Source organism: Mirounga angustirostris, unplaced genomic scaffold, assembly GCF_029215605.1.
Source record: "Mirounga angustirostris isolate CCGP_5_RB_7025 unplaced genomic scaffold, mMirAng1.0.hap1 SCAF_10, whole genome shotgun sequence".
Taxonomy (NCBI): domain Eukaryota; kingdom Metazoa; phylum Chordata; class Mammalia; order Carnivora; family Phocidae; genus Mirounga; species Mirounga angustirostris.
In genome coordinates this window covers 134,129,545-134,199,403 of record NW_026991718.1, presented here as the reverse complement: position 1 = coordinate 134,199,403, position 69,859 = coordinate 134,129,545, and the positions used below count along the sequence as shown (strand labels likewise).

General features: G+C 51.0%; 2 protein-coding genes across 8 annotated transcripts; both read right to left on the bottom strand.

Moving 5' to 3' along the window:
* Positions 1–461: 461 nt before the first annotated feature.
* Positions 462–22,643, bottom strand: NPEPL1 (aminopeptidase like 1). 3 transcript variants are annotated; one of them, XM_064573403.1, is made up of 12 exons: positions 22,554–22,643; positions 21,218–21,403; positions 20,607–20,777; positions 16,704–16,793; positions 16,165–16,246; positions 14,335–14,477; positions 8,332–8,409; positions 3,319–3,419; positions 2,305–2,428; positions 1,853–2,029; positions 1,230–1,340; positions 462–717 (listed from the first exon to the last, which is right to left on the bottom strand). In XM_064573403.1, exons 1-12 carry the CDS (start codon positions 22,626–22,628, stop codon positions 559–561), a joined length of 1,497 nt encoding a protein of 498 aa, XP_064429473.1. In that variant the 5' UTR covers positions 22,629–22,643; the 3' UTR covers positions 462–558. The 3 variants fall into 3 exon arrangements, with proteins under 3 accessions (XP_064429473.1, XP_045741979.1, XP_045741980.1); XM_045886023.3 differs by lacking the exon at positions 22,554–22,643 and adding an exon at positions 21,878–22,125; XM_045886024.3 differs by lacking the exons at positions 21,218–21,403; positions 22,554–22,643 and adding an exon at positions 21,878–22,126.
* Positions 22,644–32,495: 9,852 nt separating this feature from the next.
* On the bottom strand, positions 32,496–58,655 carry STX16 (syntaxin 16). Of its 5 annotated transcripts, none has more exons than XM_064573400.1 (9): positions 57,798–58,653; positions 49,999–50,010; positions 42,823–42,930; positions 42,293–42,433; positions 41,203–41,368; positions 40,042–40,133; positions 39,340–39,483; positions 38,033–38,113; positions 32,496–35,545 (listed from the first exon to the last, which is right to left on the bottom strand). In XM_064573400.1, exons 1-9 carry the CDS (start codon positions 57,876–57,878, stop codon positions 35,441–35,443), a joined length of 930 nt encoding a protein of 309 aa, XP_064429470.1. In that variant the 5' UTR covers positions 57,879–58,653; the 3' UTR covers positions 32,496–35,440. The 5 variants fall into 5 exon arrangements, with proteins under 5 accessions (XP_064429470.1, XP_064429472.1, XP_045741968.1 ...); XM_064573402.1 differs by lacking the exon at positions 49,999–50,010 and adding an exon at positions 43,059–43,174 and having other exon boundaries at positions 57,798–58,646; XM_045886012.3 differs by lacking the exon at positions 49,999–50,010 and having other exon boundaries at positions 57,747–58,655.
* Positions 58,656–69,859: the final 11,204 nt, after the last annotated feature.

Here is a 69,859-nt window from a genome sequence, read left to right as displayed (position 1 = left end):
TAAGGGCCCAGTGACTCCCCTTGGGCCGTAAGATTGGGTTCCTGAAACAAGTCACGTCCACCCTTTCACGGGGGGCGGGGGGGGGGGGGGGCTGCCACTGCCCTGGCGGGAGCAGGGGCCTGAGCTCTCTATCATGTGGGTGCCATGTGTGGGGCCTGGGGCCAAAGATAAGGCCATGGGCACCCACTGCGGGCACTGAGCAGGGGCAGGAGGCCCAAAGGCCACCTGGCCAAGGCGTCAGGGCCACCCATGCATCCTGGAGCCTCAAGGTCGTGCGGAGGCCCCAGGAGGGAGCAGAGTCTTCGGAAACCAGCAGGGAGGCTGGAAGGTCACTGGAACAGCAGCGAGCCCCAGGGCTTCCCCCCTGCCCCGGGCCATCCTCCAGACCCTAAGCTGTCTTCTAAGACAGAAGAAGGAGCTGTTTCTATCACCATGACAACTAAAAATAAAAACAAACCAAAGCCTATCTTAAGGTATAATCTTCTGATTGCTTAAAATTAATCAGTGCAAAGTGAGGTAAAGAGCCTTGTGTCACAGGGGGCCGGGGAGTGGCAGGCCTCACACGAGCCTGCGCCTCTTGGAGTCCCTCTCCATATCCCCCTCCTGGGCATCCACGTCGCAGCCAAGTGGGGACACCAGGTTCAGCAGAGGGTCCTCGGAGGCCCGGCCGAAGAGTGCCAGAAGGAGGGCCACACCAAAGCCTGTGGCGCGCTCACCCTGTGGGCGAAGAGCAGGCTGGAAACCCTCTGCCAGGCGGAGCCAGACCCCTCAGCAAGCCCATCTCTGCAGGAAGGGGCTCCCGGTCCACCCCCACTTGCCCTGTGGCCCCCCTTCCTGCTATCCTGTCACACTCAGGACTGACTGGGGGGCAGGGTGGTGGAACGGTTCTGTGCGCTCTGGTCCCAAGCCCCAGGTCTTCGTGGGTGGGAAATGGGGAGCTGAGGGCCCTGGGCCTCCAGCTGAGGACAGGCTGGCTGGAGAAGGGCCACACACAGCAGGCACTCTGTTCCCGGGGCCGGGGAGACCAGAGGTTGGGGGCACAACTGGCCGGAGGTCAGGCCACAGGCAGTGCGACCCCCATCGCATGAGGCTTCGGATGAGCTCAGCCTGGAGCCAGAGAGGGGCTGTGGATGCATGCAAGGCGGGAGCAGCCCGGCCGGTGTGCGGGGTGCGCAGGGGGGTCGGGGGCAGGGAGGAGAGGAGGGCGCCACGGGGGAGCCTGGACTCACGGCGTGCACCGGGGCGGCGATGTCCAGGTGGACCCAGACGCCAGGCCAGTCAAAGCCGATGTGTGAGGCGATGAAAAGGCCAGCACAGGAACTGGGGCTGTTGTCCCGGTCCTGGGGGGACAGCAGGGCACACGGTGACCTTTCCGTTCCCGGCAGTGGTGGCGTGGGGAAGGGCCTCCACCTAAGGGCATTTGGGGCTGCTTCCCCTGGACCCGAGTGGGCGCCCCCGTGCCCTCTCGAGCACACCAGCCTCAGCCACCGCCTCCCCTGGTGGCTACAAGAAGGGTCCGACCGTGTCGGGAGACTGCGGAGAGGGGCCCCGAGGACCTTGCATGTGGGTTAAGGGGTCTGCCTTCTCCCCGGGGCGATGGTGGGGCTGGAGAAGGAGCGGACGCCGGAGCAGGGAGGGGACCCTCGGCGCCCGACCTGGTGGATGCGCTGGCGGGGAGACCAGTGAGAGACACGTCCCCACTCTGGACGCTTCCAGCCTGAGCGTGGATCTGGGGCCCCGCTGCAGGGGGACCCTCGTCCACACCGCTGCCACGTCTTGGGGTCCCCCGGGCTCCCCGAGGGCAGTGCTCCACCTGCCCCCTCCGCCCCGCACGGGCACCACTGACACCTACCGCCACGGAGTTCTTCATGTCGGCCACGGCCGAGGTGAACTCGCTGAAGTGCAGCTCGGGGCAGTAGACCAGGGGGTGCACCAGGTCCCCGCACCTCCTCCCGGCCTTCACGCAGGCCGCCTCCCACTCCGCGCTGTTGGTGAGCACGGCGGCGTGGTACTTGCCCGTGGCAATGCCCTGGGAGGGTGGCCGGCCAGAGGGAGGGCCGGAGCCGCAGGCGGAAGATGGAGCAGCGGGGAGGGGCAGCGAGAAGCGAGGGAGGGAAGGAACGAGAGCGTGAGTGCGCCACCAGAGGGACGCTTCCTAAGCTGTCCTGGCGCTGGGACCCAGCCCACGGGTTCTGCCACCTGCACCGCGCTGGATGCCAGGGACAAGCTCCCTGCTCCTCGGCCAGGCCGTGACGATTAGGGGACCGCACCAGCAACCCCCACCCCAGAGTCAAGGTGGCCCACCTGAGCTCCGGTCAGTGTGGCCACGTCCAGGATGATGTCGGCACCCAGGTCCTTGCAGGCGTAGGACACACCATCCGCCAGCACCAGCCTGCCCTCCGCGTCAGTGTTGTTGATTTCCACAGTCCTGGGGTGCAGCAGAGACCCCAGCTCAGGGATCGTGCTCCCTGGGGCACCGCGAGCGAGTCCCTTTGGAACTGGGAGACTCCATTTAGAGCCCCCTTCCCTCTAGCTCCCGTCTCGGGGGGCCCCTCCCGTCCCCTGCAGCAGTGCAGTGCCAGGGGCCAGAGCAAAGGGCAGCAGGTCAATCCGACCCCACTGCCCTCCTGCTGGGAGCCAGGGAAAGCCGCCCAGCCCCTGTGCCTCAGTTTCTTCATCTGTAAGATGGGAGAACAGGGTTGTGTGGGCAGCGTAAACTGCGCTGGGCCAGCCCTTGGCCCCCAATGCCAGGCACTGGGTAAATGCAAAAAGGGAAGCACCTCTGGGGGTCTCCCTGGGGACAGGCACCCTTGTATGGGGAGCTGAGTGGACTCTCCTATTGTGAATCTGGGCCACCTGCTCCTCCAGCGGCTGCCCACTGACTTCTAGGCATGTCCTTATGCTGAGAAGAAACAGTCCAAGGGCTGACCTCAAGGGGGAAATGCAGGGAGGGCCCCCAAGTAGGGAATCGGTGGGGGCGGGGGGCGGGCAGGGCTTCAGATGCACAAAGAACTTTAAGCCTAAAGGTTGGGAAGGGCTCATCCCATTAAGGCAGGGTGAATCCTATGCCAGGCACCTTGAGGGAGCCCAACAGCTTGTCCAGTGATGCGGCCAACACCCCCTGGGCCCCTGGGAGCAAGCAGCCCACTGCCCAGGGGCCCCTGTGACAGGGCATCCTCCCCACCGGATGTGCCTCTGGCTGGAGTGAGCCGGGTGAAATCAGCCCCCCGGCTGACCAGCCTAGCCCTGGGAAGGAGAGGGGCCCCCTAAGAGTTCTAGCCCAGAAGGCAGCCAATGAGTGAGGAGAGCCAGCCTTACTTTCCTGAGTACAGCAGGTGGATATCGTCTGGCCTCGTAGCGTTGGGACCCACAGAGTTTTCGGCCAAGCAGAACACAGCGTGGAGGTTGTCTTTGAAACCCTGGAGGGAACATGGGCAGAGGCTCCTGCTACAGGTGGCCGTGCATGGAGGAGGGAGGATAGGCCAGAGCCTCCCACCCCCATGGACAGACAGAGCCCTAGGGAGCAGAGAACAGACTCCCCAGCAGTTCTGGCAGCACCCCATCTGGGGAGTCTTGCCTCCTCCATCAGAGCCCAACAATGTAGAAATGAGCCCAGGAGTGGGGCTGGGCTCCCGCTTTAATCCTGGCTCAACCACTTACCCGGGGCACGAGCCAGGCTGCCAGCTCAGCCCCTGCCTCCTGTCCACAAAACGTGGTCAGCGATCAATGTCTCCCACTGCACAAACCCTCTGAGCTCGGCACAGCTGCACAAAGCAAGTCACACGCACACAGGTACATGGGGGTTGGGAGAACTTGCCTCACAGAAATTTAGGTGTGAAGTTAGTTTTCTGATGCCCAAACATGACGTTGGCACATTGAGAAATGTGCACGAAACAGGCGGAGGCAGTTTCTGCCCCACACGGGTCCTCAGCCTGCCCAAGAAAACCCCAAGGCGGCCTTGCCCGGGTGGCAGTGGTGGGGGGAGTGGCGGTCCCACACCCTGTCCCTGCGCGTCCTCTCCTCCCCGACCTGAGCCCTTAACCAGGACGCGTCTCCTCTGGGCACGGGGCACGCCAGGCCCCTTCCCGCTGCCTCCAGGCTCTCACACGCAGCTGTCAGGTGCGGCCTTATCTCTGCAACAGGTGAGTCTTCCACCACAGGTGCAGAGCCCCCAGGGAAGGTAAACACAGGCCTGCTGCACGGGCTGGGCCGTGGCCCCGGGCTGGGACGGCTTTGAGCCTGAGCCCGACACCCCGCGCCCGGGAAAGCCCCCCCTCGCTTCCCGGGGAACATGACACCAGGCAGCCCGTCAGCTCGAAGACCCCTCCAAGAGTGGCTGGGACTAAATGAATTGTGACAACATGTGGCCTTGAAACAACAGGGTGGCCCCAGGGGCTCTGAAGCTAGAGAGGCAGGTGGACCTCGCCAGGGAAGGCGGGGAGCCCCGACGTCTTCCCAGAGAGAGCCATGTCGGGTCTGGGCCTGGAGGCGAGAGGAGTTTGCGGAGCACGCGCAAGCATTATGTTGTGGCAGGATAGCGGGGTGGTGAGGAGAGACCACGGTCCCCAACCTGACCCTGTCAGATGCCCACCCCCTGATTTTGGATTCAGGTCTGGGGTGCTGCTGATTCTGGTGTGGGGTCCCCCTTGGGAAGGCCAGCTTAGAGGGTGGCTGCGAGCCTTGGGCAGGTGGTTCTGAGCTCATGTGGCAGGTATTGGGGTGCAGGGGTGAGACACACAGGTCTTGGGATCCCCAGGGGGACTGAAAAGCAGCTGCGGGCGGCTGAGGTTTTAGGTATGTGAGGCTTGGAGGGTCACGGCCGCCCCAGCACCAGGTGCTCCCTGCTCCCAGCAAGCCCAACATCGCATCGCACATCCTCTCCTTTTAAAAACTGTTAGAACGTCTAATTTTGAAAAAATTTCAAACTTAAAGTTTGGCAAAAATGGTACAAACAATCCTTGGATACCCCTGACTGTGACCCCCACGCCCTCCAGTGGCAACACCTGGCATGCCCCATGCGCTGGTCTGCACTGGGGAGTCATCACTGACTTGAGGATCAGATCTAGTCCGGGCACACGGACTTGGCCGTCACCTCAGTCTCCTCAATCTGGGACTCCTGAGATCCACCCTCCGTCTTTGGTGACCTCACGCCTCGCTGTCTCCTGGGGCCTGCACTCCCCACCTGCGCTCGGCCGGATGCCCAGAGACCCCCATGTTCTTCCTGGGACTTTGTCTCAGAGGTGTGATGCCGCGAGGACACAGTGACCCCGCCGGGCAGAGTCCCTCTAAGTCACTCCCAGCCACGCCAGCTGTCCTACTCCCACGACATTTCTGCACTTGGGTTCCAGCAGCTCTTGCTCGCTTCTAGAGTGCTGTCTGCCCCGCAGTGACGTGCTGTGTCCATCCCTGCTCTGCAGTGGGCATGGGGAGGTTCTCGGGAGAAACAGTGCTCCTCTCCTCTACTTACTTATTCATTCAACGCTTGGTTCCTACTTATGGGTGTGCAGATTCTTAGTTTACTCTGTGGGTTCTAAGCATCCCCACCATTATTTATTGTGTGGCTCACATCAAGGCCTACAAAAATTGCAGTTACACTCTATAGAAAGGTCCCAAATAAATAAAATTATGAATGAAAGAGGAGAGATCACAACCAACACCGAAGACATACAATTATAACAACATATTATGGGCAACTATGTGCCAACAAATTAGGCAATCTGGAAGAAATGGATGCATTTCTAGAGACATATAAACTACCAAAACTGAACCAGGAAGAAATAGAAAACCTGAACAGACCCATAACCAGCAAGGAAATTGAAGCAGTCATCAAAAATCTCCCAACAAACAAGAGCCAGGGCCAGATGGCTTCCCAGGGGAATCCTACCAAACATTTAAAGAAGAATTAATATCTATTCTTCTGAAGCAGTTTCAAAGAATAGAAATGGAAGGAAAACTTCCAAACTCTTTCTATGAGGCCAGTATTAACTTGATCCCAAAACCAGATAAAAACCCCACCAAAAAGGAGAATTACAGACCAATATCCCTGATGAATATGGATGCCAAAATTCTCACCAAATACTAGCCAATAGGATCCAACAGCACATTAAAAGGATTATTCACCACCACCAAGTGGGATTTATCCCTGGGCTGCAAGGTTGGTTCAACATCCGCAAATCAGTCAATGTGATACACCACAATAATAAAAGAAAGAACAAGAACCATATGATCCTCTCAATAGATGCAGAAAAAGCATTTGACAAAGTACAGCATCCTTTCTTGATTAAAACTCTTCACAGTGTACAGATAGAGGGAATATGCCTCAAAAGCCATATATGAAAAGCCCATAGCAAATATCATTCTCAACGGGAGAAAAACTGAGAGCTTTTCCCCTAAGGTCAGGAACGCAGCAGGGATGCCCACTCTCACCACTGCTATTCAACATAGTACTAGAAGTCCTAGCCACAACAATCAGACAACAAAAAGAAATAAAAGGCATCCAAACTGCCAAAGAAGAAGTCAAACTCTCACTCTTGGCAGATGACATAATACTCCATGTGGAAAACCCAAAAGATTCCACCATAAAATTGCTAGAAGTCATTCAGGAATTCAGCAAAGTGGCAGGAGATAAAATCAATGCACAGAAATCAGTTGCATTTCTATACACTAACAATGAGACAGATGAAAGAGAGATTAAGGAGTCGATCCCATTTACAACTGCACCCAAAACCATAAGATACCTAGGAATAAACCTAGCCAAAGAGGTAAAGGATCTATACTCTGAAAACTATTGAACACTCGTGAAAGAAATTGAGGAAGACACAAAGAAATGGAAAAACATTCCATGCTCATGGATTGGAAGAACAAATATTGTTAAAGTACCTATGCTACCCACAGCAGTCTACACATTCAATACAATCCCTATCAAAATACCATCCACTTTTTTCAAAGAAATGGAACAAATAATCCTAAAATTTGTATGGAACCAGAAAAGACCCCGCATAGCCAGAGGAATGTTGAAAAAGAAAAGCAAAGCTGTCATCATCAAGACAGTATGGTACTGGCCCCAAAACAGACACATAGATCAATGGAACAGATTAGAGAGCCCAGAAATGGACCCTCAACTCTATGGCCAACTAATCTTCAACAAAGCAGGAAAGAATATCCAATGGAAAAAAGGCAGTCTCTTCAACAAATGGTGTTGGGAAAATTGGACAGCCACGTGCAGAAGAATGAAACTGGACCATTTCCTTACACCACACACAAAAATAGACTCTAAATGGTTGAAAGACCTAAATGTGAGACAGGAGTCCATCAAAATCCTAGAGGAGAACACAGGCAGCAACTTCTTCGACCTCAGCTGCAGCAACTTCTTGCTAGACATGTCTCCAAAGGCAAGGGAAGCAAGGGCAAAAATGAACTATTGGGACTTCATCAAGATAAAAAGCTTTTGCAAAGCAAAGGAAACAGTCAACAAAACCAAAAGACAACCGACAGAGTGGGAGAAGATATTTGCAAATGTCTTATCAGATAAAGGGCTAGTATCCAAAATCTATAAAGAACTTACCAAGCTCAACACCCAAAGAACAAAGAATCCAATCAAGAAATGGGCAGAAGATATGAACAGACATTTCTGTAGGGAAGATATATAAATGGCCAACAGACCCATGAAAAAGTGCTCAACATCGCTCAGCATCAGGGAAATACAAATCAAAACCACAATGAGATACCACCTCATACCAGTCAGATTGGCTAAAATTAACAAGTCAGGAAATAACAGATGTTGGCGGGGATGCGGAGAAAGGGGAACCCTCCTACACTGTTGGTGGGAAGGCAAGCTGGTGCAGCCTGTATGGAGGTTCCTCAAAAAGTTGAAAATAGAGCTGCCCTACAACCCAGCAACTGCACCTCCAGGAGAGGTGACACCCCCAGGAGAGGTGACACCCTCTGGAGAGGTGACACTCAGGAGAGGTGACACCCCCAGGCAGAGGTGACACCCCAGGAGAGGTGACACCCCCAGGAGAGGTGACACCCCAGGAGAGGTGACACCCCCAGGAGAGGTGACAATCAGGAGAAGTGACACCCCCAGGCAGAGGTGACACCCCAGGAGAGGTGACACCCCCAGGAGAGGTGACACTCAGGTGGAGCAGCCCTGGCGGAAGGCAGGGAGCTCTGGGAGCCCAGGGGTGTCCAGCATGGCAGTGCAGAGGAGGGAGAGAGACACGGAGCTGTGGGGACTCAGGAGCACCGTGGGGGACCTGGGGGAGAGGGAGGGTCAGCTCACACCGGGGAGCCCTCCATCCCGAGGACTGCAGAGGGCGGGGCCACACTCACCTGCTTGATGGCAGCTCTGAAGGCCCCCAGCACAGCCGCGGCACCCCCACAGTCCCTCTTCATCCCAGGCATGGTGGTCTGGAGGGGGCACAGAGGGGGCACTAAGTGAGCGTGAGTGGATGTCGGCCCCGCCGGCAACAGTGCCCCATCCCTGCCCGGCACACAAGGGCCCCAGAACAGCTCCCCCAGACCTGCGCGACCCGCTGCCGGGTCCCCAGAGCACACACAGAACCCACGAAACTCCCACTTGTCGAGTGGCTGGTCTCCAGAAGCAATGGGGCAGAACGGCGAAGGTGATGGGCGCTTTCCGCTGGGGCAGAGCTTTGGGGGCTCCTGGTACACCAGAGGTGGGAGGGGAAGGGGACCCGGGAGCTGCCCAAAGTTGCCACGTGGGCTGTGGCCTTGCTCCTCCCCTCCGTGGTGTCAGCCTTCCCATTTTCCTGGTTCCCATTCCTCAGCCCTCAGCCGACAAGTACAATCAGACCCTCACCCTGAGATGGCCCCCAAAGAAACCCCCGGTCCCTGAGCTCTCGGGACACCTCAGCTGCTCACCCGCCCCCACCTCTCCCAGGAGCCCGCTCCCCGAGGCCACCTGCTCTGCTGGGTCAGCAGTACCCCTGCCAAGCAGCCCGGCTCCCGGGGGCCCTGTGATTCCCGCTCAACACGGGGGGCACACGGGAGTGGCCTCTCCTGGCTTCCGGAGCTCTCTGATCCCCACTTGCTGGCAGAGGGCTGTGCCTGCGTATGATGCACGTGGTGCCCGGCCGGCGTGCACCCTGCAGAGGGCCCCGAGGTGGCTGTACCCTGCAGAGGGACAGGGCCTTGTTCTGGTTCCCACGACGGCCCCCTCCCACACCCCCTGCTCCCTTTGCTAGCCCTCCCACTTCTACTCGTCTCCTGCAGGCCCGGTCCCAGGAAGAGCCCCAGAGCTTTACGTCAGGCCTGCCCCCCTTCACACTGCCCTCCTTCACACTGCCCTGAGGTCTGACCTCCCAGCCAGCACCCCTGCACCCCAGTCCCAGGGGGGCTTGCAGTAGCCACGCAGCAGGTTAAAACCAGGCACCATGTGCCTTCCCCCTCATACCGCGTCCTCCCCCAGGACCGTCCATCTTCCTCTGTGCACCAGCCTCCCTTGCTCCCGCCACCACCCAGACCACCTTTCTGCAGCAGACCACCCTGCCCAGGTCACCGCCTGGCCTCGGCGACACTTTCGGCCTCAGCTCTGCTCCTTGACGTCACTGTCTCAAACAATCCGCTCAGGTTCATGTGAACTCTTCCCCAATGTCACCGTCACGTCCCTGATCCCACCCCACTGCCCGCTCTGTCGGCGTCTAATGAGGGCCGTGAGCGGCGGAGGCTCCCTCCTGCCGCAGAAGGAGCTGTGATTTTCTACAAACGGGTTGAGAGCGGTTACACATTTTTACATTTTATAGGTTCCCAGCTCTAATTGACAAGTTCATACTTTAAATTAACAACAGGTCATCAGATGCAGGATTTGGGTTTGAAATGGACGGAGTGATTTTTTCGAACCCTTATCGGATTACACAAGCCTCGAGTTTTAATGGAAAGTATTTTTAGACATAAACCGAGCTGCTTTTACAATTAAATTGAGTGAAAAGGACCCAGCTAGCACTATTGAAAATAAGCTGTCTCTTTGACCTAATCGGTGAGAAAGCACAGGATTGTTTAAATGGAAAAACGGGGCCTCAGATCTGGAATCAAACCACCGGCAAAACGGCCCATGCAGAATAGCTCAAGATGGTCACTGAAATTGTGTCTCCCTGTCACCGGGGCGGCTTCCCAACCGCAGACCGAACAAACGCCAAACTGCAAGTGTAACTCAATGGACTGTGTGAACTTTGCAGATTCTCCACACGTTGCTCCTATTTTTCTGAAAGAGGCGATTTCCGAAACCCCCGTTTCACGGGGTTGACACCCGTGCAATTCAGCAGAGCGGTGGCGCGTCCAGCCACGGCAGGGACGGTCCCCAGACTCGCCTCCGCCCTCCGGGAAAATAAAGCGCAGCCAACTCCACTTGAGTCTCCTTGCTGAAGGAGTAGAATGGTGGATTTTTCAAAAGCTCAACTGCTGAGCACAGCTGTTTGCAAGATTCCCTGTGATGGAACAGAAGGTGCGTGCACCGAGCACCCCTACTGTCCCCAGGCCGGGTGGTCAGAGCAGAAGCCACGGACGGTCTCCCGGGGCTCAGCTCAGCTGGGCTCTGTGCTCCAGAACACCGTTTTAATTCAAAGAACAACTGACACATGACGGGTTATTCAGACTCGGGTGTCCAGCAGAAGCGAACCTCTCACGTCCAGGGGAACAGCTGACCATAGTTGGTGCCAGTGGGAAAATTTGAGCTTTCAAGCAAAAAAAAAAAAAAAAAAAAAAAATCGCAATTTTGGAAAACCTGTATCTTCTGTCTCCGTGACGGCTTTCTAATACTCAGCGATTTTTTTTTTTTTGAAGATTTTATTTATTTATTTGACAGAGAGAGACACAGCAAGAGAGGGAACACAAGCAGGGGGAGTGGGAGAGGGAGAAGCAGGCTTCCCACAGAGCAGGGAACCCGATGCAGGGCTCGGTCCCAGGACCCTGAGATCATGACTTGAGCCGAAGGCAGACGCTTAATGACTGAGCCACCCAGGTGTCCCATACTCAGCGATTTTTAAAACGAGACAGATGGTGGTACCAAGTGTGACTTTTAAAAACATCCTGTGTTGGGCCACAATTTGGAGGGTCTGTGTAACTCCGTGAATGATGTCGTCTGGATGACCCATGCATGATATTACAAAATCACGCTTTCACAGTTCAAGGTAGACCATAGATATTAAGTAACAGGGTGCAAAGACTCACTGACATGGTTTCTGATCCCGCACCAATTCCTCACCTTTCCGAGACTCCCACTTGTCGAGTTTTGGTGTAATAGCAAAGAAGAATGTCCTTAGTTATTTGTAAAGGGCACTAAACTATTTCTCCCTTTTCCAACTACAAAGTAAGTGAGGCCCGATTTTCTTTTTATATTTCAACTCAGACAACGTATCACAAGAGACTCAGTGCAGAACCAGATACACAATCACAGCCATCTTCTATCAAGGCAGATAGGAGAGAGATCAGCAAAATGTAAACCATGCCACTCTTCTCACTCATGTCTTTTCATTTTGGAAAATATAGTTATTTTCATAAGATTATATTATTTACATTAACATGCAATGGATTTATATTGTTATATTAAAAGAAATTACTAAGTATCTTTCCCAGTCTTTATTTCTAGTAGGGTAAATATCTACGTCTGTTAAATATCACTCTGATTAAAAAAAAAAAAATCCCCTTGGGATCAATACTTGTTAAGAAAGGAAGGGGTCCTGAGACTAACACATTTGAGACCTGCATTCACACTGATCCTGATTTGCCTTTGAAGTCTTTGGAGATGGGAGTGGTGACTCCTGCAGGATTGGGTATGGTGCCCCCAGCAAAAGGACTAATTATCGGGAGCCCCCGCTTCTCACTCTGGCCCTCCAACAAGCCAACATCTGCTCCCAGGAGGAAGGAGCTGGGAATTCTACCCGCTCCTAGCCTACCCTACCTTGTCCTCCAGGACAAGAGCCAGCCAGCATGGCGGGTGAGAGAGAGGGCTGGCCAGTACCAGATGCAACCAGAGGGGCGCACTGGCTGTGGAGAGTCTGCCAACAGTAAGTAATCAAAGTCCGTCGTCCTGCCATCATCAGTGGGAAAATGGTTCTCCCGAAAAATCTGTCGAAGTGAGTTCTAATCATACAGATAAAAGGTTCAAACCCACCTATTCTAGCTACTTATCCTTTGCCAGGTACAGGGCTGGCCGGATAGGCAGGAGCGTGCCTTCCAGCAGACAGCGAGGCGGGGCCGGCGTCTGTGACTCCCCACGGTCCTGCCTCCACAGTGGACTCGGAGCAAACCCACGGGTACAGGGAGCCTGGGCCTCCCGGCCTCCCTCAGTCTATGTGAGCCACTGGGCTTGTGTTTCACACGATTTTACTCCACGGACCTGTGAAGGCTGCTAGAATCAGTTTCAAAGAACTGCAGACACGGACAGTATCGCCATTTCTGGAGTTTCTTGGGAAATGGGGTTTGGGGCAGTCTCTGCCAAGTGATCCTTATGTGAAAGGCTCTTCCTGGGTATCGGTGTACAGATTGTTTCATGCGACAGAAACTCTTCCTAATTCAAATTAACAGTGTTTTGGGATCAACCATGAGTGCCGATGGACTGACCAATCTCGGACCCTGGTAAGTGTAGAGATGTGCAAACTTTTGATAAAGTCATTGGCAAATCTACAGAAGTGAAGGCCTCCAAACAGACACTGTAGTGCTAATACTCCTTTTACCACAACAGACCAATAGGGAGGCATTAAGTTCTTTCTATTCAAAAGATCACATTGATGTAATTTAAAAGTATTGATCTATTGCTGTTTTATGTGTGCTGTAACATTTATATATTTATTTACTTACTTATTTACAGATTCTATTTTTAAGTCATCCCTGCACCCCACATGGGGCTCGAACTCACGACCCCGAGATCAAGAGTCGCATGCTCCACCGACTGAGCCGGTCGGGCGGCCCTGTCATACTTATTTTCATTTTTTTACTGGTGTGATAATACATATGGAATTCAATAAAGGTGAATTCACTATTGGTGTTTGTTTTTTTTTTTAAACCTTTATTCTCCGATCATTTCCTGATTAGGCCTGAAAATAATGTTTACGGGAGGAGGGATGTTTAAAAAAAAAAAAAAAGGAACAGACCATCCACTCTAGGTAGCAAATGCACTAGACTGGCTAGCGGTGCAAATGGTAACGCACAGTCTCCCCCCGAAACATTGACCAACACCAGGGCTCAGGTTGGAAAGCGTCGGAGCTGCGGCGAACCAGACCGTGCGGGCTCCATCCACGGGGCAGTGCTTCTTGGCTCCTGTGGGATGCCTCCAGGTGGAGATGGAGGGTCCGTACTGCCGGATCGCCTCAGTTTACAAAAGGTCAGATAGCCAGTGTTCTGCAAGAATTTCTCCTGTTTTTTAAATGTTGGTAACTAATTCAAATTATAGACCAGCCCTTGGGCCAACAGGACGTATCTGTGAGCCACACTGGCTGCCAGCTCTCGAGCTCTGCTCTCTCTTCTAGAGCCTTCTCTCTGGGAAGGTTGGCTCTCTTCTTCCTGGTCTCCTGGGGCACAGATTTCACACGCCTGCTCCTTCCCAGGCCTTCCGAGTCCTGGCACCGTAGAGCCCAGCCCAGGCCCGGTGCCCAGTGGTTGCTCAACCCAAGTGTGGGACATGAGCAGATGAAGATGTGTCCCTCCTCCTCCTCCTGGGGCCATCTCGGCTCCCAGCGTGCAGCAGGCCCAAACGTGCTGGGCGTGGAGGAGGGCAGGCAGCTCAGTGGCCGAGAGATGCGGCCACGACTGGCGCCCTTAGGTGCCCGGCCTCCTGAGACGACCCTACTTAAAGGCCACCCATAGGAGAGACTTCTGCCGCCGGGCCTCACAGGAACACTGGCGGGTGGCTTGCTCGTGGGGCCAAACCCCTCTGGCCTTCACCGGGGCGCCTGTTCTCCGAGTGGGCTCATGCAGATCGCACTAAGCATTCTATCCGTGGAAAACTTGCTGGTCATGGGGACCATGGGCACCACCCCACGCCCTTCTCTTCAGACAGAACCACCGAGTCCTTGAACCTTGCCTTCTTGGGCTCGTTTTCCAGCCTTTTAATCATTTCTGTGGCTTTTCTCTGGATCTTGTCCAGACTTTTTGTTTCCAGACCCCTGTCTGGAGTGTGGACATGAAACTGTCTCCCCCTCAGAAAAGGAATCAACCCTTCCGACTCCTCCCGAACCTGGCTCCCCAGAGGCACGCCCCAATGTGAAGGTCCCAGAAGCCTTGCTCACTGTCTTCCTCCAGTGCCTCTGAGAGCTGATGAGGCCCCCGAGAGCCCTCCCCACCCTGGGACCCGCCCAAGCACTGGCCCCAGCACCTCACCTTCCCTTTGATGCTGAGACCCCCGGTGTCATAGACGATCCCTTTGCCCACCCATGCAATGGTTTGCGTGGCTCCTTCTGGGGTGTGGCTGAGGACGGCCAGCGCCGGGGGGTGGAGGGCAGCCTTGCCAACACCATAGATTCCTACAGAAAGCACAGGGAGAGGGTCAGTTGGGCTCAGGTTGAACTGCGCAGAGAACTCCCAGCAGCCCCCCAGAAACAACAGCTCTCCCCCGGAAATACCCACTGGCATGTGAATATTTCTCCTGGAGAGTGTGCAGTCCAAGCCCGAGCTCCCTGCCCCCTGTCCTGCCCCCTGGCCAGCATGGGATGGGGGAAGGCAAATTAGTTCCAATGCTCTGGGACTGCAAACGAATTCCGTGCGAAGTATCGTTAGGCAAGAAAACCCGCTGAGAAAAAAACAAAACAAAACTGTATCATTCCCAGAAAGAAATGAACAGCGTTGCAGAATGAAATGATTTTTGGATAATGTTTCAAGGCCACTCCAGCCCACGCTCGTTCGCCCCTCCCTGAGCCCTCTGTGCACTCGGCGCGGCACCACCCTTTCCAAGCCCACTCCCACCACTGCCTTGCCCTGGGGTGTACGTGCCCTGTCTCCTCAAGAAAGCCTCTTGTGGGCAGAGACCAGGCCTCAAGGCCCCCGGCAACTGAACTGAATGAGAGCCAATAATGGCTGCCTGACAAACTCCCATATATCCTGCAAAACCCGCCGTAAATACCATCTCCTCTGTGAAGATTTCCCTGACCTTCGCAGCCTCTGCCTCCCCTTGTCGCTGGTTTATGTGTTCTGTGGTAGGCACCTCTAGGATAGCCCCCTCCGATCCCTGCCTCTGGGATCCCCTCTCTCTCAGTGTGGCTGGAACCTTGCGTCTTGCTTCTGGATACAGCAGAAGTGATGAGATGCCACTTCCAAGACTATGTTGCAAAAAAAGACCTTGCCTCCTTCTTGCTTGCTCGCTCTTCCTCGCCCAGAAACCTTGCTCTGAGGGAAGCAGCTGCTACTCGTAAGCTGCTCAAGGAGAGGCCCAGATGACAAGGAACAGCCAGCAAGGCCCCAAGGCCTGGTGACAACACTGTGAGTGAGCCTGGCTGGGACCACATCACCAGCCCCGGTTGAGACTTCAGATGACTGCTGATCTAATCAACATGCTGGTCTCCATGTGGCAGGGACCCTGGGCCCGGGATCCAGCCCAGCCATGCCTGATTCCCTGCCCATAGAACTGTATGTTGCCTTCAGTTGCTTCCTTCTGGGGTAATTTGTTTAGCAGTCATTGATAAGGAGTGCGGTGACCCTCCCCCAGCCAGACTGAAAGTGCCTACACTTGTCACCATATTTCCAGTGCCTGGGGGCCAGGGAGGATGGGTCTGGTCATCAGGAAAGGCCCTCTGAGGAGGTAGATTTGACCCAGGATGTTCAGGGTCTGATGGCCCCTCTGTGAGAGTATCTTGGAGAAGGACTCCAGAGAAAGAGAGCCATAATGATGAGGCCCTGATGTGAACGTGGGCTTGTGTGCTCAAGGAGCAGAAAGGTCCTGCTGAGTTGGCCCAGGCAGCCAGGACAGCAGCCCTTGTGGACAGGGAGTGGGCTGGGGAAGGACTTGGACGCTGCAGCTTCCAGAGTCTGAATCAGCGCCTCCTTTCTCCCCCAGAGATGGTCCGCTTCTCAAGGTCTGGCCTTGGGGTTGGACAAAGGCTGGCTCCTTTCAAGGGAAGCTTGAGGCATCGCAGTGCGTGACCCACAGCCACCCTGCCACCCCCAGCACCCAGGACCAGCCTGAGGCCACGGCCCGTAAGGCCCAACCCTACCCACCTCCAAAGCCTCTCGTCTTTAGCTCCTCATCTCGGATGATCGTTGGGGTGATCCCCAGATCTTTTCCAACTTTCTTAATCTCCTGGACACGTTCATGGAAAAAACAACACAAAGACATGTGAAGATGGCTTAAGTCAAGGCGAGGCCGAGGCTCGGGACCAGCGATGAACCGACGCCCGTGTGGCGGAGAGGAACAGGCTCAGAATCCAGGGCCTCAACTCTCTCGGCTTGGAGCACGATTAAATCCAGGACAGAAGGTTCACCCTCTAAACTACAGTAGGTCATGGCTGCGGTCCTGCAGAAAGGCCTTGAGGAGGAGGCCCTGTCCTCCCTCCCCCCTCCACCGAGGCCTGGGGGCCCCCTGCAGCTGGGTGGACAGCAAGACTCTGTCCACGGCAGCCCCAGGCGCCCCCAGGTAGGGTGCCAAGGCTGTAGGCACTGTCTCCCTCCAGCCCTGGGTATCCCCTGACTTCCTTGGGGTCTATCAACGTCTCGCCCACCTTGGCCCCACCCTGGCATGACTCCCTGGGGCCACGAACCTCGAGGAAGGTGTCTGTGTTCATCTCGTTGCAGGGCGTGTCCACGATACGGGCAGCCAGCCGCACGCCTTCCGTGGCATTTGCTAAGCACTGGGGAAAGAAACCAGAGGCTGTCACTGGGGACCTAGGACCAGGTAGGAAGGGCTGTCCCTCCCTGTCCGTTGCCCCAGGGACCAAAGGCATCAGTAGCACATGCCACCCGGGGGAGGTTTCGGGGCCGCTGACAGGGTGTCGAGGGGCAGGTCAGGGGGAAACAAGACTCACGGTGTCTGTTGCTGTCTTCCAGTGCCTGTGACCCACCCTGCTGTCCACAGAAAGTTCCACACGACTCTGCACCTCGCCTCCAGGTTACACGAGAATCCTTCAGCCTGACACCCCCACCTGGTGTCAGTGGGGCCCACCTCCCTTTCCAGGCCTCATCTGCTGCTTACTCCCCTCATCCTGGCGGCAGGCGGTCCTGTGCCGGCCCTGAACGCACACTGGGCATTCCTGCCTTGGGCGCCTGGCAGTCCCATGTCCTCTCTTGGGGGAAGTGTTGTCCTTTGCTAGGGGCTGAATGTCTGCATCGCCCCTAAACTCATATGTTGAAGCCCTACCCCCGCAGTGGTCAGGTTTAGGTGAGGTCAGAAGGATGGGGCCCATGATGGGATTAGCGCCCTCACAGGAAGAGGGAGGGAGGGCACGGCCAGAAGACCACCACCTGCAAACCAGGCAGGGAGTCCTCAACCTGCCCTGATCTCAGACGGCCTCCAGAACCCTGAGAGGTACAGGCCTGTTGGTGAAGCCACCCCGTCGGCGGTATTTTCTTATGGCCACTGGAGCCGACCGATACACCCTCCCTTCTCCTCTTGTCAAGATCCTGGCCATCCTTTATGGCACTTCTTAAAGGCCGTGCCTTCCAGAAGCTTCTCTGGATCCTCCCAAAGGAGGAGAAGGTCTCTTCGTCCTGCACCCCAGTGCCCGCTGGTCCCCCTTGTGGCACTCTGGCCGTGAGGGTGGCATTTTTCTCACGTGAGCCCCATGGGAGTGTGACACAGACTCCCTGCCCTTGTGTTCCTGGCCATCCGATGCCGCACAGCTCTGGGTATGGAGTGCGGAGGGAAGAACGCACAGACCCTGCCTCGTGCGGCTCATATGTTGGCCCAGAGCCCAGAGGGAACAGGGACCTGACACCGTCCCCTGCGTGCTCAAACACAGGAGCCGCCCCAGGCCCCATGCTGGCCGCCCTCCCCGGCCCCACCCCTACTTTCTGCAAAGAACTTCTGTCCCCCTTTTGCTTCAGTGCTGATTCTGGAAGGTCTTTGCCTTCTCGCTCATCTCTGCCTAGCTGCTGCCCACGGCGCCGCCTGCCCCACCCCCATGCCCACCCCCACCCCCGAGCTTCGGACACGGGGCTAGCCGGCCGCCTCTTCCCTGTGTGCTGGGAAGAGGTGATACTGAAAGAGCAAAGCTGTGCAGGTGCAGTAGGGATGCAGAGAGCATCGAGTTATCATCACCTGCCCAGCACCCCGGCGCCAGGGAGGGCAGGTTCTGGGTCCACTGCGCCAACCCAGCCACCTTCCAGGCCCTGCTGAATGGCTCGGAGAACTTCTGCCTTCCGGAGGTAATTAAACCCCCAAGCCTCAAAGGCAGGGACACAGGACTTGACAGCTCAGATATGAGATGTGACCTTGTGGTCCCCTCCGCCTGACAGCGGGCTCTCCTCTGGGAGGCCGAGGGTCCCTGTCTGTGGGCGTCACAGAGACCATTGCTCATCTCTGATGCAGCCTGTGGTCGCTGTCTGGGAAGTGCGGCAGTGCCCTAAGACTCATCTCTAAGAAGGCCGGGTGCTCGCCTAGCAGCCCTCCGTGGGCTCAGAGCCCCCGCTGCAGCCTGGCTGGGCGAGAGGGCACACAGCATCTGCGGGGGAACCCGGGGGAGGCTCCCAGTGCCCCTCCGCCACCACAGAGCCTCGTGACCCTGGGGAAGAGCTTGTGCCTCGTCGTGCCCCAGGATCGATCATTCATTCGTTCATTCGTTCATTCCACCCATGTTTCTATGAGCACCTACTGTGTGCCAGGCTCCACACTAGACTCTGGGAATTCAAAGATGTCCAAGGTACTCCAGCCCAGCAGAGAATCACAACACCTCACTCCACTAAACACGACAGGGGAGGAGGGTATGAAAGACCACAGGGACCCGGGGGGGAAGAGGACTTGCAGGGGGGAGTGCTGAGGAGGCCACCCAGGGTGCCTGAGGTTCCGTGCTCATGATCCAAGACAGACGGGAAAGAGAGCTGACAGACGGCAGCAGTGGTTAAGACCTGGCTCTGCCCCTTGCTGGTGTGGCCCCAGTAAGTCACCTAGCATCTCCAAGCCTCATTCTGCTCAGCCCGACGGTGGAGAGAACAATGGTCCCACCTCCTAGGGCTGTTGAGAGGACTCAGTAGGCAGTCCGCGTCTACGCAAGCTACGAGCAGCCATGGGAAGGGGAAGTGGATGGAGGGCATCTGGAGGCAGCAAGACCAGTGAGGAGGCGGCCACAATGGCCCAGGAGAGCAGTGGGGCGTGGGTGGGGGCTCCGCAAGGCAGTGGCAGTGGGCAGAGTAGGATGCACTGGATGTGGGGGTCAAGGAGACCCACCAACCCAACCGTCCTCGTCACATGTTGGGCCCCTGCTGGGACCACAGACCAGGTCCCTGCCCTCCGGAAGCTCCCACCCCAGTGCAGGGCGCAGAAGCTAAGCAGAGATGTGTCACATCAGGTGGTATGGCACTCAGCAGGCAGAGGGCCCGACTTCAAGCGAGGCCATGTCAGCCAGCCAGCTCCCTGTGGAAAGGGACGTGGGCAGACCCGGAGCAGGTAGGACCTGGAGAGGGAAGCTGAGGAGGACAGAAAGTCAGTCCACCATGGCCAGCGGGGAGGGAGGAGAAGGGCTTGGAGGATGTGGGGGGTCCAGGGTGCTGCTCAGGCCGGGAACTCAGAAGGAATGCCCTGCCGCTAGAGGGGAGGGGTGGTCGTCGGTACCCGTCTGTGGGATGGAGCCCACAGGCGCTCGGAGAACCCAGATGAGAGGAAGTGAGATCGGAATGTGGGAATGCTCTGGAAAGGGGATGTAGAGGCGGCAGGCGGGAGGGGGCGTGGGAAGGAGGCATGGCTCTGGGTGGGGCAGACCCTTCAAGGTGGGGGGGGATGACAAATGGGACGACCAATATTTAAGTCCAGCAGACAGGCTCCTTAAAAAATCAGTGTCAGGATGCGGGGTGGAAACTCGATTTGGGTAGGCTGAGGGGGAAAGGGAGTTAAGAAAGGCAAAACAATTAGACCGTGTTTTTTCAACGTTTGGAAATCAATGGAAGGAAAAAAGGAGCTGTTGCAAGATGATAGAGACAGAAGCATGTCCTCTCCTTCTAGAGCAAAGGATCCAGGGGGAGGAGGCAGCCGGTGAGAGGTGCTGGCCTGGGACAGCAGTGAGGGGTGGGGTAGGAAGGACAGCCTGGGTCTCAGTGGGGGTGGGGAGGGTGAGGTCACGGCCACGGGGTCTGGGACACTCGCCGCGGGGATGGAATCTGCCGGTCGGCCCAGACCAGGACTCCTAACCTGGAGTCCCTCCCAGCCTTGCTGGCCTCAAAAGGATTATGATCCAAGGAAATAACATATGTAAAAGCGCGCCACAGAGGGAGGGATTCTCAGGATTAAACAGGAGAGCTCCTGGTGCTGGGTAGGTGCTCAAGAAATACGGGTCGAAAGGCCTGAGTCCTGACCAGGAAGCCCCCCCGAGGAAGGGGGCCAGCTGCCCGGGTTTGGAAAGGCCTCCGGGCCCCCCGGGGCTGTTGCTGCTGCATCCCACTGCCACCGTCCTCCCCTTCCAGCTGCCCCAGCGCGTGCGGGCCCGGGGACCCAGGGCGAACGTCGGGACACCCACTTGCAGAGTGGACACCTCCACTGGCCCGTTGTCTTGTCCCACCAGGAAAAACTCCACCGTCACCGTCTTCTTGTCTGCACGCCGGGCAGCCCCGGAGCGGTGGGTGAAGAGCGGGAAGGCTCGGGCCAGGGCGCAGGCAGAGGCGAAGGCGTCCGAGCGCTCGCAGACCATCTGCAGCACAGAGAGGCAGAGCCGTGAGCGGGGGCAGACCCGCGGGAGCGACCCCGGGGAGGAGCTACACTCGGGACAGAGGGGCCCCAGCAGAGCCGCCATGCGGGGGCCTTCGCGGAGCCATCGTCCAGCCCTGGGAGAAAGAAAACATCAGCCACCAGATGCGGACTGCCTCCGAGGCGGGAAAGTAGGACGTGGAGGGGCGTGGGCTCGGGAAATCTGGGTCTGAGGCTCAGATCGACCACCGAACCTGATCTGGGGCAAATGGCCTGGTCTCTCGACCTCAGTTTCCCCGTCTGTAAGCAGGGGTGATGACGTCCTGGGCTGTGGCGGCTCGTCCACGTCGGAGGTCCTGCCAGCCCGGGTGCCCTGCCCGCACCGGGGCGGAGCTACGGGGACACCCGCTTCCCACGAGCACGGGGACGGCCGTGGGCACTCACCAGAATGCACCGATGGGTCCCGGGCGGCAGGCAGGTGCGCACCAGGCGGGTGACGAAGTGGGCGGCCGAGGGGCTGTTGTGCCGGCTCACCCTGGAGGGCAGGGCGGCCACGGTGGCACAGTTCAGGTACAGGGGGCAGCTGTCCGTGGGGTTGGGGTTGAGCGTGCTTAGAGCGGCCTGCCAGAGCTGGACGGGAGGGGGAGAGACGAGAGACAGGCGCTAGCCATCAAACAGTCCGCATGCCGGCGGCCGGGCCCTGCGCGGCGCTCGCCAGGCTAAACCGGCACTGCGGCAGCTTCCCCGGGGCACCCACGGTCCCTAATTAAGATGTGTGGCCTCTCGCTGCAGCTCAGCGTGTGTGTGTCTGCTGGCACGGTTCCACCCGTGTGGGATTAAGCCGTGGGGATTTAAAAGGCCAGGCTGGGCGCGCCGCGCTTCAAACGCGCGACCCCGCACCGCGCCGGGGTGGGCCCCAGCCAGGTGCCACCGGGAGGGCTTCCGGGAGCGGGCGGCCGGCTCCCCGGGCGGGGCCGCGGGGCCCCTCGAAGACAGCGCCTGGGGGCGGCTCCGGGGGGGAGCTCCCCCCCGCACCTCCCGGGCTGGCCTCGCGCCCCTGCGGGCGCCGGGCGGGGCCTCCGGGCGGCCGCGCGGCCCGCTCACCTCCTCGGTGACCCGGGGCTGCAGCTTCCCGCGGACGTGGCTCCAGGGCACGCGGTGCAGGTGGTGCAGCTGCCCCAGCAGCAGCAGCGGCCGGCTCTGCGGGTCCGCGTCCCCGGCGCTCGCCTGGAACTGCAGCCCCACGTTCGCCATCTTCCGCCGGCCCGCGCCCCCCGCCTGGCCGCCGCCCCGCTCCGCTCGGGCTCCGCTCCGGCCCGGCCTCGGCGCCGCCCCGGCCCTGCCCGGCCGCCCGGCCCCGCCTCCCCCCGCCGCTCCGGGCCGCTCGCGAGACGTGCAGGGCCCGCCCGGGGCGCGAGGGGGCGCCGGGCCGGCGGGGCGGAGCGGGCCGCCCTGACCCCGGGCGGGCCCCGGACCCCCGGGCAGGCCTGTGCCCCCGCCCCCGCCCCCGCCCGCGGGCCCCGAGCGGCAGCCCGGCCCCAGGCCCCGGTAGGCCCCAACCCCTGGGCAGGCCGCGATCCCCGGGGCGGGCCGAAAGCCGGCGGGCCCCAACCCCTGGGCAGGCTCCAAGGCCCGGCAGGCCCCGGCCAGGCCCGGCAGGCCCCAAGCCCTGCAGGTCCCGAAGTGGGTCCTGCCTCCAGAGTCAGGCAACAGCTCCCCGGGCAACCTTTCCTGGAAGGGGTCCTGGCCCCCAGCCCCCCCAGCCCCTGGTGGCCCTGACCTCCGGCAGGTCCTGAGCAGACCCAGGCCCAACCTGAAGTCCCCCACAGCGCTCCCACCAGGCCACAGTGTGCATGAGCCCCAAGCAGGCCCAGCTTCCTGCAGCGATCCTGGGTGACCCCTGCATGGGCAGGATGTGCCCTCACCACACCCCCAGACGCCTGTCAGGTTGGGATGGGCTTGGTGATGCCTGGATCGGTCCCAGCTCCTGACTTAGACGAGGCCCCGCTGCCTGGCATGCTGGGCAGTGTCCACAGTTCCTTCCTCCTCATTTAATGGGTTCCCTGCCACTGAGCAGGTCCCCACTATCTTGCAGGCACTGTCCTGGACGTGAGTCAGGTGTCAGGATGTGGGTTTCTACCCAGGTTACTGCTTCTGGGATGGCCAATTAGAAACTCAGGCATCGCCTGGACTGGTGGAGGGCCCTGCCCCCGGCCACCCCTTTGCAGGAAGGGTCATCTGGCAGCAGTCTGTGCAAGCTGCCCCCTACAGCCTCCCGGCCTGCCTGGGGAGAGGGGCGGAGACAAAGAGCGAAGAGGAGGGGGAGCACGGAGCCACCTGCCACTGAGGAGGGAAGGCTAGTTGAGAAGGGCACCTGGAGGGTGTTGGGGGCATGTGGTGGGTGGAGGGGCCCTGGGTGAGGGCAGAGGGGGCACCTGGTGGACGGCGGGGGTGCCCTTGGCAGGGGTCCTGGCTCCTGCTGTAACTCAGATGCCCGGTTCAGGGAGCCGTGACCCAGTTGAGGAAGCCCCACTCATTTAAAAATACAGATCCTGCCCACATCCTGATTGCTCAAGGGCCTGTTGGTACTCCCCTCTGTTACCTCTAGCTACTTCCATGTGCCACCCTTCTCATTTTGAGTTTCTTTTTCATTCTCAGCCTTAAAAAAATAGCGCCAACTCCCGAGCACGGCATCCAAGGCTTTTGCAAAGCCACTGATTTCCTAGCACGTCTCCCCCACTCCCTGATTTGCAACCCACCCACGAGCGCCAGCTTCTCCTTCTCTGGCCACTCTTCTGTGTCTCCCTGTCGGTCTGAGCCCCGGTCCCTGGTGCAGGGTAGTCGGTTCTGAGCCCCGGTCCCTGGTGCAGGGTAGGTGCTCAACAACATCCCCCGGGGCCAGAGAGCTTCAGCATTCTGAAGGCAGGGCTCGTGTCCCCTTTCTTCTGCAGGGCCTAGCACAGACAGGTGCCAAAAAAACAGTCGTTGAATGAGTGAAAGGAATTCCTTCGAAAACCCACAGCTTTCCCAACATGAAAGTCGACGCTAATTGGATCTTATTTTCCTCAAAAGATTTTTACAGCAGCTGAATGTTTTCACACATTTGTAAAGGGTACGAAGAGCATGTATGAAGATCTATCACTCTTTCTCCTGTTTGCAAATACGCTGCAGACACGCACAGGGCACTCCAGCAGTGGGGGGAGGCCGTGCGGGATCTTCTCGGAGGGTTGCCCTACCCAGTGAAAAGAGGACTTCCCCAGACCCACAGGGCAGAGGAAGGCATTGGGGGGGGAAGGGGGAGAAGCGGGGGAGGAGAGCAGAGACCCAGAGTGTCCACGGGGCTCCGCATCCTGTGGGTAAGAACCCAGGGCCCCAGAGAACAGGGAAGGAGTGGGCTGTGGGGGACCGCAAACCGGGGATTCACTCCACAGACTTGTGCTTGCTGAGGGAGGATCCAAGACGCATTTTGGCGAGCCGGGCCTGGCGGTTTTGAGTACAGAGAGTTGGAGGGGGGAGAGAAACGGTTGGTAGAGAGATCATTCTGGAGATTCTTTCCTTTCAGAATTCTTCCATATATAAGAATAGACCGAATAACCCCCACGACCCCAAGGAAGGATGAACGAGATGACTCAGTTCAACAAGCATTTATTGAACACTTATGATACACAAAGCAAAGGAAAATGTTGTTAAAAGCAGATAATCCTGATTTTAGTTCTAAGCACCCCCTTCCCCCCTCCGCTCCCGAGTCGAAGAAATCCAAACTAAACAGAACGCTAAGGAGTTATTCGACTTCCAATGCCTGCCAATTTCCTCAAGATGTAGCTTGTGACAGATACAAATATATTCCAGGAAAGTACTTTCCCCTTTGCACTGCAGACTTTAGAGACCTCAACATAAATAAGACAGGCAGCACTCTGTTTAGATAAATTTTTATGAAGGTATTAATCCACAGCTTAGTATATATTTCACTGTCAATGAAAAATCCACCTCAGTTTAATTTTCTTTAAAAAAAAATGAAAATTTAAAATAACTTACCAGATCTTTCATGCAACCCGAGAAGTAACTTCCGTTTTTGATGAGATGCGACTCATTCCGAATTCAACCGGACATTCAGACTTAGTAGTTGAAGAACAAGGCTTTAAAAACTGGAAGGAATCAGAATGAAGTCCCCAGGACTTATTAGGAAGCTTTCGGTACAGTTCACATTCTCGAACACGTTTCTGAGATCATATCGTTTGAGATGGCCCTGGGTGTACGGAGTGTGTATTTATATATTAATTTCGTGCCAGGAGAAACATCTCCGCTACTCTCTGCTTATTAGACCGATTGCCTCGAGATTCTCAGATTCCATTATTCTGATGTGAGAAACACTCATTCCCTTGCCGCTTCTTTCTGGGATTTTCACGCATTCCTTTATTCAATATATATTTGTTGAATATCAGTTTCTCAGAGCTCCAGTCCAGGTCAGGCTTTTGGGGATACATTGGCCGCGGGAGGAAATACAGCAGTAAAACTCAGCAAGCCAGTCCCTGGGAGAAGACTGAGCTTGGATTAAGCCATCCAAGGACGAGTCCCAGTGTCCCAGGCAGTCTGATCCCTGGCAAGGGAGTTGTCCACGCAAGGGCTCATAATACTAAAGGGCATAGTCCATTTGGACTGGTGGCAAGCTCACGTGCACACATAAAGTGTGCATGAGACGTACGCTGAGCCACGGAGTTTGAACTTGACCTTGTGGGTCACAAAACCAGTGGAAGGGCCGCCGTCAAGACGAACGTGAGATCGAGGTAGGGTTCGTTCCTGGTGGACAGTGATCGGCGGCTGCATCTGCCCTGAGGGGGCCGAGGCAGGCTCAGCTCCACGACCTCCCTCCACAGAGCAGCTGGCCTGGAGGTGAGCCCCCAGCGAAGAGGCAGGAGAGACACCTGCACGACCTCCCGGGACAAGTGCTGTGCTGGGGGTGTCCGCGCTTCCCTCGCCTGCGCATCGGGGGGGCCTTGGTTACACTTTGTGAAGTGCATCAGGCATGCCACCCAGAAGATTCGGGCTAAATGTTCCCTGAAGGGTTGAAAAAGAACCGGTTGCCATGAAAATCACATTTCTCTAGAAACTTTTTTGAAAAAATGCATTAACTTATTGAAACGTTGAAAAACCACTATAATGAACACTCGTTTGCCCTTTACCTAGGTCAGATGTGTCTCTGTGTGTGTCCATATATTTTTTCCTGCACTTTAAAGTTAGTTACATACACTTTAACCTTAAATACCTCAGTGTGTATCTATCTCTTAGGACACTAGCCCACAAAATCACAAGAATATCCTGATCATAGCCATGGAAAATTAACATCAAAACAATACTATTATCGAATACACAGTCCACATTGAAATTTGTTTGATTGTCCCCAAAATGTCCTTCATTGCCTTTTAAAAATCCAGAATCTAAATAAGGACCAGGTGTTCCGCTTGGTTGTCAATTCTCTTTGGTCTCCTTGAATCCAGAACAATCCCTGCCTTTGTCCTTCCTGACACTGAGGTGTGGCGTAGAAGGTCCCGAAGTCTGGATTTGTTGGATTGTTTCCTTATGATTACATTCGGGCTAAACACATTGTGTTTGCCACCGTACCTCACCAGGAGCCACAGAACCCATGTGTCTCGTGTTACTGGCCAAGGTGGGCTATTTGGTTCAGGCCGGGTTGGCCGGATCTCTTCACAGCAAAGGGCCATTTCCCTTTTCATAATTAATGGCATTCAGCTCAGTCTCCTCTTTAAAATGCACAGAGGCTCGGAGGCCGTGAGAGAGTTCTGTCTCCTGACCTCTCCCCCAAAGTTTCATAGCCAGTGATGACCTCTGCCTGAATCAAATACTGCTTTTGCAACAGGGTGATTTTCTACCTGGATCACCCGTTCAACCACCTGAAGTCCTGAGTAGAGCCTCCCTGCCTCCCCTCGGCCCCAGGACAGGCTCACATAATCTGTGGGGTCTGGGGCAAAAAGGAAAGCGCAGAGCCTCGTTTTCAAGAGAGAATTTCACGATGGTGGCAGCGGAGGATTAACCCGAAAACAGGCCATGTCACTGCGGGCAGTGGCCGCGGGCTCCGGGGCCGGCCTTGCCCCAGTCTTGTCCCTGTGTTTGGCTCTTTCGTGGTCACTGGCCCCACTCGGGCCAGCCAGGGCCCCATCAGGCTGGTGCCCATGTCTTTCTCACGTGTTCCTGTTGGTCTCTGAGGACTCCTGTCCTCCTTGGAACATTAAGATGGTCCCCAGGCTCACTCTGCTCCGTCCTTGCCCCAAATCAAGAGTCAGCCGGGCCTCACAGGAGCCCTGGTCTCCCTGCAGTCGGGGGCATGGTTGTTTAGATTTCCATCTGGAAATCCAGTTCTGCGTGTGGAGTGTGCTCAGGCTGTTTCTGATCCTTTTCGAGGAATATCGTGAGTGCACACGGATTCCTCGGAGTCGCAGCCCATGTTACCGGGCTCTTCTTCACGTGCCCTAACCCATGGTGGTTCTTCCTTCTCCCACAGTGAGAACCCGAGTTCCCAATCACCCTTCTGTGGATCCTTGGCTGGTCCTTCCCACAGCACTCCCGGCAGCCTCCACTCCCGACCCCAAACCCATGCCCTCGCGTTCCAGAGTTTGTTCGTTCTTCTTGTTCTTCGAAGGATCCCACCGATACACTCAACATTTACTTGGCTTTTGTCTGGTCTGTCCGTCTGATACCTATCTAGATTCCTATGTTTCTGTTTGTACCGAAGGGCTCGCTGTTTTCATTTTTTTTTTTTTACATTTTCTTTTTTTGAATACGTACATTTATGTGGCTCAAAAGTTGAAACTGCAGGAAGGAATGCTCAAAGGCGTCCCGTCCCTTCCACTCCTTTTCCACTCATCCCTGGAGGTAACCATTTTTATCAGGTTTTGGTTTATCTTTCCTGTTTCTTTTTTAAAAACTACGTTTATGCGCACTCACGGACCTATACAAAAAACAGCATATTGCATATAATCTTTTGCACTTTGCTTGAAAAGCACATTCTGTGATTTCATCTACAGCGCTTTTTACCTTCTGATATCAGCATGATGAGAGAATGGTGTTAATAAAAATGTACTGGAAGAACCACTTATTAACAACAAAAAGCGTTCCTTCCCACATCAGTTTTTAGGACTTTTCGATAAAATGAGGGGCTGAGCTAGTTGCTCTGGGCAGTCCCCTGCTGTTCTAGCAGCCTAAATTATCTTCCCAGGAAGCCCACCTTGTCGGACAGTAATAACCCTCCTGTCTCGGGGACGAAATTCTTATTTACTTCTGAGCACCAGCAAAATTACTTCTGTAGCTGCAGAAGTTTTCAAGGGCAATGTGGAAGATCTGGAGCCTTGGGATGGGGGTGGCTGAGGGAAGGAAGAGAGAGAGAGGTAATTAACCCACCGAAGGTGGTTCCGCGTTCCTTGAGGCAACTCCGCTTATGGAAATGAAGGTGTATAGAAAAGCAGAAGGAGGGGATAAATGTTTACATGGATCAAGTTTCTTTAGGAAAACCTTCACTTACAGGATCCTCTTAAATAGTCTGCTTCTCCAGTGCATCAAAAAAGGGGCCGGTCTTCAAAAACCGGGGTCACATTCTTTCCTCCAGGAACACCCTCGTGTAAAGCCACACGTCTGTCTGCATTATCTAAATGCGGATCTTTTAAAAAGTAAAAAAGAATCACAAATCTGTTGTGGAGGCTTTTGGCAGCTGAGCTGCGTGAGGAAAGGGTGGGGGTACAAAACGCTAAGCAGGAATTGTTAGATTTTCTTAAGGGCCCTGAGAGGGAAATTCAATATATATAAATATATTCCCCCCTCCTCCCACTAAATCTGCAAGGTTCCATCTTTCAGGCTGGTTCATAGTTACAGATGGAAAGTATTGAATTGGAGTGACCTTCCTTACATTACAGTGCAGGTTAAAATGCTAGATTTGAAATAAGATCACTATCCCTGCTCAGTGACTTACAAAACTGGAGTGACATTATAACCCAAACAGAATAAAAAGCATTCCAATCGGGTTCCCGGTTCTCCTAACATCTCCATAAATTCAAATGCTTAAACATCGCCTATGAGAACCATAAAAAGACATTTTGAAGTCTTTTTCTTAACACATTGGGAACAGAGTCAATACGAACCATAGAGGACTTTTTTTTTAAAGGGCTATTTTTAAAACATGATTTATTCACCACGTTATAAACTCGGCAGCATGTGAAACCGAGGAGTTCCGTGCGTACTCCAAGGGTACACACGCACACACACCAAGAGCCCCCTCTTTTTTCTCTTTAAGTGGGGTTACCTTCCGTCTCCCAAGGCTCCCGGGGCTGGAGGGTGGGGAGGATGGGAGGTGAGGGGGGACCAGGGCTCTCCAGGGCAGGCTGTGGGACCCCGCGGGGAAGGAGCACTGCCCGGCCGCGGGCTGCCCGGGCAGGGGTCACGGTCGGCTGGGTCGCTGGGTCGGCTGGGGACTTCCGCAGCGCATTTCTGTGCGACACACACACACACACACACACACACACACACACACGACGTCCACCTCTGCGAGGCACGATGGAAGTGCTCGAGTTCTGTGTACATTTAATTATTAGCATGAACTGCGGGTACTGTCATTGTTTAACTCAGCCGACCTTTTAAATGGATAACCAACCTTGAGGCTTAATTGGATTAAAAAAAAAAATCAATTTCTAGCCATTGCATAGTGTGGAAATGAAGTGCGACATTCTCAGGCAATTGTAAAATCAGTTTTGCTCCAACCTATTTTTTATTATTTACAACTTTCAAATGACATTCTCCATCTTGGGAAGCACTCCGGGTACACACGCACGCACACGCAACACGCACGTGCACGCACACACGCACACCTTCCATAAACAGCCACCCGTACACATGTCCGCGTGCTGCGCGCCGTGTCACCCACGAGTGCTTGCTTTCTGTCCGGTGGCGGGATTAGTCAGCAGCAATCTCTTCACACCAATTACACGAAAAACTGAACTAGGGATAATGACATGCCGCTGTTTGCAAATCTCTCCCGGCCTCAGTCTGGTCTCATCTTCGTAATAAGGAAAAAGTCCTTGAGGAGCCTTTACCACATCCCATCTTGACCGTTAAATCTTTCTGGAAGAAGGTCACTTAATTTTATGGAAAGAAATGAACAATTAAAATGGCATAAGCAGCAATAGTACTGTCTGGAAATTAGGAAGTTGAAGATTCTAGCTCTAGCCCCGGGTTATTCGTGTGACCCCGGCGAGCCCTCCAGAGGGTCTCAGTTTCCCCATCTGGGAAAGGGGGGGTGGGGGGGATGGTCTCTCTGCCCAAGCGGCAGTGGAAATGGAGGTCTGTTAGGGGGTCCCGAGTCAGTGAATCCCTCAGCACTTCCTCCCAGAGACACCAAATGATGCAAACCAGAGCCCCTTCTGCCTCCATTACATCCATAAAACGGGAGAAATAGTGATTACTAACGGCAGAATTGGGATGATTAGCTAAAAGCAATTTTCGAATAATAGTTGACAAACAGAAAACACTAAACCCAGTGGTCTACTTTCACCAAGTCTAATTTAAATGTACGTCGTATTGAATGGAGTCTCATGTAAATGGTCCATTTTAGCCAGATTATGGAGCTGAAGTGGAGGCCCACACAATTATCCTGAGCATTCAGGACAGTCCAGAGAGCTAATTTGGACAATTGGACAAATGATTATTTTCTTTTGCCTCAATTGACCAGATAATTGTGCAAAAGTCTCTGCCATTTGACTCCGTGGAATGTCCCTTTGTGTGGGAAGAAGGCCTGGCCGGAGACGGGTAGGATGACCTGGAGGGTGGTGTGGAGTCTGGGTGCACAGGGCACCCAGCTGATGCCCGCTGTCTAACTCCGAGTCCCAAGTCTGGCATGCTCTCAGATGAGCTGGAAGTCTCTCTGCATGCCCACCCAGCGTCCACATTAGTTCACCCCAATACCCACCACTTCCCTCAACTGCAAAACAAAACGAAACGTAAACATCTGCAACAAGGTCAGAGGTGGCATCTGGGTGGTCGAGGGAATCTGGAGAGAGAAAATTAGAGGAGTTGCTAAGGGCCAACACGCGCACACGGAGATCTACAATCCAAAGCCCACATTTCTTTGTACACACACCGCTAAGTTTCACTTGTAGCCACGATCAAATGAAGCAAGTTTGCCACCCCGAGTCCTAGGAGGCAACGGGAACTCACGGTAACTAATGGGTGAAGTAGTCCCCCTGCAGCCTAACCTGTCCTCCCTGCACCCGACGATCAGATGTCCCTCCTGTGAAGACACTACCAGACCTCTCCATTTGGTCCCCACAGGTTTTGACGAGAATGAGGGAGCCTGATGACCGAAATTAAGCCCGCATGTTAGAATAACACGCCATCCTACTAAATTTACCCACAAATTACGCCAGGCTCAGTGAGTCGTTTTGCTGTGGCGAGGAGAGACCAGGAAGAATTACGGGTTGCTCACATTCTGGGTGACGATCAGAGCTCCTAAAGGAGGTGCACTAAATTCAGCAGGGCCAATCTCTATGCAGCCCGTCATCCTCCATCAGTGCGGGCCTTCAGGAGGAACCACGCTGCGGCCCATGCTCCCGTGCCTCCAGGCCCGTCGCACCCGAGGGCCAGGACCGAGCCTGCGAAGCGCTCTGCTCCACAGCAACGGGTCCGATTCTACCTGCACACACCTGCAGCGCCATTTCAAAAGGGAGCCACCAAAAATCCAGTTGGAAACCTGACCCATGACTGACCACTCAGGAGGCACCCCCCCCCCCCCCCCGGCAGAGCCTACAGTCCCTTCACACGCATTGCCACTTACACGGCTGTCCCATCCGGGGTGGAGGGTTACTTCAAGGTTATTGCTGGTCAGAATGTTCTTGAAGCCTGCGGCAAATGTCTATCCTCTGAGGGGTGGGTTTGATGCTTGGACAGAGCCAGTGGCTTTTGAACAAGGTGGGGAGACAGAATTTCTAGCCAGAAAACAAGGAGCGAGCACAACAAGGGAAGGTCGCTCCCTCTGTGTGGTTCATCAACAGGCTCCGAAGGTAATTTAATCGCCCTGAGCAACAGGCACATCACAGGACGCGATGCCTGGCTTGCCAAGGGGACTCCTGGGAAGGCCCGCTCCCACGTAGTAAGTAGACTCGAAGACAGAGCCCATCGTGCCTGGATGACGTGAAAGGTAATGCTTGGGTGACAAGGACCCACCCCGGCCTTTGAGGAGGAGACCGGACATGGGCACATTGAAGGTGTAAATACGGTCCTGACTCTGAGTTCAGCTGGCAAAGCCTATTCCTGAAGTGTTCAGTGTAACAGAATAAGAAACATCCAAAGTCACTTAGAAATTCAAGTCTCCCGGAGCCTGGATGTAAGTGGGACTTCTCAGCAAAGCACACAGACTAAATTTTATTTGAAGATCTCCAAATGCTTCTGGGTATGTATATGAAGCATACATTTTCATAAGAAAAATAATTGTCTGCCTTTTCGGCAGTTTCCCTTTTGTATATTGGATAGCAGACAGATTGGTCCCTCTGCGAGCATCCATTAGGCAGATGGATGGACTTTCAGACACTGAGGCAAGGCCTCAGACACAAAACAAATAGTCATTGGCCCAAACGATCACAGAATGGACCAGGCCCTCCCGTAACGCAGATGCATTTGAAGAAAACGCGAGCCCCATCGTTAAAATTAATACTAGGATTGCAGGATGTTCTTTAATCCGCATGATTGCTTTATTGTACAAAAAGTTTCCAGTAACAGTAAATTAGTTTTAAAAAAGGACAAAAAAAAAGTCATTTTGGATAGAAGCGCTTCACTAATTGCTTTATTTAAGCACACAAGAAAAAAAGTCTTATCTGACCAATTAGGTTGGAAGGGTTTTATTACCTTCAAGAAGCCATTAGCGAGGATAAAACACTGGAAGCACTTGTGTCAAAACAAATAAATAATGCTCTCTCAATTAGCAGAGAAAGCGGTAAATCCGTTAAATTAGAGTCATACGCTGCTTCACGCCCATGGCTAAGCCAGCAGCCCCCACCCCCAAATTAATACGACGAGAGACAGTAGATTTCAGTTACAATCTCGGGAAAGATCAGGAGCTTTGGCGACCTGACGGTAAACGCGGACTTCTCTGCTCTCCAGTCCCATCCAAGGAGCCCGCCGAGGACACGCTGAAGGGGGCGGGTGTCCAGTGGCTGAGCCCGGGGATGCCCAGAAGCAGCTTTCCCTGCGGGCCCCCTTCTCTGCTCGCATCCCAGGTGAGGGGAGAGACTGGGCTGGCGAGCACTGCCCCCAGAGCCTGGCCGAGAGGGACGGCAATGGCTGTCCGCAGGAAAAGGAGCCCTGAGGTACCAGGACTCCATTACCACTTTTCTCTTACTTCCCCCAAGGCTGCTGATCCTTCCCTGATGAAGGCTCAAAAGAAAAATACAGTGTTTGCAGGAGCCGGGCAAGTTGGCGCCCAGGCTCTGGGGCCGCTTCCCACTGTGGGACAAGGTCGTGGCAGCAGACAGCTGGGGCTTCCACTGGCACCGCGCCGGCTTCAGACCGCTCGAGAGCCTTCACGTCTATTTAGATCTACTATTTTACCCAAATGGGGTTAGGGGTTGGGGAGCAAAAACCAACCCCAATCACCCCTATTAACTGAAAATAAATATAAATAAATGGTGATCCCTTCCTTTTTTTTTTTTTTTTTTTTTTGGTGATCCTTTCTTAAAGGGTCACTTTCCTTCAAGGGTAAGACTGAGCACTTGAAAAGCTTCACCAGGGACCCAGTTCTGCCACTGTAGACCGTCAGGGAGGGAAGAGCTCGGACCCCCACAGCCAAGCTCCTGGGAGCAGTTGGTCTAGGGGAACACGTCGACTCTGCCACTGGATTCAAATCTGCTGTGAGTAGAGAAGGCCTAGAGCTATTCGCAAGAAGAATGCAGAAGCCCCACATTTCAGGGGTGATCGAGGAGGTGGTGGATTCGGATTGGCCGACCTTTTTTCCTAATAAATAACTGTTTGTCAGGGAATACCATGCGATTTCCTGAAATGCCAGGGGCACCTCTAGATCATTCTATAGCCACATCAGTAATAAGAAAACCAGTGGCCGCCTGGAGTCACAAACGACTTGGGAAGGGAAGGCTGGGGCATGGGTTTTAAGACCATGATCTGTTTGGACGACTTGAACCTCTGGACTTGAGTTTAAGTTTCTGGAAACAACTTTCAAGTCAATTCTAAAGAGACATTTTATGTGACTGATCCAAATAAAACATAGCACATTTAATGAAGTCATGCTCTTCTCAAACTTTTTAGGAGAGGTAAAAAATAATGGAAAAGCCACTGAAAATTATACAAAGACCATTAAAAAGATACTAGTGTCTCAAGACCCAATAAAACATGAACTTCAGCTTTCAAAGTTACCATCACTTTCCACATTATTCTACAGTTCCAGGAATATATTCGAGCACCATATTGATAATAGGTAAGTAAACAGCAAAGTCCTGCTTTGGCGATCTGATTCATGTTCACAGAAATGAGGGATTTCCTAGTCCAGATTTTCACAATCTGCGGGAACATGCCTACTTTCTGGGCATGTTAAGCAGCAGTGGAAGAGCCGATAAATCATACCACTGGTGGAATATTTTACTTTGAAATGGAGTGATGTTTGGTTAATAATTTGAGATCCACTAATCCTAAATGGGGTGACCCATTTAGAATGGCCTGTGTGTAAATTCACAGTTCATTAAATGGTGTCTGGTTTGAACAGGCCATTATGTGGTTAGTATATAAGTAATGGATTGAGCAAGGACGGCTGGGGACGAGTACAGGGACACACTGGCTGATTCTGGTGACTTTCATGACACTGCCCATCTTCCATTTGCATGTTTTCATGTGAGGTTGGTTCAAATCACCAACTTTTAAGTTTAGGCGGTTTTGTTAGTAACCCCTTTTGATTTACAGTAGAAAATGCAGGGCACAGATTCTAGATGAGGAATAGTCCATTTACAATTAATTTAAACTTATGAAGCTGTTTTAACTGGCCCATCTAAATGTGTTAATTAACATCAATGATGGTTTCTTATTTTTCACACTTTGCTACTCTGATCATTAACAGTGATGGAAAAGCTAAATTAAGTTAATGGGGAACGGATTATAAATTCTTAAAGGACTTCTCAGTTTGTTTTCAACTGGAAAATATACAGAGAAAGATGAAGAGGCATTTTTGCCTCTACTCACAAATTTTTTGGTACCAAATTTCTTAAAAACCAGATGGTTTTTAAAAACTTTTTCCAAAAATTATTTTAACATGCCGCTCCGACATGAAGCTAAAAAAACAGCATATGCATGTACAGTATCGACCAGCTTGTGGGGTGCCTGTAAACATTCAACTCATTTTCTCTTTCTAAAAAAAATAGATATTATAACTGATGACACAGCTCAATCTCTGTTCTGCAGCGCTATCAAAGGTCCTTGAATTGTTGACAATGAAGGGAAACCAGAAGCCCATTCCCTCTGCTTGAGCACGACTGCGACGAGGAGTCCAGGCCAGCGCTCGCTGCCCCCACTCGGTCCTCGGTCCACAGCCCGCGCCTCTGCTGTGCCCGCACGGCGGCCGAGCCCCTGGCGCCCGGGAGTCCACGCGGGCGGCACACGCAGCCGCACAGACGCCTAGCGAGACTTCACGCCGATGAGGACAACAATGAGGACAATGATGATGACAAATAATATTAAAATCACAAGCATCTTCCGATTCTTCTTTTGATACTGCTCTGCCTACAGAGAGAGGGGAAAAAGGCCGTCATTTTCCCAAAAATCCAAAACCAAGCCTCGCTTGTTTCCAGTCCTGGGCTTGCAGTTCTACGTGCACGACCGGTCTCTCTGCTACAGGCCACATCACATCATCATAAGCCCTTCCACCAATTCAAGCAAATTGAATCATCGTGAGTGGACGACCTCCACGATGCTGGAGCTACCTCGTGACCTAGTTACCCTGGACGCACAGCGGCGCGGGGCCGGGACCCACCACTAAGACAAAGGCTGGGAGGAGTCCGAGCCTCTGCCTCAGCACCAGGTGGACCTGCTTCTCCTCCTCCTTCCACTGACTGTGATGAACCACTCTTTCAAGGAGAGCCTCCCATTTCTGGACACAGTTGTTCGGATGAACGCATACCTCCTTCACGATGACCTCAAACATCGGGCTAAGGTTACCCCTGCCAGAGTGTAAGGAACTGACGGCCCCCCGGAGTGGTATTTTCTGCCTCCCCTGATGTTGGGAACAAGAACACACTCCTCCTCTGACACAGGAATGGGAAAGCGTGCCCCACGGGTCTCAAGTGCAGAAAGAAACCTCCCTGAGATCATCTCTCGCTGTGCTTCTGCTGCCACGACAGACAGGAGCTTCCAGAGCTCAGCACCCGCTGCACTCCTCACCTGCAAACATCAGCCTGGAGGCCCCGGGGGGCTGGGGGATGGGGGCACGCCCTCAGTCACACCCCTGCTGTGCACAGACACAAAATGCCCCACCTGGGTTCCCGGAGACTGACCAGAGACAGGAGAGTGGACAAGGAGGGAGTCTCGAGGGTGTCGCTCACCACGTCCAGGGATAGCACGCCCCGTCCTTCCCCAGGTGGTGCTTTCACAGGGAAGGACATGAAGGGCACAGCTTGATGGAAACGTCTAAGAATATCCAATCTCTTCCGTTTTACTTCCGTGGTCCCCACCAACCTTCTGACTGGTAGTTTTGTTTCCTAAGTGAGCCTACACACCCACTGGGAGCCACTCATCAACCAGGAGGAAACATCAGGACAGACAGGCTAACCCGTCTTGAGAGTCCAGCCCGTGTGAAGTCGCTGCCAAGGCTCAATCTTCCTCGGATGAGGTTGACTGCCAAGGAAACGGCCAGCCACGCCACTGACAGCAAGGTGACTTGAGAGATAAGACGGAGCATGCTTACTTTTCTAATAAGGAACCCAGAACACCAGGGAAGCCAATACTAAACGATATACTTTAAAGCCTCTCAAGATGATTTATAAAGTAGAACCTAAAACAAAATTTCTAGTTCCCACTAGATTTGTACACTCCCGTAGAGAAAGCTCTGCCCTTTATCTGTGCTTTATTATAAAACATGTTTCGCTAGTTTTTATTTAAGAAACTTCAAAACCAATGCATAATTCAACAGCATATCAGGAACTGGGTATTACAGAGTGGGAAACTCAAGTTAGTTATCACTCTTTTCATACACAGGCTTGGCAGCAAAATGAATCTAAATGCTCAATAAGCCCTCTGCCTACCCGAGGCAGGCCTTTTCCTTCTACCATGTGTTGGAGTCTCGTCCACGCCCTGTGCGGCAGCGAGCACACAGAAGGGAGAGTGAAGGGTTCCTGGTCGGACCTCGGTAGGTCTCCCATTCTGTAAACCTGACATCATTGTCAGACGGGGCCGCCCCTGCCACAGAGAGCAACTGGCTCCAGAACAGCGACAGAGCAGTCCATTTGTGGACTGGAAAAACGCTCATTATATGGCTACAAATATCACAGGGTCTCAAAGCTACAAGGAAATGGATAGAATTTATTTTATTTGCGAAGTATTAGCATTCCTTTTAAAGAAAACATGCACTCAATTATATGCGAGATCCACTCGGCAGCATATGTATGTTTCTCATCACTGATGACAAGATTTCTAAGACGCTTTCCGGTTATTTTCAACAAGTATCGCGAAAGATATTCCGGAAATAGCTACCTTATTAGCGAAGAGTAAGAAAGCTACTCTCACTTCAACAAACCATTCTTTTCTCAAGGTAGCTCACAGAGATACTGCGGTAATTAAAAGGGAAAATGAGATTTTTATCTGCTCCAAAAGGATCCTCCACCAGCAATTCATCAGAAATGTGTCACAGCAAGAGACCTGAGTCAGCGCAACAACAAGTAGACAGAATGTTCAACACACGTCTAGCAAACACCCATTCCCTTGATTTCCTACAACAAGAAGATTCAAAGAACGAAAATAATTTATGAAAGGAAGAAGTGCCCAATTCCTTTATAATTTCCTGTCACAGAAGGGACTTCTCAGCAATTTCAAATCCAAGCGCCAAGCGCCCCTGGAGTCACTCCCTGCAGTAGGGTGACAAGGCCCCCCGTGGCTGGCGCCGACCACACTGACACAACGCTCCCGCACGCCTGGCCACCGAGAGCCCCTCCTCTGAGTCCTGGGCATCTGAGAGCAGCTCCTCAAACTCTCAGCTGCGGAAACACACGACATTACCTTGTGAAGCTGTTTCAGGCCATCTTCGGTCTTGATACAGGACTGCTCAACATTATAGTCAATTCTATCAAGGACTGTACCCTGAGTAAGAAATGACAGTTACAGACGACCAACAACCGCAACTGGGAACATGGAACTGTAGACATCATTATCCACAGGATTATCTGTTTTACTTATCCGCTGCTGGAAAGGTACACACGGAAAGCTCTGGAATCCATCATCAAGCAATATTAGGCACTCAATGGCAGAGTGCCGTGTAAGTTACAATAAAGTCTAACTCATGAGAAAGAAATACGGACAAATTGAGGTTTCTTTTTTGGATTTAGCCACTCTAAGATATGCCATACTCAGACTTACTGGGGTTTTAAGCAATATACGGTTCAGTGGAAATAGGCTCTGAGAGGCGAAGGGCTGACTTCTGTGTCCATGTGCTGCTTAAATACTTGGATTCAAGTAAGCAGAGAACGCTGGTTAAGCTAGACCCAGTTATGATTAGGCCTGGAAATTGACTATCACGTCTGTAAACGTCAACACGGGTTTCCATGGGTCAGAGCAGAGATGGTGAGCTCCAATCCACCATGTAAAATTACACGTTTGCCTCAAGGAGAATTTTGTTTTTAATTGTTTAATCTGTCGGTTCAAACAGAAAGAAGGGAACACCAGGCTATGTGGAGGAACAGGGCTCTTAATGGAACATGCTGTATCAGAGGAGATAGCAAGAGCAGTTCCTTGGGAACCGCAGGAGTAATTACTGTAACTAGATCTTCCATGGCCTCAACACTCCATTGTGCAGCTGGTTGCAGGGGGATCAGGACCCAAATCCCTGCTGGCAAGATAATAAAATACCCTAATCAGATTGTAACAGTGAACAAACAATTTAATTCTACTTGAAAGCTAGTGGTTCCAGTTGCCCTTACACAATAACCTGCCAAAATTAGAAGGGAAACCTTATCTACTGCCAGAATCATTGCTGAGTGGGGGCAGAACCCACCAGACCCCCAAAGTAGGGTGGTCCCACGAGTGTCCTTGGAGTATGGGCAGAGAATATGAGACCTTCCACTGATATTTATTTTTTACTCAAAAAAATAAAAGGTTATCAGTAATTTTATAGGGAATGACATTAGTTACGCATATAACGTGCACACACGTATCTATGTAAGGGTATAAGCACACACACATACATACAGACGTACACGGGGGGAGTAGGGTCAAATTTTGTTTCCTGACACAAATGCCGAATCAACAGTCTCCAGAAGGGCCAGATGTCATGGCAGGAAACGCAATGATGAGGAAGGTAAACCACGTACCTGCTCCACAATCATCGCTCCTAAATCCCTAAATATTTCATTCAGGTCTGAAATGGACTGCACGATCTGGCGAATCTCCCGCTCCCTCTCCTCCACCATCAGTGTGTTCTGCTCCACCAGCACCAACTGGTCATCTGTAAAACCCTAGCAAAACAAAAAGTACAGGATTTGTATGTTAGATTCTCTTCTCCCCCCACCAGAAAGGTATGGTGTACCATTGCAGATGTCATTAAAAGAATGAATTCTGAAAATACTTCTATAAAGCACATAAACACAACACATAAGCACTTATTTTTCCCTCACAGGAAAGATCCAAATTCCTAAAACAAGCAGGATCTAAAGCACTAGGGGCCAAAGCAGGGGACACAAAGAGAACCCCTGTCTGCAGCTACACAGGGCTGAGCAGCAAAACCACCGGAAATAACCCTGCGCTTCTCTGGGTTCTTCCCAACGTGCGGTGTGCAGACTGCTTTCCCGAAGGTTCTGGAAGGCAGATGACAAGGCCTCCTCGCAGCCTACAGAAAGGAAGAAACAGTATGGCCCCCATGACTGTTCTTCCACCTGCTGCAAAAACTACTTGATGGATGTACAAGTCAAGCCGCGCTGACCCACTGGCATTGCACAGAAGTTACAGGTCTATGGAGAGAAGGAACAGAACGGAGCGCAAACGCACAGCAGTCAGTCTTGCAGCCCCTCACGTACCCGATCGTAAAGAGTATTATCGTCTCCATCATCCATTAGCAGTACTGATGTATCAAAAAAATGCTGGGCTCTTTCCTCCCGATTCTTCATGCCTGTCATAGACAGGAATTCACTTTACTCGAATATGTAAACCATCCTGGTTACCGTTCCACCATTAAAAAGGGGAAATCTAGAGTAAAACTCAACAGTCAAAATGGAGATACTCTCAGCTTTAAAAGAAGCCTATCTCCAACAGCGGTGGGGGGAGAATAAAGGGTTATAAACAGATAACAATATGCAAGCACTGGGGGTTATTCAAGACAAAAATCACACTATAAATGTGTACAATTCACTTGCTGCCAAGTGAGTGACAAAATGACACTTAAAACCATCTGAGAATCTCTAAGTGAGGCAGAAATATTTAATCTAACTGCTGTTACAAAACATTTTTTTAAAAAATCAGTATTTCTCTCTAGAAGCATCTCTAGTAACAATTCCAAACAGCCCTAATCAAATTTTAGAAGTAATGAAATTAAAATACAAATATGCCAGTTGTCAGAGGGAGGGGGAACTACTTTTTTTTTTGAGTATGTGGGGGTATTATTGATTACAATGGCAAGAAAGGAAAACCCAGCTTATGAGGTGATTCAAATGCGGATGTGGCCAAAACCAGACTTCCCACTGTCTGGAAGAAAAGGTAGGCTGAGTGGGTCACTAGGGCCAACCAGCAAGCAGCCAGTGGTTCAACTACTCCCAGAAAAGGTTTTCAGGCACTCAAATACTTCAGTTGTTATGCAAATATAAAGCTTTCCTGTGATTCAACTTATTTCACCTACTTGTTAGCAGCCCCCCCCCCCCCCCCCCCCCCGACCCAGCATCTGGAAAGCCACAGGTTGTATAAATGGGCTTTAAGCTGGACACAGAGTAAGCTGTGCTTTGCTGCCTGTGAGCTATTCCCACAGCCCGTTCCTGGCCTCGGTCTGGGCAGCCTTTCACGTGGGGGCAGAGCTTCCGTCTGCTCTAGAAGATGCGCAAATGTGCCCAAGGGGTAACGATGGAGGGGAGAGGAGGAAACGGAGATCTAGCAGCAAAAAAGAAGGATGGAAACAAAAAGTGGTCCGTGGTCCTAGTGCTGGAACTCTGAGGACTCAAAATCCCTTAAAGCAGCCCGGTGACACTCACGTTTGAGGTAGCCCGACTGTGCGCGCCTGAAGCTGGTGGACAGCTCCTGCAGAGCCTGGGCCAGGGAGGCCACCACGTTGCGAAGGAGCCGCTCCTCCTGCTCGGAGCACGCCCTACGGGCCCGGTTGGGCAGAGCCTGCACCGCTCGCTGGCACCTGTGGAAGAGCTGGGAGAACAAGCCCACGGCTCACAGCAGGCCGGGAGGGAGCCCTGAGTGCTAGCCCCTCCGCACTCACGGGTCCCAGAGACATCAACTGCTCTGTGCACACAGTCGGGCGTCGGGCAAAGGGACCAGATCAAAGTCATCAGAGGCCTCCTTTACACCCGCAGAAAGACTGAACCAGATGTGAACAGAGGCGGGGCGCAGGGCACACGTTCTTAGGCTCCGTCATCACGTGTTGCTCTGTTGTTGTGATCGTCTCATTTAACCCCTATCACCACCTTGGGGCAGGTATTAGTATTACTGTTCCCATTTTATAGATGAGAACACCAGAGTCTGAGGGATTCGAAGAGAACCACGGTGTTGTTACCCTGCTAAGATCCAGGATTCGAACATTCCAACACCCAGGGCTTTCCCACAGCACCTGGCCCCTCTACTGGTGATCAGAACCAGGAGACATAAACAAACAAACAAACAAACAAATGTAAAACACTAAAGTTCACACACTAGTCATTATTATTTAAAAATTACTCAAATTGAACATTGTACAAGGAATTTTTCCAGGATACTAAGTTCCTCGAGGATACTAATATACTCAAGTCTAGGGCAACAGCTCCCAATCTTTTCCAATTATGAGGACCATTTTTTAACATGAATAATATGAATAATTTGTAAGCACTAGTATACAATAGAAGTTACACATTTTAAAATCAGTCCATGGTGGTATCTATCAGCAATAGAGCAAACAGTCCCCATTCACTAAGACACATGCTGCTTCTTGGGGGAGCTCAGGGCCTCACGTCCCTTTGTGAACTTGGGGTTGGGAAGTGCGATCTGATTCCGAGTCTGCAGCACGTTACGGCTTTTGAGAGGGTCACGAGAAGGCTGGGAAATGCCCGTGCCCACCTGGGGACCCATTTCCGTCCTCACCTGAGTGATCTCTTGGGTGGTTATTTCAATGGCATGCTCTTGCTCACTGCTGTCATCCAGGGTGGGTCTGTTTAAATGCTGGTCATGAAGGCTGGCTAACTCCTTCATCTTCTGTTTGATCCGGCCAACATCATACTGTATCTAAACAAATGAAATCACCAGGACTCCACTGATGCCTGCCAGGCATCTGTCTGCCTCCTAGACAATTAGCTACACTTGAGTACAGAGTTCAGGCTTCAGCCAACTTGTAGGCTCACTGATGCGTGAGCAACTTTTAATCCAAATACCACTCCTCGTTATACAGCATTTCAACTTCTCTCTATAATCCAGGTAGTTGCTCCTAACGCCAAGATCACTGACACACACACCCTTTCTTGTGGTGTGTGAACTGGAATAAACCTAAAGCAAAAGATTTCCAGGGACATGCATCCAAGTGTAGCCAAATCAGTTTTTATGGCAGGTATCTTAACAAATATCGGCATCATAATCACTTAAAGAAATAAGAAGTATGAAACTAACATTCAACTTACTTCATCCACTCCATCCACCCATCTAGGAGGGGACCGTTTTGTGACACCAACTGCTGCTTCTGGATCTAAGCTAATGCCTGACACCAGAGCCATACGGTCATCAGCAAGCTACAGGGAAATAAAGGGACATTAAAACAAATTACTCAGGTTCCACTTTGACAAGCATATTCTTACACCCTCTTAAATGTCGCTCCCTAAGAAGGCAAAAAAAAAAATGTAGGAGTAAGTGCACTTGCCTGATCATAAGCTTGCTCTGATACTGCTAGGATTTGGGACTGTTTTCCTATCTTTTCATGCACCAGTTCTTAATTTTCTTGGACATACTTGTGAACATGAATTTGACTTGATCTGGCTATAGAAATGTAATAAAGAAAATCAACAAAAGATCCTTAACAGAAAGACCTCTTAGTACTAGTACTACTACGTATGACAAGATGGCATGAACCTTAAAAGTTAATGCGATCAGATTCAAGTTTAAAAAAAATACTAGGCTACAAATGGAACTCACACAAAATGTTCAATAGGAGCAAGGTTCACTTACACACATTTAGCTTATTTTGGAAATGGGGCTGATCCAGTTATCTTGGTCACAAGATCATTAACCGTGTGTTAAAATGTGTGAAAGAACTGCCTAAAACGATTAGTAAATTACCCACCATTTGGCAAAAGCAATCCTGAAAAACCTCAATGCAATCCTGACTGCCGCTTCCTTTCTTCAGCTCAATGTCCACAGGCAACGTTTTCACTTATTTTGAAATGATACCGAGAGCTCCCGCTGATTTTCCCTGTGTAAGACACTGCCTCAGAAAGCCTTGAAGATGGGGAGGGCGATCATAGGTCTGGCCTGGTTAAGCTGTTCTCTTGCCTGGATTAAAGAATCTTGAGGTACCCTCCGGAGCTCAGAATTTATAATTGCCAGTTTCCAAAGACCCAAATGATGATCAAAAAATAATGCAAAACAGTATATAAAAGTCTTGTGCAGGTAATACTTTGTAAATTTTCTAAATCATACAGAGAACTGGGTGAAGAATTTATATTGCTTTTCTTCCCCCTTCCTTGCATTTATCTAAATTTATTTTTTCATTCATTCAGCAAATACTTGTTTGCTTTTCTAATAAAGGAACAAGGCAAAATTTAAAAATCCACAGATAAAGGGAAAAAAAACAGAACATAAGGAACAACCTACATTAAAAAAATTCTTCAAGTAATAAGCCCTAAATCCTGAACAGTTTATAGCAAAATTCCCACAGGCAAACTGGAGTCTTGCATCTGCTCCCTGCCCCCCACCACCCCCCTCGCCCAGTTTTGCCCCCGTGGGCTTGGGGCATTCTGTGTGTTCACGGATCACACCACGTGCAATGACCACACCGAAGGGACCAGAATCCTCATAACTGCTCCCAGAGCATCTGTGAGTCGTGATTAAGTCACCAGCATTCTGCCGCCACGTGGACCCTACAGGACCACAGTGTCATCTCAGGTCGTAAACAAATGGTGTGTCATCCAACCTGCATGATCTGGGGCTCTGAGTCCATGAAGCGGTAATCCTCAACCACGGCCACGCTGTTTGTTTTTAAGAGTTCCCTAATAGGGATCTTATATTCTTTTTATTGTTTTAGTCCTCACAGAAATTAGATGAGCTAGGAACTATTATTCCAATCTATAAATGAGGAAATTGAAACTCAGAAAAGTTAAGTAGCTTGCCCAAGGTCACAAAGCGATGATGGGACAGATTAAAACCTGGTCGGCTGACTCCAGAAGCCCCATCTACTCCATAAGCTGCCCATCACTTTGGCAGGCCCGTGAAATATAACTGCAATTTGCTAAGAAAACAAATCAGGACAACAAGCCTTCAGATTGAAACACCACCAGGAAACAGAGTCCTCAGCCCCAGTCCCCACCAGTGGGACCCGGGACCACAGGTCAGGCTCCCAGGGAGCGCACATGCGTCAACAGAAAGTGGCCTCCCTCACTGACCCTCCGAGGGTGCGGCCACGAGGGTCAGACCTCACCCTAGACAGAGCAGGAACAGACAGCGAGAAGCAGAGCTGCTTATTCCTCAACCTCCTGCTCCAAAGTCACCAAAAGGTATGCAACCTTGTGCAGGGCACAGTGACCAAGGGACCAACCACACACACAGCAGGTGCTGGACACAGAGCTGTGCGCCCACTGGAGCAGAACTTGAACCTAAACCTCCAGCTCTTTATACAAAGCAAAACCCAAAATTGCTAAGGTACCTCTTCATGAGCCACACTACTTCCACGATACCGGCTTATTATCTAATGCACTATATTTTATTATGGTATCATTCTCAATAGAGTAATAATTTGCTTTATTTATGGCTTTTAAACTCATGCTCTTACTTTGTACTGTTTTTACAAATATATTAAACTAGAAAAGATACAGAGATGGTATTTATCTAACTTTATCTGGATAGTAATTAGTATCACTTTATCTGAAACAAATGAGAAATTGTCCAATGAGAAAAGTCAGTTGAAGTGGATTCACCTCTTTTAAGAGAGTTGTGTTCCCCCACCCCAATGCATGTAAAGTAAGACTGGGGTAAACACAGTCTCTTTAAATGTTCTAAGGAAGCCTGCTAACGAAGAGACCCTTACCCGAAGGGGACAGATGCCAACACACCAAGCTGGCCCTAGCATCCCCTACACTGCACCAGGGTTTTGCCAACTTGAAGTGTGGGAAAATCTGTCCCCTTTATAACACAGAGTATAGCCATAGCTCATCATGAAAAAGAAATGCAGCAGTACTCAGATGAAATGTATCATTTATCTTATCAGTATGATTTTAAAATTTAAAAAACCATGTTCTTTTGAGAAGAGTAAACATAATCGAAGAGAAATGTCAATTATTTGAAACAGGAACAAATATGAACATTAAAAAATATATTTTAAATGCAAAACAATCACCCTTTCAGTTTCAGAAACCTCACTTCACATTTGAAAATATGTTTTCTTATTTTTTTTAAGACCCAGGACATATCAGTTTTCAAGCTGCCATTCTAGCTAATACAGGCTTTAAAAAATTGCCAGATTTTTAATTCTCTTTACTCATCCTTGCTGAATTTCAACTTAGTCCCTTCTCTGAATATAGGATACTGGTCTTTAAAGCTTTTCTTAAATGAACTTGTGTTTCCGAAGTAAAATACCTTCCCCTATTTTTTAAATTAAAAAAATTTTTTAGTAAAAACTGTACTTATGAGAATGAAGAATTTCAGAATTCTGGTCTCTGATTTGTGGCTCTGTCCTCCTAGAACTGTGGGGATGTGCGACCCTAACTTAGGGTTGCCAACACAGGAAAATTCCAACAGAAGCTCAAAACAGCACACCCAAAAGGCTTCTTACTAGTCTCACTAAAGTTATCTTTTGCCCTTGATCCACTTTAGATGTTGACATTCGTCCCTTTAAAGAGCACCAGACAGTATGGACAAGTTCTTGATCTATGGAAGGAACGCGCACACACACATACTCTTATAAATCTGGCTGCTCCACATACAGAGCCTCTCCACTCTTCGAAAACCCCGCCTTCACGAGAAGGCTGATTTAGTGCACGGGAAGATTAAGGACACGGCAAAGCCTCTGCTGAGATTAGCATAGTCAGACACACTGCCCTCCCACCCCCCACCCCACATCTACAAAAAAAATAATAAACTAAGTTCAGTCATAATGCGTTGGTAACAAGAAACAATACTGACAATTCTGGGTTGTTTGTGGCAATGAACATTTAGAAAGTCTAGAAGGGACGCTGAAAATTACAGCCTGGCCACTCTCGCTTCCAGGTGAGACGATCTAGGAGCGCGTATGATGAAGTCAGGCCACAGGCATAACTCGGGGGGCTCAGACGGCTCGAGGACTTTGCTGATAAGACAATCAGGCTTAAGAAATCTCAAATTTTTGAGGGAGTGAATAAGCACACGGATAAAAGAGAATCAAGGGATGTCAGCACTCCTGTGTGCTTTAAAAAATCTGTGGTAGTTTTAAAATAGTGATTACTTTTCCTGGTTATGAAACAATAAATGTTCAAAACATACACTTTTTTAAATGTACAAAAAATATAGAAAAAAAACCTCAGAGAATCATACCATCCAGATGCAAATGCTGCTAGTTTCACTGATTTTCCTTTCTTCTCCTTAAAAAAAAAATCAGTAGGGAGCAACGGTGGCCTGCGTTGTCGGTGCTACCCTTCCACTGAATTGATCTCTGTACCCCAACAAGTCTTTGGAGGGGACTGCCCCCCTTGTACAAATATGGACGCTGAGCCTCTGCCTCCTCCCCCCACCACCGGCTCCCCCATGAAAGAGACTTTCTCAGCAAGTGACCCGTGGGCCCAGCCTGTGGCCTCCGTGTCCCCACTGTATCACTCCACCCTGCCCAGGCTATGTGGTTTGAGAACTTGACATTTACTTCTTGTAATGTTTTATTATGTCCTATTATGAATTTTAAAACCCAACAGCTTGGGAGATGACTTTGTTATTGGAGGGGAAGTAGATTAGAGCAGGGAGCAAAGGAGAGGGCCAGATCTTCTCTGGGTAAGAGAGTAAATGGTGGGTGGGCTTCCTCCTTAGGGATACCTCACTTGGTACTTCTGGAGAAGGAAGAAGAGCAGTATCCCCAGGGTGCAGATTTCCAAACTGATTTAAGCAGGAGAATGACGATCTAATGTGGACCCACTGCAGGATGCCACCAGATGAGATGGCTTTACTCTGGGAGACCCAAGGGATGCAGTCAGGAAAGTCTGCTCAGGCCTCAACTACAAAGGGGTGGGCTTCCATCTACCTCATGCCCAGAACTGGGAGGTCACTCTCACTATCCCCAGAAGGCACTGATTCAAAGCCCCACTGCAGCTCTGGTGAAGCAAGGCTCTGGACACCATTCCCAAACATCCCCAGCTCCTAACTCAGCACCTGGGGACTTAATAGTAATAAATATACAATTATAATTAGCTGAGTAAATAAAATACAATTCTGGAAGCTACACTTCATAAAAGATACAATGGTTCTGGACAAAGGACATGAAGGACCGAGTGAAGTGCTCAAGAGGACGAGGTGGCCATGTGTACCCAGAACGGAGACTGGACTTTGAGTCCGGAGAATTCCAACAGCATGTGAGCTGTGTGTGGCAAAGGGGCTCTCCAAGCAGGGTCTCTGGTGACAGAATATGGAGAGCCCCTTTAAACACCCAGAAGCCGGGGCGCCTGGGTGGCTCAGTCGTTAAGCGTCTGCCTTCGGCTCAGGTCATGATCCCAGGGTCCTGGGATCGAGCCCTGCATCGGGCTCCCTGCTCCGCGGGAAGCCTGCTTCTCCCTTTCCCACTCCCCCTGCTTGTGTTCCTGCTCTCACTATGTCTCTCTCTGTCAAATAAATAAATAAAATCTTTAAAAAACAAAAAAAAAACAAAAAAAACCCCACCCAGAAGCTAAGAAGAAAACTGTTAGTTCCTACAGTGGAAGTAGGAAAGACTGAAAATTGGCTCAGAGGGCAGACCCCTAAGTAACATGACTTTAGATATGCCCCTCGTGTGTAAAGTGGTCAATGCTTCTTCAACCTACGTTGTTCTGTTGTTATTTGTCCCCCATGGCACACTTCCTTTTGGGGGCCACAAGCCCCACATCTCCAAACTGTTCAGGAAGGGGGAACATCTATTCTACAAGGCCTCCTCTTGAAGGCCCCAGGCTTTAATGCCGTTCGAGTCTGGGCAGCAAACCCATGGGCATCCTGCCCGCCTCGCCCCAGAGATGCTTCACTTCACTGTGTATGCGCTGCAGTGACTTCTTCTCTCTCCTGGGCCCGGGGCCCAGGCCCAGGCCAAGTGCTGGCAGGGAGGCCACAGTACCTGGCTCAATGAGCTACCAGCTTAAGGGTAGCTGTTTTTAAAATCCTAATTGTTTTTTAATGACAAAAGTAATACATGCACGTGTTTTAAAAATAGATATCCAACCTAAGAAAAGGGCAAGCAATAGAAAGGAAGTTTCTCCTCCATCCCAGACTTTTCCTGGAAGGTGTCCACTGTGAACTGTTCATTGTGTCTCTTCAGAAATCTTCTAAGTATACACAAGCGTCAGTGTGAGTTCTTCTTCTCAAAATCAAGAACGGAGAGAGCGGGAATCACATCGTGCACGCCATCTGACACCAGACTCCTTCGCACGTAGCGATGGGTCTGGGAGCTCAGTCGGCTGCGGCCCTCAGGGACGGGCTGCGCTCTTTAAGAGGGATGGAGAATCAAGATGCTATCTATCTCGTTTATTTAACCAGTTCTCGATGAAGGATATTCAGGTTGTTCCCCGTCTGTTGCTATTATCAACTAGTTAAAAAAAGATTTTAGAGCTTACGGGTAGATCTTAATCTTCTAGTTAGGAGCCCCACCAGTTCTGAAGACAGTCACCCTAATCCCAGCTCACTGGTCAGACTTCTAAATTGAAACAAACAAAACCAACCCTCCCCCCCCATCACTCTTTTTAAAAGGTCTACCCTCAGGAAAAATATTTTTATCCCTTCGCCGCTGAAACGAGTAACGGAGACACAAAATGGACAGCCACAGTTCAATCTCCTTTTTCCTCGACCCTTTCATTCGAGCTTCTAGAATAAAGTGCTATGAATAAGCACCCTCTCCATCTTCCAGGTGAACTGTTAGTAATTCAGGAAAAGGCCAAAAGTGTGCTGCTGGGAAGGTGGCAGAAAGCGGGCCCTGCAATGCCAAGCTCAGGGAGCACACACGCTGGGTCACTGGTTTCACCCCAAACACAGGGGCTGTGAAGCCTCCTCAGCAGGTCCACGGGGTCTGAGCCCTCCTTCCTTCGGTCCCTCCCCAGACATCATGTCCTTCTGCACTCCACATGAGTTACACACATAATCCTAAAGACAATCCGGTTTTTTGGAAGTTCAAGAAAAGGCTCAACCTTTACTGTTGCCAAAGTTGAGACACTTCTAAGAGCAGTAAATAACAGTTCCTTAAACCCTTCTCTAAACCACCAATTTACCTGGTGTGAAAGCATTATTAAATAAAGCCTGAGGATTAAATTGTTAAGCACAACAATTATAAGTAATCAAAATAAACGTTAAAATATATATAAGCTCTATTAGCATTCTGTATATGACCAAAGACTTCAGAAAAAAACAGACATAATTTTATTAACTAACATACAAAAATATTCAAAACACAATACCTCATCCAGCTCCTGAAGAGATATGTTTTTCCCATCAGTCCCATCCAGTTAGGGATAGCAAAGAGAAAAGAAGGATGGGGACAGACAGATAAGGTATGGTCAGTTGAGAAAACACTTTGATCTTAAGCAACTCAAAAGTTAACTAAAAATAAAGAGCCACTAACCCAGACATTTAAAAAATCTCCCCCTTTTGATTGTTCCTTTTTTTTTAAAAAAAGCTACATCAATATACATATTTTTTTAATTTACTGTGACTGTTGTTTCGGCGAATGAGATAGGAAACAATAAATAGTTGTAAAAATTAAAATACAATAAAGCAAATAAAATACACTTGCTTTAATTTCACTAAAATATAATGCCAATCTGTTTTATAAATATAAAATATCACACACAATATTCTAAATTTCCCTTAGGAAGATAAAATAAGAAAGCAAAGCTAAAATGCAGTTTTACCATGTCAAGTAAGTGCATATTTTAGCATGTAAATCAGCCCTACAAATGCAGCAAAATTAGAAAATGAACAACCCACAAAAATCGTCCATGGCTGTATTCAGATAATATTTCAGTGACCACGTATGTAAGGTCTCTACAAATTCAATCCCGCAGACAGGGCTTTATCCGTGGTAATAAGCAAGCCGAGAAACCATTCTTCCCCGGAGAGAGACACAGGTGGTAAAAGAAAAGAAAAACTCTTCCCATTTGCTTGCCATATATTATTATTAGTCTAGAAAGCACATAGTTATTTATAAAGCTATTAGAAAAGCAAGTAAACAAAACAAAACAAAAAGATAAGGAGAGATTTATTTTTTAAGGGGGGTAGGACGGAAGAAGCACCGGCAGCCAGAGGATTAAGTTTCAATTTAAAACTAAAGGTCCTTTTTCAGATCAACATGGTACTCTATCTTCTGAACAGATATTTACTAATGATGGATAATCTAAACAACTCGGTCTTTTTTTCTTTTCTGCAGTATTGATCAGTGAAATAATTAGTGGTAAATTTCAATAATCAACTGTGTGGTTTTTTTTATGCTCAGCAAATTTAGAAAATTAAAAAACATAACTTCCTTATTTAAAAATTAATAGTGCAAATGAAACTGGTCTATCAGGGCCAAAATATTATTAAACAATGACAGTAATAAAAAGTGTAATCAAGCAATATTCCTCCATGTAAAAATTCAATTAGCTGACATTATAGAAAGCTGAAAGTCCTCTTCATTCCTCCTACAATTTGCTATGAGAGCAAAGAGAACTATATTTATATACACACCCTGCCATAATAGTAGTACTGGAAGATTTTAATAGAGAAGATAGTGTCAAATGGAAATCTGATTTAATTACCTTTTACTTTAAAAAGAAAAAAAGAAAATGTTTGTATTTTTTAAAAGCTTTAACATTTTCACCAAGAAAGCACTGAAATGTTTTTCTTAATAAAACAAGGCACAGGGCAAACCCCTAACTTCGGTATCTCAGTCTGTCCATCTGACTGTTCTGCAGCAGGTCCTTGGCATCGAATCTTTGAACAAAGTATTACTGCAAACCTCGGTTAAGATCTCTGCTACAGGACAGCCTGTCCTCTTGGATTGTTAACCAAGCACACACCCTGATCTTTTGGTTTCTACAATTATTAGTTGATAAGAGGTGAAATCAGAATCACAGGCTAGATAAGACTCTGTTGCAAATAAGAAAACTAAGCTTCAAAAATGTATAAATCCATTTCCCCAAAGTCCCAGAGCTTAATGGCTGAGATGAGGACAGAGCCAGGTGTTCAGGCCTCCTTCCACCCCACCTACCAGCATCTTTAATTTTATTAACAATTCAGGGAATTACTAGCCATAGGCAGCTACTACCATACCACATCGGGAATTAAATTCAGAAGGTCATCTTTTCAAAGAGTCGCCCCCGCCCGCCCCATTTTGCTACTTAAAAACAGAAGGCCTTCAAAACTCCCCCAGCCACCAAATTACCAGAAAATTCTGTCAAGACCCAAATTAAAACATTTAGAATTACCATCAGGAAAAACCAAAATACAGCCAAGTGAAAATACGCTGCTACACATCATCACCTTCTAAATCTTTATAATGTCTAAATCTAGGTTTCTGACCTGCCCATGGCATATAATCAAGCAAATATTGAAAACTCCAAGCAGCATGTGTAATTTATAGTCTAAAGAACTTTCTACATAAAACTGAAAAGTAAGTGGAAACCCATCTGTGTTTACTCAGGAAGTCTGGGAAAGTTGAGCAAACGGAGTTGGAAGCACAGGTCTATGCTATAGTGCTATTTACTTTATTTCCGTTACTGCCCAAATAAAAGTTTGCTTCACTTTTATCCAACAAAGTACCCTTATTCTCAAGTAAGCCTCACTGCTCAAAGGGAATCTTTAGAGGCAGGAAAGCAAATGGATCTAAAGAGAAATATACAATGATTTCATACTTGGATTCTAAAGACAGAGAATTAATTTTCCAACAGACTCGGTGTCGACTAGAACCTTCAATATGCTGGTAAAAATGGACTCTGTATGGTTGTAAACGGAGATACGGAAGATGCTAGCCTAGTGTAAGAAAAAGAAAAAAAAAGATTTAAACAATGGGTCCTTCCCGTTTCCAGGACCTGCACCACGAGTCCTGGAAAGGCAGCCAGCACTGCTGTGGCCCAGTGGGTTAGCACAGGGCTCTGGGGCCAGGGTCGCCGAAGGCCCCATCCCGGCACCCTGACTCGCCAGGTGGGTGACACCCCTGCAAACCTTAGTTCCCTCATCTGTATCATCAGAAAAACAACAGCACCTAGGTGACAGCTCTGTGAGGATGAAATGAGGCTGCACATGGAAAGCGCCCACATGCCCACAGCCCAGTGCCAGGCACACAGGAAGCGCTCGGTAAATCTTGGCAAATATTACAGTCAAGACTGAAGAAGGACTTTAGACTTCTTACAACCTTAGTTAATCCTGAGTTATCTTTTTTCCCCCTAAAGCACACAATGTTTTATTAAAAATAATGTGCTAGTTTCAAACTAATCTAAGACCAATTAACTCCAGCTTCCATTTATAGATTATGCATTATTTTCAAGCAGAGGATAGATCAGGCGGTAAACCCTAACGAGTAGCTCCAATTCCTCTATTAGATCCATTCCCGATCAAAGGCAATCACACACGTCCTACAGCACCTAATCAGATCGGGACAGCAACTCAACAACTACTTTCCATTCATTCATTTAAGACTTCACACGTTTTTTGGAATGATTATTTTACTTTGTAAATTCATTTCAGCTCCTTAAAGCCAAGCTGCCTGTAACTGCTTGAATGAAGCGGTGCCTTAAAACCTGCACTTGGCCAAAACAATGTCAAAGTTATTTCTGCAAAGTACTGAAGCTGCTTCCCAGGATTTCTGCGTGACACTGGGCTAATGGGGCACAGTGATGTTGTTGACTACTCCTTTTCAAATGAAAGCTAGGGCTGTGTGCCTGGGTCAGAAGAAACCGTGTATTGAAACAGAACTCAAGAAAGCACTGTTGAATCCATACAGCCCCTAGAAGTCACCTAACTCAAACCCCTCAACTTATAAATAAGGCAAAAGATGTCGGAAGGGTTTAAAAAGCTTGCCTACAGACACGTTCTGGGTCAGCCGCAGAGCGCGACGTAACCCTAAATTCCCAGACTTCGAGTCCAGCGCTCTTTCCTTTATTTCACACCTGCCCTGAGGCACAACAGTGATGGGGATGCGACACTGAGGCCCAAACACAGTGAATGAGAAATGGCAACCACTGCATTGTGCTCCATGTCTAAAAATCAAACCCCAGTCTGTTTCTAACAATTAGTTTTACTAGTACCAATACAAGCAAAAACACAATTAAGTAGAATTTTGTTTGGCTCTGGGTGCTAAACTTGAAAAAGCATGCAGAAACACTCGGTTTCATTCATAGGCAAGAAACTTAACCAGGCTGCGTGAGCCGGGACTGCTGAGCTAGAAAAAGCTCTCGGCAACGCAAAGGCTGCAGGGTTATCACGCAGAAGAAGGAAGAGGCTTCCCGTGTCAGAGACCCCGAGGGCCAGAACCAGAGCTAGGACCACAGGATACAAGGTAGAGTTGGGGTTCATACGGGCAAAGACTTTTTTTGGTAGCACAAGAGGTGGAATGAACGGCTGCTGGAATTTCCTACAGCCATCACAGAACGTGGAGGCATTGGGGTTATCATAGAGGGGATGTCGGGTCAAGGACCTTTAGGTCTCTGCTGGCCCTGGGGACTTTGTTTTATCGCTGTACATCCTCCTTAAATTCCTGCTTAGCTGTGACATATTTGTCTGAACGCTGCACAAACCTCTTTTGGTATGCATGTATGTTGGTACACACAAGCCCACCGTCAACACCACCCAACTTGGGTTTTTTTCCCCCCTCAAACTAGGATGCAAAAAAAAAAAAAAAAAAAAAAAAAATGCATGTTTAAGTTTCTTGAATGATACTGCTTTAGGTGTACTTTGTTTTGAGGTGTGTGAGATACACACATGCATACAACTTGACAATTTCCACAGCTTTTTACTTAAATAAGGATGTGAATGTTCAGATTTAAAACTTGAAAAAAAAAAACCCCAACCCCCCTCCAACCTATCAGTTCAATGTGATTTATCGATTTATTTTGGGTTGTGTGTGAGGTAACAAACACACACTGAAATCAACATCTGCAGCTTTTTCTTCTAACTAGGAACTAGAAATTTCAGGTTATGATTTTTTAAATTAAGTTAAACTCTAACATTTAGTTGCTTCCTTTTTAATTACCTAAGTTTTACATATTTATAAACTGTGTCCTTTTATTTTACTCACGTTTTTAATGACCTGTATATCTTTTAAGTTTTTATTTATAATTTTTCAAACATACAGAAAAGTATGTAAAATGGTATAATGTCACCCCACATATTCCTCAATAGGCTTAACAATCAGTAATATTTTGCCTTATTTATTTCATTTATGGGGGGTTAAGGATATAAAAAAAGTGGCATTTTAACACTTTACTACTAAACATCTCAGTAGGTATCTCTAATAAAATTAACAAAATTAATTATAATTAATTAATAATTTCTTAACATCACCTAAAACCCAATCCATGTTCAAATTTAACAGCTATGATTTTCTTTGATTTGCTACATGGTTTTGAAATTTGCAGTTCATAAATGAGGTGTTAACATTTCTATGAGCTAAACATGCAGTGAAAAACACTGCCTAAGTTATTTGATAAAGTTTTAAAAAATTGTGTTAGACATGGCTTTCCCCCCAAAATGTTTATAGCACTTTTCCAACTTCCCCAAAAGTCGAAAGAATTATACCCTCTACTTAGTCATGTTAACATTTTGCCATGTTTGATTTTGTGTGTGTGCAGAATAGTTTCTGTTGAATCAATTGTAAGCAAACTGAAGAAGTAATACTTTGCCCCTAAACGCTTCAGAAAAATCTGACATGCCCTGTGTTTTTTTAATGTGCACAATTAAAAATATGAATCTGTGTTTTCTTTTTAAATTCTAACTTAAGCTAACCATTTTTGTTTAATTGCAAATTCTATTTTTTAGATCCTCTGAATTGACTACAAGGGTATTTTACATGATCTGACTGCCTACAATATGAGAAAGATTTCAAATAGACTAAGCATGTAATATTTTAAATGGTAAAATATATAGAAAATATTTTTAATGTTCTGACTTAGATGTGTACATTTAGTCTGATCCAGAAATCTATTTTCAAGAAATTGTCTGAGTTTGCTATACATATCTGTACCTTTTGTTGACATATCTATTTTTCCAAATTGTATACTCCAGCTATCCATATTTAATTATCTGCCTTAGCTTATACATATATTTTTTAATTGCCTAACTTAGAAAACCATTTAAAAAATCTGTTTGACTTAAAGATGCACTTTTAAAAAGCTGCCCGGCTTAGACAGCAGGTTTTCAAACTGTCTGACTTAATGATTAATAATAATAATAATAATAAAAGTTTCATGTTACCCAACGGTTCAGGGTGTTTTGAACCTTATACGATTAAAAATTTAAAAGCAAACAACGTTCTTCAATAAATTAAAACCGGTAACTTAGAAAAATTAACGCGAGTTTTAGTTCTGTGGGTTTTTTTCCCCCATCAGGAGCATAAAATCAAGCCATGTAAGGAATATGAAATTTTTACATCTTATTTGAAAAAACTAAAGTTCCATTGAGGAGTTTTATTCATTCGGTTTCTACTCTCTAATTCTTGGCTTATTTCAGCACCTTCTTTCCAAAATCAGCACTGGAATTAGCCTGTGTCCATTTACACTTATTTCAGCATAATGCCATTTCTTTAGTTAACAAATGCAGAAAAAACCTTCAAGTTCTTAAGTAAATAAAAATCTAAACACATTCCATCCCTGTTTTCTATGCTTTTAGACCTGACTTTACACGATTTTATTTCTCAAACTATTCACACGGCTTAAAATAGCTTTTCTATAGGAGCAATACGGCCAAAGACATTTGCTACTTGTGATTTACAAAAAGGAAAAACCGTCTCTGTGGATGCTCTTTCAATAACCAAGACACATGACATGATTTTTCTGAGGCATTCAGTAAAGTCATAAAGGAAAAAAATTAAAAAGCAGTATGGTCCCTAAGGGGTGAAATAAGTGTGAGATCCCCAAAGCTGTATTATTTCAAGTATAATCCCTGAGAGTCCGGTTTTGGGGTGGCTTTATTTCCCTCCTCCATCAAGCCTGTCTCCTGCCTGTCTACAGCAAGGAGCCCCCCCCCCCCATGCCAACTAGTTTCATAACTTCACTTTTCAATTTAAGGTATTCCAAAGCTAATCGCCTTGCATAGACCATCCGTACCCGTGTCCCCTTATCTATCAGAGCAAGAAACTGAAGCTCAGAAAGGGAAAGCAGACCTCATCAAAAGCAAACAAAACCTCCTCAGTCATCTTCCCAGGCACTCCCTAGAACAGATTCTACCACTGGGCTAAAGAAAGGTTCACGTTAATTAAATTAAAAAAAACCTGTGCTGTTTTGAAGGTTAATTTTCACACACACCCTGTTTTTGTTTTGAAAAGTTCGAATGGAGGGAAAAGCTTAATTTCCCGTGTGGGAAACGGAAAACGAAGGACCTAGCACCTTACAGTCTCACAAACGCGAGCCCCCAGGAAAAACAGTGGGGCAATTATTCACAGGGAAGGCGGCCACACCGAGGGCGGTGAGGCCATTAAAAGAAAACGGGTGGGGAAAAAAAACAAACAAAAAACAACAAAACCAAAACCAAAACACAACACACACACACACACAAAACCCCACGGCTTCCTCATTTGGGGGAGGGTGTCGTTCACTTGCAAGGACTTGGGTTCTGCGGGCCTGCAACCCGGCCCTTAGGACCAAAGTGAGGCCCCGTATGGCGGTGGGGGGAGGGGGGCCGAAACGAAAGGAAACGAAACAAAAAGGCTTCGCAAAGGCCCCAGTCCCCCCAGATCCCCGTGCTGAAACGTATGTGAACTGGAGGCGGCCGGTGGCGCCGTGACGACCGCGGCGGGGGTGGGCTGCGGGGAGGGCTGCGGAAGTGAGCAGGAGAGGGCAAGGCGGAGGTGCAGCGGGGCCGGACACGGTCTTCTCCGCGGCCCTGCACTTCCGACCACTCTGGGTCTCACTGCTCTTGCGTCTTCTTTTAAACAGAGAGACAGACAGAGACGGACAGACAGGCAGAGCCGCGGTGCACACGGCGCGTGTGTCGGGGAGGCCGCCGGGAGACTCACCGCAGCGGCGCTACGTGAATGCGGAGGGCTGGAGGTGGTGTGACTACTCACTTGCTCGGCTAACAGCTGCCGGTTTTGGATGGAATTGTTCCGCAACAACAAGAAAGCGTCGGTTAAACGCCTGGTGGCCATGTCTCACCCTTTGTGACCCCCCTCTCGGGCCCCCGCCCGCTCGTAGTCCCGGTTTATTCCCTTCCTTGCTGCTGGCCGGGCCCAGGCGGCGCACCCCGCACAGAAACCTCTCTGGACAGGCCTCGCGCCCAACCGGCGCAGCCCTGCGCCTCGCCAGGGCGCGGAGACCCCTCCCCAAATGGCCACCCAGGCTTCCCAATTGTCTGCCTCCCCCCACTCAAGGCCTGCCTTCGATCTCCAAGCACTTAAATCCCCCCAATCCTTGCCTAGCGAGCCAGCGTCCCAGAGACCCCACCCCAATCCAGCTCTGGATCTACAAGCGTCTAGCTCGCCAATCCGGCTCTGGACTGGGAGGCCCTGAAGCCCCCTACCGCCTTTGGTGTCTGAGACCCCCAAGGGCCTGTGCCCCCTACCCCTAACTTGGCTCACACGCGTCCAGGCCGTGCCCGGAGGCCTGCCTCTGGCTCCGTTTCCCCACCGAGGCCTGGCCCGGGCCTCCTTTGGGCAACCCGGGACAGGCCTGGGCCCTCAGCTCCAGGGGCGCCTGGCCCTCCCTTCCTGGGCCTTGGGGGGGCCCGCTGAAGGCCCGGGCCCGACCTCCTGACCCCTCCCCTTCCTGGGCGGCCTGCTCCTCCACTGCTACAGCGGCCTGCCGGCCTCCAGGAGGGCAGCACGGCCTGCCTCCCCGGCCTCCTCACGCCTCTTCTCCGGCTCCCTCCATCCCCGGATCTGACTGCAGCTCAGCCCCGGGCCGTTTCCGTGCTGTGGTCCCGGGTTCTGGCGTCCCCCCTGGCCCTCTTCCTGTCCGTCCCTCGCGAGGGCCCCCCTGCGACGTTCGCAAGGCTTGCTCGCAACGTTCCGGGCGCGGGAGCTCCCTGCCCCCCTGCCCCAGGGCGCGGGAGCGCTCCGCCCCCTCCCGGGGTGCTCCCGGGGCGCCCGCTTCCCCCTTCCCAAACTGGGCCCGGCCTCGGGGAAGCGCACGAGCCGGCAGGCCTGAGCCTCAGAAGCGTGGCCCGCCGGCTGCGAACCGCCGCCAGGGGCCTCGGCGCGCACATTAGAGTGGAGTTGAGCGGCAGGCAAATTTGGGCCCCGGCGGAGGCGAAGTTCGAGGCGCGCGCGGAGCTGGGGCGGGAGAGGAAAGGCTGGAGACGACTGCCTCTGGAGGCCGAGCACGCTTCACTGCAGGCGGCGGCTCGCGCTCGCTTTTTTTTTTTTTTTTTTTTTCCAATTCTGAAAAAAGATGTATCCGAAAAACAACGAGGGAAAAAAAAAAAAAAGGCAACGGCCAGAGCTCCAGGCCGCCTGGGCCGCGCCGCCACTGGCAGCCCGGGGTCGTGGGGGGCGCCTGCCCTCCCCGGCCGCCGCTTTCTGTAGGGGGCACTGCAGGGTTGTAGAATTCCAGGTGGAAAAGTTCCCCGAAACTTGCACAGCCCCCCCCTCTGCGCCCGAACGACTTTTTCCTGCCGAGTGGGCCCGGCCCCGCGCCCCACGCACACCCCCCGACGAGGCCCCCGCGCCCCGCTTTCCCGCGCTCAAGCCGGGCCGCGCTGCGGGCCGCGACCCCGACGCGCCGCCCGAGGCCCCGGGGCGGGAGGCTGCCGGCAGGGGCTCCGCCGGGCCGCGCGGGGCTCGAGCCTCCCGAGCCGGAGCGCGGCGAGCAGGGGCCAGCCGGGCGGCCGAGGCCCGAGCCCCGCCGAGCGTCTGACCCGGGGCCGCCCCACAGGCGCCCCGAGGCCGAGGCCGAGGCCGGAGCCGGGCGCCGTCTGGGCCCAAGCGGGCCGGGGTCGCGGAGCCGCGTGGCCGCGCCTCCTCGGGGCCCCGGGGTCGGGGGGCGTCTCGGGCAGGGCCGAGCGAGCCGGGACCCCCGCGGGAGTGCCGGCGGGGCTCAGCCGTGGGGTCCCCGCGGCGGGAGGCCGCCCCGAGACCCGGAGCGGGCCCTCACGCCTGCATGTGCTCCTGCCGTGACCAAACTTTGCACACGCGTGTGTCCTCCGAGCGTTCCCGCGTGCCGAGCGCGGCGCGGGCAGCGAGAACCGGCGGCCGGGGCCGGCTCCCCGGGCGGCGGCGCCGAGCCAGCGCGGCCCAGACCGCCCGTCCGCGCGCCGGGGAGCCCGCGGGGTCCCGGGCCGGGGCAGCCCACACGTTTCCATCCTTTTCTACAGGAGAATGTGCCTGTGCGGCGCTCATGGGGCGCAAAGCGAACGTTAAAAACACCGCTGGGGAGTATAAAAATGCAAACGAGCAAAGGGATCGGGAGCGCCGGGCTGGCGCGCTCGCGGCGAGGAAGGGGCTGCGGCCTGCAGAGCCGGGCGGCGGGGGGCGCGGGCGAGGGGCTCCCGCGCCGCGACACCCAGCCTCGCAGCCCGCCCTGCCCGACCCCGCGGCCTCGGCCGGAGGAAGACGGCCGCTCCGGAGGCACCGGCCCCGACTCGTCTCGTGCGGGGAAATTCGGGGAGCCGGGGTGCGCACCCCCGGGCTTCGCGCCTCACTGCGGGAAATACTCGCACGTTTGCCGAACGCGGGACAGTGCTGTCCCCACGTTCCCCCGGTGATGTGACCCCAGGCCAGGCACACGGCCAAACCCCCAAGCTCCCCTCGGAGGACGCGTATCGTGAACAAGAACCGAGCCGGTCTGGTCTGTCGGTAGGAACATCGGATTAGAAACGTGGTCCGCACTCCGTTCCTTTCTCTTGAGCACTCGTCAGTCACCTCGCGAAGCAGGGACTTGTTTACTTCAACTGGGTCTCTCCCCGGGCTAGAACGCGATCGTCCTCCTAGCAGGGACCGTGTTTTATTCATCTTTGTACCCACTGCCTTCTTTCTCACCTGGCTTGGAAGAGGCTCCGGATACATGTTTTTTTAAATATGCCTATGAATGAATGAGAGACCCGCGGCTTAGTCCCCAAACTCTGTGACCTCCCTCCAGTGACTTTAAGCCTTTAGAGCCCTCATCTGTTAAGAAAAATAAATAAGTAAATAAATAAACAAACAAACAAACAAATAAATAAATAACGTAGGGTTTTGATAATCCTTGTAATCCGTGCCCTGTCTACCTCTCTGGGGGCTATCCTGAAGATCAAGTGGGATAGGTGAAAACCTTTGTAAACCGTCAGATGCTGAGCGAATAGTATATAGGATGCTTATTCACTCATTCCCTTCGCTAGGAAAGCTTTTAACAAAGTAATTCCTGGGCTTGTTTTTCAGCAGATGGTGGTGGCCCTTCCTGGCCAGTCTTAAATATTTATTGCGGGGGGGACAATCTCGTTCTTACATTTAGGAAATCAATCAGGCTTCCATTTCTTTGCGAGAAATGAACAGTGCTTGCACACATAAATAATGGAACAAAAATCCTCGTATTCCCCAAACAGCCACCCTAAGCTACGCAAGGGCCCAAGAGCAGGGAAATCATGAAGAATCCATGGGACTGGCACAGCCTCTCCAAGGCAGTGCCGTGCAGCTCCAAGCCAGCCGCACCCAGGCATGGCATTGTGTGTTTGCAATAGCGTTAAGTGAAAAGCAGAGAGCCCGGGATTGGACAGGCACACTGGCAGAGATGGTGTCTGTGTACGCCCTGGCCCCTACTGGGCGGGGGTGGGTGGGTGGGGGGGGGATGTAAATCATTATATTTGAATGCTCCTTGGCTGTTTCATTTTCCTGTCAAGTGCCTTAAGCCTGATTTTTTTTTTTTTTTTAAGCATTCCCTCATGGCCAAGTATGTGTTTCCTTGGAATTGAAATCTAGGTTGATGGTTTTATATTTTAAAAGCTTTCATTGTGACTCATTCTTGGCCTGGGATAGGATTCTGTAATACTCCCCAAGCTCAAAGAGCCTGGGTGTCCTGTTTCTTGGGCCTCGTTCATACCCACTTTCTAACATTTTGCCAGTGGATCCAAGAAGTCACTTTTGGAGACAAGTGTTTCATTGTCTTCCTGTCATCTTAATCAGTGCGGAAGAGAACCATAAACATGGAATTTCCCGGCTGAAGCCAGACGATGGCAGGGACAAGAGAAGGTTTTCGAGTGCTGACAAGTTAGTGGTTAGACAATATGGGTCAGCGTTGCTAGACTCACACCCTCTGCTGAAGAAGTTGAGATGAGACAGGGCCGGCGAAGCCCTTATTCGCGCCCAGCATATAGTAAGTGCTCCACAAATGGGCACGTGGTTTGTTAACAGCAGGGTCTTGCTGACACACAAAGGCTCTGCTCTCCCTGGAAGGGAGCGGCTCCGAAGAGGAGGGCATCATGGCGGGGACTGGGTACTCTCCAAGCACATTTTCAGGATTCCTGTTCTGTGGTCTGGGAATCCAGATGTGTCTACGATGGTACTCTCACGTGGAAGAGGGGTTTAAACAGTCTCAAATGGACACCTTTTAACTTTGACCTTTTTAGTGCCTCTTGAAAGACAGATGGTCATTCTTTTATCAAGACGAGCAGCAAAAACCTGATAAATATCTCATTTGTACAGATCTGACACAACAGGCAGATTCTGGCCAGATTTAGGAAACAGGAGCTTTATGTTCTGTCTCCCCAAATAGCTCCTGGAGACCTTGAGTATCTCCAGCCTCAGAGAGCTCCCTAGCTCTGTCTCATCCACGACGCCTCTCCCAAGCAGAATGACGCTGGAACGACTCCGGGCAGAGGGAGCAGACTCCACTATACCAGGTTGTAATAGCAGACACTTCAGTTCAATGGGCATTTCTACCAGCCTAGCAGTGGCTGTATCCACCTCTTGCTGGGCGCTGCTGAAAGGGATGAAACAGAGCAAAACCCTTGCCTTCAAGGAATTTGCAATCTCCACCGGCTCCGCCCGCACACTGGTTCTTATCCTCTCTTCCCCTCTATCCACCCTCCATGCTGCTGCTGGAGTGACCTTTCCAAAGCGCAAACTTCATCATGTCACCGCCTGACTGAGGCCCTGGAACAGCTCCCTCTGGCCCAACCAGTGACACTCAGCAGAAAACAGGTGCTCTCTAAGCCGGGCCCTCACTAATAGTAACTAATGATGGTCTTTTCATGGTTGGCAGAAAAAAAATTAAGTTAATTGATGGAATAGTCTCCATTTTAAGTGTTTCTCCCCTCACTTTTCTTTCTTTTTTTTTTTTTTAAAGATTTTATTTATTTATTTGAGAGAGAGAGAATGAGAGAGAGCATGAGAGGGAGGAGGGTCAGAGGGAGAAGCAGACTCCCCGCCGAGCAGGGAGCCTGATGCGGGACTCGATCCAGGGACTCCAGGATCATGACCTGAGCCGAAGGCAGTCGCCTAACCAACTGAGCCACCCAGGCGCCCCCCGCCTCACTTTTCTTAAGCCTTTGGTCCCTGCTACCACTTGGCCATATTAGATTATACTATGAGACTATATCTGATTTGTCCCAGAACCATGAATTTCATTAATTTTTCTTTTTTTCACGTATCAACATTTCCTGGTGTTCTGCTTGTAGCTGTTCTGCTTTCTCAACACAGTGGAGTGTCCACTGGGATGGAGGCTCGGCATTCAAGGCCCTTCCCAACCGGCCCACCTAAGTGGTGAGCTTTTAAGTGCCTAGATTTCAAGTCTTACCCACATCTGCTTGGTTAACGCTTCCTTCAAGACTTAGTGCCACCTGTCATCTGGTGTAATAAATATTTGTGGCACATGGATGAATACATGGATTTATAGAAAGATGAGATTAAATATATGAAGTGCCTGAGAATACCAGAGGGTCAGTACTCTAAATGGGTGGCCCTATCTCCCCCATCCCTTGCTGCGCTTCAGCCCCACTGACCTTCTTACTATTCCTCAAACCTTAGCACTTGCTGTCCCGGCTCACTAGGCTCTTCATGTGACTGGCTCCTTCTCATGATTCAGGCTTCAGACCACCCCATATAAAGTAGCCCCCCGACCTTGCCCATCCCATTGGGAAAGGACAGTCTTCTCCCAGGGCCCTAGGCCCATCCCACCATGGGCCCATGCTCAGTCAACTCCAAGACTCAATCAACATCTAACCTCATGGCTTTTGGTCTTTGAGGCCAAGGAAGAGACCTCTTTGGTAATAGCTCAGGCCAGCAAAGCATATCTTCTGCACTCTTTTTTTTTTTTTTTTTCCCTCCAGGATGATGTTGACACATGTGTAGTCAAATAAATCAACCTTCCCATCTTAAGCATCTCCCTTGGCAGGAACAATAAGTAGATGTGCCAAGCCAGGGCTGACCTGTATGATTCCACCCTTGAAAGATATAAAGGAAATCATTGTGTTTTCACAGTAACAGGTAGCGAGACACAGCGAGCTCATCCATCTCGTTTCTTCCCGTGGCTGTAGCTGCTGACCTGTCTGTGGTTTTCTGTGTGATGTGTGAGTACAGAGCTGGACTCTAGTCCTCACCCAATGCCACCCTTGTAACGAGCATTCTCTCATTAGCCATGTAGCTTCGTATGGGTGTAAGTGACAGAACCCAAATCAGATTGGCTTAAGCTTAAAAGCAAATGTATTGGCCCAGATAACATTAAAAAAAAAAAAAAGAAGAAGAAGAAGAAGAAAAGAAAAGAAAAACAACCTAAAAAACAAAAAACCACAACTCAGCAAAGCTAGATCCGGAGGGTACACGATATCAACAACAGTCGTTCCCTCTCTCAGCCTTTCCTTCCTCTGTGTTGGTTCATGCTCAGGCTAGCTCTCCCCAGGAGGTAGCAAATTGCTGTCTGGAAGCTCTGCCCTCGCATCTCACAGGAGAGCAACCTCAGAGGAAGGACACTTCTCTTCCCTAATGAGTCCAACAGAAGTTCCAGAATTAACTCTCATTGACCTGTCTTGAGTCACATCCTTTATCTCTAGACCCTAAACCCTAAACTGAGGCTAGAAAGTAGCGATCATCTGATCGGTCAGGCTTGGGTCATGTGACGGCCTCTGGACTCAGGAAGGTGAGGGTGGCAGTCTCAGAGCCACCCAAACAGAACGCACGACAAGTTTGCCTCTTTGGAAATCAGTGGGTTGGACCCAAGAAGAGGGATGTTGGGTGCTCCAATGCAACAGATTTCTGCCTTGGGCCAGTTTTCAATCCTTTCTCTGGGCCCTTTACACACTGCCATCTGCCCTTCCTGAAACTCACTCCTCTGGTTTCTGGAGCTTTGGTTGGGACTGGTTGTCCTTCACAATCTCTCCATCGCCCAGCCCCCAAGTGCTGATCTGCCCCCAGTCTTTTGTCCTTGCTTGTCTTGTCCTACCCTTCATCTGCCTGTGGTTTCAGGTCCTACCCGCCCTTGGGCTAGCTCCACGAATACCATCCTCTGTTCTCACCTCTCACTCTGAGCTCTCCGCCCCAGCTGCACCAAGCTGCCTGGATGCCCCACAAAAAAACTCAGCTTCCCGTCTAGGGGTGCTCCTCCTCACCCTGTATTCCAGAACTGTACCAGTGGCACTCGGTCCCCAGAAACAGAGCATTTGGCATCATCTGCCTTTCCAGCTCCTCTTTGCCTGAGCCAATATATCGTTCCCGACCACAGTAGGGGGATGTCCGCAGCCCTTCCTCCTTCCCATCCCCAGGGCTGCCCCACTGGTCTTGTCTCTTCCGCCTGGAAAATCACAACAACAGCCAGTCTACCTGGTCTCCATGCTTCCAGTGCTGGTCCCTGCTGCAGGATAAACCATCACCTTTTTGAAAAGATCAATCTGTTCATGTTCCTCTCCTGATCCGACACTTGCTTTGTCATCCTGCTGCCTACAGGAGAAAATGAGCTCCTTAACTTTGCCTCTAAAAGCCTGGAGTGCCCGTGGTCTCTTGAGCCACACCTGCTGCTAATCCTATGCCTTCTGGAACATTCTCCGCCCACTCCATGCTTGTGCTTCTTGTGCCCTCTGACACGTGCTCTCCTTTGCCTTGAATAGGTTCCTCCGCTCCCACCCTCTGCTCCTGGAAAATTCTCACTCACCTTTCAAGATCATGATGATGATGTCACTGCTGAGGCCTTCCTTTCCCCCCAGGGAACATCAGTCACTTTTGCTTCTGGAGCACAAAGCACTATGTTCATTCATGGCCTGCAGGATATGCCACCACCTTGTCTTGGGTTTTTGCATCTGTTGCCTCTATGAGCCGGGGAATTCGGGGAGGGCAGACACTGGCCTATCCACCTCTGAGTCTCCAGTGCCTGCCCGTGGAAGCTCTCGATCATCCTGCATGACCTAATGAAGGACATGTGAGCATCCCTCATGGGGCATGGGGAGAGAGGTGGGCCCCCCAGGATCGGGGGGGGCGGGAGGCATCACAGGTACCGTGGTAGGAAGATGGATGGATCCTGCTTTACAACCACAGCCCTGGGGTCAGGAAGTGAGGTTGGTGAGGCCGGGCCAAGCTGGTAGATGTCGTCAGGGCCTGCTACCTGTAATCGGGAGCCATCCATAAGCCCAAAGGCCTCCAGGAGTATTTGGGCTAATGAGAAGGTTGTGATGAAGAGGACAGAGGGAGAAAATCCAGCTAAACTTTGTGTCTCCAATTGGCACATCCCTCCTCCTTTTGAAAGGCCAGCTCATCCTCAGCTGGCAGTCTAAATCAATTTGAGTCTCAAGGTTGGATTGTCTGTGGTAAACACATGTCCCTGGTACCCTCTTTCTCTTTTTTTCCTTCCAAAGTTCAGTAGCAGACCTAGTTAAATGTTTTCTTTGGCTCTATTAGATGTGACTTCACTATTCTCCCCTGATGGGATCCGCAGCCTGCTTCATGTCTTTTTGATGGAAATAAAGGCTGATTGAGTCGGACTTGTGTCAAATTATCTCTGGAAATATGACTGGACGTGGGGTCTGGGTGAAGCTCATTCGATTCTCTCTGGGTGCTCCATTTCTCATGAGCAGCCAGGGAAGCAGGATGTGTGTTCTGTGCCCCTCCTGAAGGAGAGATGTTTTCGGGCCCATGGGGACCGTAGAGTGGTACACCTTGATGTAACCGGGGGGTCACTCGTGCAGAAGGCCCATGCAAGTGGGGTGGGGAAGGGTAGGGTGGGTCTAGAGAGAAGCCAAGCCCCCACGGACTCCTCTGCGTGAGTGGTGTCTCCTGCTACAAAGGTTACCGTGATCATGATGTTCAGCGCCTCCTCGTTGCCCTGAGGACCATTTCCAGCAATCGGTATTAAGACCTGAGTCAATCAATGAAGGGACCAATTGCTTTACCAATACGGAAGAATTGAACAGCCACAATGAGCCCAGCATTGCGGGAGATGTTAGAGCTGTGTAAGACACTCTGCTCTCAAAGAACTCATAGCCTAGCTGGGGACACAAAGCCAACAGACGGGAAACAATTAGTGAGCAATGGAGCTTGAAAAAATATGCCAAAGTGACTATAAAGGCAGCAGCGGTTCAGAGAAGGGAGAGATTGATCATCTCAGTGGAAGCCTCCTTCACCAAGCAGACCCGCGCCTCAAAGGACCGTAATATCTTCTAGCAGGTGCTACCGTGGAGGAATGCACCAGGAGCCTGGAAGGCAAAGAGGGGCAGCCAGCCTAACTGAGCAAAGATTTAAGCAGGCTTTGTGGAGGGGGTCTCATAGAGCAGTAGGAACTGGCAGGCTGTTGAAGGGGCAGAGGCAGGATCTGGGCAGGAACAAAGATGTTCTCTGCAATGTTGTTTATCTGAGCAAAAAAGTGGAAACAATCTGAGTTTCCAACAAGAAGTGACCAGTTAGATAAATTATGGTCCATCCATAGGAATCCCATGGAGCAGTTAAAAAGAATAAAGCAGTTCAGTCCATAGTGATTGGGAAAGTTCTCTGAGATAGAGTGCCAAGAGAAGAAGATTGCAAGATCCAGAAAATAATATACTGTTTGCCATCTTTCACGTGAGAAACATATATATAAATTTCGTTGGCAAACGACTAGATTATCTCCAGAAAGAGACACAAGAAATGTGGAATGTTGGTCATTCCCAGGGAGGGGAAAGGGAAAGAGAACACGGGGGAAGGCGTCACTCAGGCTTGGCGTGACATGACTCCATCAGGAGACAGTGCTTGAAGCTTGACTCTTAAAGGGTGCTGAAGGCCACCCAGGTGGATGGGCAAGGAGCAGCATTCTGGGCAGAGGGGACAGCCCAAATGACCCCTGGGGAGGGTTGGAAGGAAGGTTCTCTTGCAACAGGCTGCTGGTCAGCAAAGGCTGGACCACAAAGAGAATGAGGTGCTGGGCTGAGTTCACACTTGGGTCAGAAACCACTCACTCACCCTGTCGGTCAGGGTTAGGTGGACCTTGTAGGATGGCTTTCGAATGTGTGGACTTATGGTCTCATTCTGGCTGTGCTGCTGGAACAGAATACACATGGGGTGCCTGGGTGGCTCAGTCGTTAAGCGTCTGCCTTCGGCTGAGGTCATGATCTCAGGGTCCTGGGATCGAGCCCCACATCGGGCTCCCTGCTCGGCGGGAAGCCTGCTTCTCCCTCTCCCACCCGCCCCCGCTTGTGTTCCCTCTCTCGCTGTGCCTCCCTCTGTCAAATAAATAAATAAAATCTTTTAAAAAAAATACACAGACTGGGAGGCTTATCAGCGACAAAAATCTGTTTCTCACAGCTCTGGAGGCTGAAAGTCCAAGATCAAGGTACCAGCACACTCATGTTCTGGGGGATGGAGCCAGGGAGCTCTGTGGGGTCTCTTTCCTAAGGAAGGGCATGGATCCCATTTGTGAGGACTCCACCCTCATGACCTAATCTCCCCCCAAAGGCCCCACCTCTGAACAACATCACCTTGGGGGGTTTGGGTTCCAACAAACAAATTTGGGGGGCACGCAGATGTTCAGACCACCTGCATGGCCATGCTGAATTGCACTTCCTAGAATTTCCTTCTTTGTGTGTTGACAGTGAGGACGGGCTACAAGGAGATTCCTGCAAGATTCGGAAGGTGCTGTCCCCAATGTGGGGTACACCGATAAACACACCAATGTGATGCTTTGCCTTCCCACCATTCACTTTCTAGGATGAGGAAGCAGAAAATAAGCAAAAATAAATAATACGAGCTCAGAGATTGAGAAGTGCCAGGCGAAAACGAAAAGGGGGGGCGGGGGCAGCTCTAGACAGGGGATATTACAGGGGGGCCTCTCAGAACAAGTGACGTAGCAAAGGAGGGAGACAGAGCCAAAGGTCTTGTTGGTGTTGGAAGCCAAAGTCAGGAGTTTGGATTTTATTCTAAGAGCATTCTGGAGTCAAGGCATCTTTCAAAGTTGGCTGCGTGAAAGCCCCCACGTAGCTTTTCCTCTGAAAAGTGGGAACGAAACAGGGTCTCGGTGTGTGTGTGTGTGTGTTTGTGTGTGTGTGTATCAGGGGTGGGGGAGAACTTCATGTCTTGGTCTTTGCCTGTGGTCGACCCACAGCCCTCTCCATCCTGGATCGGTGCGAGGAGGACCCGACTCTCTGCGGGTCTCACCAGAATTCCGTCTTTCCAAGGAAATCAGACTTCCTCCTGCTAAGGAGTTCTTTCCAGGGCCCCTGATAAAAGCATCATGTGGAAGCTGAATTACTCGTGTGGTTTTACGCTTCATTTCCCTAGGATGTCATTAGCAACATCAGGCACTTCTGTCTTCATTCGACAGAATTTCCTACCCTGTTCTGCCTGGAATGGAGGAAAAAACTAAAGGGAAGACATGGTGTTGGGAAGTTGACTTGGGAGCGGCGGAGCGGCCCTTTCAGGACGGCGGGGGGTCCAGCAGAGGGAGAGCCCCTCACAACAGGACAGATGGCAGCCATCATCCCGAGGGGTCACTGGTCAGCCCCACGGCCTCCGGCTCCTGTTCCAAGCCTCCTGGCCGTAGCGATTCTAATTGACTTAGAAATAACAATTATTGGATGGATGCCCAGAGCCCACGTAGGCCAGAGAAGCGAGGCCATTTGTCCAAGGCCACAGAGCTGCCCTGTGCTGGCATTGGCCTTGAACCCAGTTCGATTCCCTCCAAGAAGAATGAGTGCCTTCCCCGAGTCCTCTGTGAAGACCAGCATCTCCTGCGTGTGGGTCTCTGGGACGATGGGTGCCATTTCTCAATT

What these genes read in the sequence shown, in the direction of transcription:
- NPEPL1 (XM_045886023.3), bottom strand. Translation starts at nt 22,027, where the DNA reads ATGGCGAACGTGGGGCTGCAGTTCCAGGCGAGCGCCGGGGACGCGGAC. An exon ending in AAAGACGAGAGGCTTTGGAG is followed by an intron (nt 14,478 to 16,164) that starts GTGGGTAGGGTT and finishes TGCTTTCTGTAG; the next exon opens with GAATCTATGGTGTTGGCAAG. An exon ending in TCGCCGCCCCGGTGCACGCC is followed by an intron (nt 718 to 1,229) that starts GTGAGTCCAGGC and finishes CTTCGCCCACAG; the next exon opens with GGTGAGCGCGCCACAGGCTT.
- STX16 (XM_045886012.3), bottom strand. Translation starts at nt 57,878, where the DNA reads ATGGCCACCAGGCGTTTAACCGACGCTTTCTTGTTGTTGCGGAACAAT. An exon ending in ATTCACGTAGCGCCGCTGCG is followed by an intron (nt 42,931 to 57,746) that starts GTGAGTCTCCCG and finishes ATTTCCCTGTAG; the next exon opens with CTTGCTGATGACCGTATGGC. An exon ending in GCCTGAAACAGCTTCACAAG is followed by an intron (nt 35,546 to 38,032) that starts GTAATGTCGTGT and finishes CTCTCTCTGTAG; the next exon opens with GCAGAGCAGTATCAAAAGAA.